Raw genomic sequence first — 71,494 nt, forward strand, 5'->3', positions numbered from 1 at the left:
TTAAAAGACGCTTACTCCTTGAAAGGAAAGTTATGACCAAGCTAGACAGCATATTAAAAAGCAGAGACATTACTTTGTCAACAAAGGTCCATCTAGTTGAGGCTATGGCTTTTCCAGTTGTCATGTGTGGATGTGAGAGTTGGACTGTACAGAAAGCTGAGCGCTGAAGAATTGATGGTTTTGAACTGTGGTGTTGGAGGAGACTCTTGAGAGTCCCTTGGGCTGTAAGGAGATCCAGCCAGTCCATCCTAAAGGAGATCAGTCCTGTGTGTTCATTGGAAGGACTGATGTTGTAGCTGAAACCCCAATCCTTTGGCGTTTCAATCCTCTTCTGATGCGAAGAGCTGACTCATTAGAAAAGACCCTGATGCTGGGAAAGATTGAGGGCAGAGGGAGAAGGGGACAACAGAGGATGAGATGGTTGGATGGCATCACTGACTCAACAGAGATGAGTTTGAGTGGACTCCGGGAGATGGTGGTGGACAGGGAGGCCTGGCATGCTGTCGTTCATGTGGTCACAAAGAGTCGGACACGACTGAGTGACTGAACTCAACTGAAATGAACTGAACTGAAAATGGATCAGTTTTAACAAATCCTGTGTAGCGTTCCCTTCCATCCCTCCCATTCTATGTGTCCCAGTTAGTTACCCATGCTGCCAAGATTAGGCTCTGGATAGATTAGAAGTTCACATGGTTTGGTCCCATGTCATCTTTGAATGTCAGTAACTGAAACCCTCTCCAGGCAAGTTCCATTTGTCACCTGTAGTCAGCTGCAACTTAAGTCTACTGCTAATCCCACCAGGCCAGTGTGATGCAACGTGGTTTTTTTTTTTTTTTTTATTTCAGCATTGAGCGTGTTAAATATTTGCGGTTTTCTGGTCCTGCTCTTTTTTTCTGTGAGTATGCGACATCTTGTTGTTGTTGTTGTTGTTTTAATTTAGGCATAAATGAAATCTCAGAAGATGTTTATATGACTGTCGGGCCTGGCGATTCAAGGCATTCTGAGAAGTCAGATAGTAGCGGAAGTAACTCTATCGGTGATGAGGAGCAGAGGTCCAAGAATGAGCCAGAAGATGCTGAAGACAAAGAGGTGGCACAGATGGTCAAAGAGCCATCTGCTATCAAAAAAAAAAAAAACAATGCCCAAAGTGCCAAATCCCGTGGAGATGGAAGAGGAGCTGAAAGCAGGTCACCAGTCTGTGAAAAAGTGGACTCAAGATCAGTCAAGGAGAAGATGAGCCCCAGCTTGAGAAGGACTTTTCAGACAAAGCAAAAAACCCTTTCCTCCTCCCACAAAGGATAAGCTGAAGGGAAAAGGTGAGACTGACTCCCCAAGAGTGCATTTGGGCCTGGATTCTGATTCAGAGAGCGGACTTGTCATAGATTTAGAAGAAGACCTTTCTCCGCTGGAGGGTCGAAACACTAGGAAGGAACCCAAAGAACCATCTCCCAAGCAGGAGGGTAAGTGACTGTACCAGTTTCTGGTTTCTTGATTTGGTTTTAGGATGTCACCTTGCCATTTGTAGTATCACACGTCATGTCGCCCTCAGACGTCATGAAGTGTGGCACAACCAAGCTCGGATTAGCTCCAAGTCCCCTAGCTAGTTACTGAGCAGGACAAGGACTTGAGCTGGCCCTGCCTACCATTTACCTCCTTGATACCCAATGTGGTTGATTTTGAGCACAGGAGAAGAAGTCTCTTAGAAAGTAATAGCTGCTTCTAGCAGTCAGGTCATTGTGAACCTAAGCAGTTTTGTTTCCAATATGTTCACTTACATGCCTCACATGGTTATCAATGTTAAAACATTGTACAGGGCTGATATTGATAAAAGCGTTCAGTTCAAAGACCTTTATGAGTTTCTTCTCCCTTACCTCTCCTCACACTGCCCAGGCATTTCAAAATACATTTTCTCACTCGAGTATAAGACTTCCCGAGTGGGTGGCACCAGACTGCTGAGTTCTTCTTTAGGCCTGTAGAAGTTCAAGGGGCATTGTAGGATGCACACCTGAGCCCGTATTCTGCCATATTTGCATTTACCTGACATGGGCCCGAGGCTTCTCAACCTTGGCGCTATTAGCTTTTTATGCTGGATAATTCTTTGTCCTGTGTACTGAGGCATGTTTAGCAGTATCCCTGGTCTTTACCAACTGGATGTCAGTAGCATCTACCCAGCGGTGGCCTTCAAAAGTGTCTTGACAAAGCTAAATCTCCCCTAGTTGTGAACTGCTGCCTGAGTCTTAGCAGTTCCCCCGTTGCTGTTGTTAGGGACTGAACCAGCAGAGGCTTCTCTCAAACCTGCCACACGCCAGGCATGTTGGCAGACACCACAGTGGAACATAGGAATGATTTGAAAGATATTCGGTCCATTGGCGAAGCAGTCAGCAAATTTCTCAGCTGGCTTGGCAGGTGTGTGTTGATATGCCCAAGAAAGATAAGAATTAATTAAGGCCCAGGAGAAACATGGCCTAAGGACAAATTGGATATTGTAGCCATAAAACCTCTTGTACTCTGTGAGTTACATACACGGATAGCCAGGCTTAATCATGTAGCTCAGTGGTAAAGAATCTGCCTGCCAATGCAGGGGTCGCAAATTTGATGCTCGTATCGGGAAGATCTCCTGGAGAAGGAAATGGAAACCTACTCCAGTAGTCTTGCCTGGAGACTTCGTGGACAGAGGAATCTGGTGGGCTGTATAATCCATGGGGTCACAAAAGAGCTGGACACGGCTTAGTGACAAAACAGACAACACACAGCTTCTGACAGGACCCATCTACAAGTTGTGTGTCCCCTGGGGTTTTCTTAGTCTTGCTGCTTAAAGCAGGAGGGGGGATGAGTTTTGAGCTTTTTTCCTCCGTGTTTGTATCATTGGGAACTGTTCCAGAACCTCAGTTCCTGCAGTTCATTGAGAGAGGATGGAATATCTCTCCGTGATACAGGGCAGGAAGAGAGAGAGCAGTTGGGTTAGTCAGGAAGGGTGGATCACCACCCCATTCCTTAAAATTCTGAATGGCATCTGAAACATCCAATTCTGTGTGGATTGGGGTTTGAGGGACCACTTCTGATGCTGTAGAAAGCAACAGGAGTAGCATTTATTCCATGAAGTTTGTGGAATTCTTGGGTCCCAGATGGCAGTGTTCCTATGAATGATACATTTATACTATTCTTCTCTTTCTGAAGTAGATTGTTCATTTGGTTGTGGGTTTTTTCACTGCTTCTGGAAAGGATTTCAGATATACTGACAAAATGGATATCAAAGACAGTGAGAAAGATGAAAATGTCAATGTATGGCAAAAACTACTACAATATTGTAAAGTAATTAGCCCCCAACTAAAATAAATAACTTTATTTGAAAAAAAAAAGAAAGATGAAAATAGAATAGTGAGAGATCTGGAGAAACTTTGCATACAGAAATAACTATTTCGGCCTTCAGAATTAGCAAAGTCAGTCTTCCATTTTGGCCCCGAGCTTGCTGGCAGTCAGAGGGAAAAGGGAAAAACATATGAGTGCTTTCAAAGAGCTCATGTTTCCCCCGTAAATAGAAAACACTCCAGTTGATCAAATGAAGCTGAGCTTTTCCTCTGACTGGTGTCTGAAGGAAGTTTCTCTAGGATCCTCTGAGTGTGGTGGCACGTTTTGCAAAGGATGATTCTGAAACAGTAAGTCAGTCAGAGGAACTTCACAGAGGTTGAAATCCAGAGCCACCTGAGGATGATTTCGGTCTTGAAGAATCGACTTCATGTCAGACTCTGCAGTTGAGCATCTTTTCAAAGGTGTGCTTTCACTTACGAGTTTATTAAGTGACGGGTGTTTTGGAGAGTGCTTGGTGACCTCCAAGTGATCTTTAGTTAGGAGTGCAGCTTATACACAGAATCTGAATCCTCAGATCGAAAGATGGCTTTTCTAGCTAGAGATCCCAGAGCAGAGGCTAAGGGAGCTCGCTTCAGGACCGTGACTCCACTTACCTGTGTCATATAAGTCATTTCCAGCCTTCTCTTCAAAAGTCCTGTTTTAATGTACAAGACAGCGACCTAAGTCTGATGTAAGTGGGCTAGTTGGGTGGGGTCGCTTTTGCAATGTTGACCTTTAAGAAATTCACTTTTTGAGGCTACAGGTGAGTATATACTCCCAAATTTTAGGACAAATGGAATTCTCCATGGCCTTTCCTCTCCCTCCCCACTGCCCCAGTAAACCATCCATATCCTTTAGAAATTAAAACGTTTTAGTTTCTAAGTGAAACCCCCCCAAGAGTGCGTCAAGCCCGGAAAGTTTTCGGATTGCATACTCCTGTTTTTTTTGTTGTTGTTTGTTTGTTTGTTTTTTAATTTGGAGAAGAGTTCCAATGGGACTCTTTCAGGGGAGTAACCACTCTACAAAGCCAGCTGCTTGCTTTTGCAAGATGAGAGAGAGAAAGGACTTTTTTGTGGTTGCCCTTTGCGCAAAGAGGTATCAGACTAGCTAATCAACAAGGACAGGGTATTTTTTAATCACATGGCAGAAAAGAGAGGCGCTGAAGTTCCTTTTGCAGGTTAGAAGCCTTGCCTGTGGGATCTCTGCCTTTTAGAAGGGCCAAGCTCAAAGCCGTTTCTGCCCATGGAAGTGGAAGGGGCAGTGGCTGTGACCGATATCTGAAAGGTTGTCCTGGGCAAGGATGGGGTTTCCTCACTCTAGGTAGAGATCTTCTCCCAGCCCCACCCTGTGTTCTGACCCAGGACTTTGGCTGAATTCTTCCCCAGAGGAGCAAGAGGGCCACTCAGTTTTGTAACCACGAAGACACTCCCACCCCCAGGCAGAAAGGTCAGCCTGTCAGCACTGTTCTCCTTTCACACTCCTTGGTTTTCCCAGAGCCACAGTTAACTGAAAATTTCCCCTAAAATAATCAAGAACTCATGTCTTTTCTGGGTAACAGAAATCTAAAATGACAGGCATGGAGTTATGCAGCGGAAGCATGCTGAGCCCCTAAAAAAGGTGTTGTCATTAAGGGCTTCCTTGGTGGCTCAGATAGTAAAGAGTCTGCGTGCAATCTTGGAGGCCCAGGTTTCTTTCCCTGGGTCGGGAAGATCCCCTGGGGAAGGAAATGGCAACCCACTGCAGTATTCTTGCCTGGGAAATCCCATGGACAGAGTGGCCTGGTGGGCTACAGTCCATGAGGTAGCAGAAGAGTTGGACATGACTGAGCGACCTCACTTTCAGTCCTTATTTAACAGAGTCTGATGACCAGGCACATTGTTTGAGATCAAGGATGCTGACTTGCATCCGTGTTTTTTGTGTGAACCCGAGGGAATCCTCTCTGGGGGTGCGTGTTCATCTCCCCAGTGCCTGGGGCCCCTGCAGTCGTAACGGACCCCGTCCCCTTACCTTTTCTTTCAGGAAATAGGGAATCGGGAATAATATTTGCTTCCCTCGAGGATTACAGGAACACAGTTAGCTGACCACCACCTTACCTCAAGAACACAAGATGGGACAGCAAGAAGTTTGCAACAGCTAATCACAACCCTTCCTCACCTTTCCTAAATGTAGTCTGTGCTGAAAGCTTTGAGGGAGTTCTGTTTTTTGTTGTTGTTTTTTTTTTTCCATTGGTTTAGGCTTTTATTCTTTTTTAATACAAGAATTTAAAATTATGAGCACTTGTAGACATGCATCTCATGAATTCTGATATACTGTGTTTTTATTATCACTCTGTTAAAATATTTTCTAAGCTTGCTTTTTTACCTCTTTTTTAAAATTTGTATTAATTGGAGGCTAATTACTTTACAATATTGTGGTGGCTTTTGCCATATATTCACATGAAACAGCCCTGGGTGTACATGCATTCCCCATCCTGACCCTCCATCCCACCTGCCTCCCCATCCCATCCCTCAGGGTCATTCATCCCAGTGCACCATCCTTGAGCACCCTGTCTCATGCATCGAACCTGGTCTGGCGATCTATTTCACATTATATACGTGTTTCAATGCTATTCTCTCAAATCATCCCACCTTCGCCTTTTTCCGCAGAGTCCAGCAGTCTGTTCTTTGCATCTGTGTCTCTTCTGCTGTCTCGCATATAGGGTCGTCGTTATCATCTTTCTAAAGTCCATATATATGCGTTAATGTGATGTATTTGTGTTTTATCTTTCTGGCTTGCTTTGCTCTGTGTAATAGGCTCCAGTTTCATCCACCTCATTAGAACTGATTCTAAGGCATTCTTTTTAATGGCTGAGTAATATTCCGTTGGGTGTATGGATCACAGCTTTCTTCTCTGTTCATCTGCCGATGGACATCTAGGTTGCTTCCATGTGCTAGCTATTGTAAACAGTGCTGCGGTGAACATTGGGGTACACGAGTCCCTTTCAGTTATGGTTTCCTCAGTGTGTATGTCCAGCAGTGGGATTGCCGGGTCGTATGGCAGTTCTATTTCCAGTTTTTTAAGAAATCTTCACGTTGTTCAAGGAGAGATAAGAAAGCCTTCCTCAGTGATCAGTGCAAAGAAATAGAGGAAAACAACAGAATGGAAAAGACTAGAGATCTCTTCAAGTAAATTATAGGTACCAAGGGAACATTTCATGCAGAGACGGGCTCGATCAAGGACAGAAATGGTGTGGACCTAACAGAAGCAGAAGATAGTAAGAAGAGGTGGCAAGAATACACAGAAGAACTGTACAAAACAGATCTTCACGACCCAGATAATCACGATGGTGTGATCACTCACCCAGAGCCAGACATCCTGGAATGTGAAGTCAAGTGGGCCTTAGAAAGCATCACTACGAACAAAGCTAGTGGAGGTGATGGAATTCCAGTGGAGCTGTTTCAAATCCTGAAAGATGATGCTGTGAAAGTGCTGCACTCGATATGCCAGCAAATCTGGAAAACTCAGCAGTGTCCACAGGACTGGAAAAGGTCAGTTTTCGTTCCAATGCCAAAGAAAGGCAATGCCAAAAAATGCTCAGACTACTGCACAGTTGCACTCATCTCACACGCTAGTAAAGTAATGCTCAAAATTCTCCAAGCCAGGCTTCAGAAATACGTGAACCGTGAACTTCCAGAAGTTCAAGCTGGATTTAGAAAAGGCAGAGGAACTAGAGCTCAAATTGCCAACATCTGCTGGGTCATCGAAAAAGCAAGAGAGTTCGAGAAAAACACCTATCTGCTTTATTGAGTATGCCAAAGCCTTTGACTCTGTGGATTACAATAAACTGTGGAAAATTCTGAAAGAGATGGGAATACCAGACCATCTGACCTGTCTCTTGAGAAATTTGTATGCAGGTCAGGAAGCAACAGTTAGAACTGGACATGGTACCACAGACTGTTTCCAAATAGGAAAAGGAGTATGTCAAGGCTATATATTGCCACCCTGCTTATTTAACTTACATGCAGCGTACATCATGAGAAGTGCTGGGCTGGAAGAAATGCAAGCTGAAATCAAGATTGCCGGGAGAAATATCAATCACCTCAGATATGCAGATGGCACCACCCTTATGGCAGAAAGTGAAGAAGAACTAAAGAGCCTCTTGATGAAAGTGAAAGAGGAGAGTGGAAAAGTTGGCTGAAATCTCAACGTTCATAAAACTAAGATCATGGCATCTGGTCCCATCACTTCATGGGAAATGGATGGGGCAACTGTGGAAACAGCATCAGACTGTATTTTTCTGGGCTCCAAAATCACTGCTGATGGTGCCTGCAGCCATGAAATTAAAAGACGCTTACTCCTTGGAAGGAAGGTTATGACCAACCTAGATAGCATATTTAAAAGCAGAGATAGAACAGTCTTATGGACTCTGAGGGAGAAGGTGAGGTTGGGACGTTCTGGGAGAATAGCATTGAGACATGTATATTATCATATGTGAAACAGAACACCATTCCAGGTTCAACGCATGAGGCAAATGCTCGAGGCTGGGGCAATGGGATGACCCAGAACGATGGGATGGGGAGGGAGGTGGGAGGGGGGTTCAGGATGGGGAACACGTGTAAACCCATGGCTGATTCATGTCAATGTATGGCAAACACCATTACAATATTGTAAAGTAATTAGCCCCCAAGTAAAATAAATAAATGTATTTAAAAAAAAAAAGCAGAGATACTACTTTGCCAACAAAGGTCCATCTAGACAAGGCTATGGTTTTTCCAGTGGTCATGTATGGATGTGAGAGTTGGACGGTGAAGAAAGCTGAGCACCGAAGAATTGATGCTTTTGAACTGTGGTGTTGGAGAAGACTCTCGAGAGTCCCTTGGACTGCAAGGAGATCCAACCAGTCCATCCTAAAGGAGATCAGTCCTGGGTGTTCATTGGAAGGACTGATGTTGAAGCTGAAACTTCAATACTTTGGCCACCTCATGCGAAGGGTTGATTCATTTGCAAAGACCCTGGTGCTGGGAAGGATTGGGGACAGGATGAGAAGGGGACAACAGAGGATGAAATGGTTGGATGGCATCACCGACTCGATGGACATGGGTTTGGGTAAACTCCGGGAGTTGGTGATGGACAGGGAAGCCTGGAGTGCTGCGATTCATGGGGTCGCAAAGAGACGGACACGACTGAGTGACTGAACTGAACTGAACTCCCGTTGTTCTCCATAGTGACTGTACAAGTTTGCATTCCCAACGACAGTGTAAGAGGGTTCGTTTTTCTCCGTACCCTCGCCAGCGTGTATTGTTTGTAGACTTTTGTATAGCAGCCATTCTGACCGGTGTGAGATCGTACCTGATTGTGGTTTTCATTTGCATTTCTCCAATAATGAGTGATGTTGAGCATCTTTCATGTGTTTGTTAGCCATCTGTATGTCTTCTTTGGAGAAATGTCTGCTTAGTTCTTTGGCCCATTTTTTGATCGGCTCGCTTATTTTTCTGGAATTGAGCTGCAGGCGTTGCTTGTGTATTTTTGAGATTAATTCTTTGTCAGTTGCTTTGCTTGCTATTAGTTTCTGCCATTCTGAAGGCAGGCTTTTCCCCTTGGTTCTAGTCCCCTTCGTTGTGCAAAAGCTTTTAAGTTTAATTAGGTCCCATTTGTTTACTCTGGGAGGGGGGTCATAGAGGATCGTGCTGTGATTTGTGTCAGAGAGTGTTTTGCCTATGTTTTTCTCTAGGAGTTTTATAGTTTGTGGTCTTACGTTTAGATCTTTAATCCATTTTGAGTTTTGTGTGTGTGTGTGTGTACCGTGTTAGAAAGTGTTCTAGTTTCATTCTTTTACAAGTGGTTGACCAGTTTTCCCAGCACCACTTCTGAAAGAGATTGTCTGGTCTTCATTGTATATTCTTGCCTCCTCTGTCAAAGATAAAGTGTCCATAGGTGCGTGGACTTATCTCTGTGCCAGTACCATACTGTCTTGATGACTGTTGCTTTGTAGAACAGCCTGGAGTCAGAGAGGTTGATTCCTCCAGGTCCATTCTTCTTTCTCAAGATTGCTTTGGCTATTCGAGGTTTGTTTTTTTGTTTTTTGTTTTTTGTATTTCCATACAAATTGTGAACTTATTTGTTCTAGTTCTCTGAAAAATACCACTGGTAGCTTGATAGGTATTGCGTTGAATCTATAGATTGCTTTGGGTGGTATACTCCTTTTCACCATATTGATTCTTCTGATCCATGAACACAGTATATTTCGCCATCTATTTGTGTCCTGTTTGATTTCTTTCATCAGTGCTTTATACTTTTCCATATGTCGGTCTTTTGTTTCTGTAGGTAGATTGAGGTTTTTAAAGGCATATGCCACCCATCTCCATGCACGGCTCTGCAACAAAACATATCTCGGCTTTAAATTCTAATGTTTCGGTATTGCTTGGGCCAAGGATGTTGGGTACAGGGGTGTTAGGTTACAGTAACACCTTATCTCTCAAGTCTATGGAGGTTAACAGACTCTCTTGAGAGAATGCCTCATTTCAAAACCACATGCAGTCATAAAAATATGAGCAGTTTTTTCTTCTGTGTAAGGCACGTTAGCAGACATTGAGAGCTCCCGCAGTTACCGGGTGAATTTAGGACAAAGTGTGACAAAGTTTGTCATCTGGTCTTCCTTGAGGACTCCTTATTATTTTGAAAACGTTGTCATGAACTGATTTGCTAGGATACATATATAGAGTATATCTTTTATCTTTTCCATCGTTCAGCAATTTGCTTCTTATGTGTGTGTCATATTATGGTTTAATACTTACTCAAAAATAGAATGTTTTCCTTCCCTTGTGTCTTTGAGGAGAGGATTTCTAGATTGGTTATAAATTCTGAATTTTGTCTTCATCTGTATTACCCCTGGACAATCCGTTTTTCTTAACCAGTTGTTTTCTGTGTTGTGGAGACCTACTTCGTAGGTTGAACTCTGGGAGACAGATACGGCAGTACCAAGTGGAAAGAACAAAAATCCATATCATGGAATAAACTGTATTCTCTCAAAGTGTGTAAGTTGAAGCTCTAACTCTCTGTATTTTATATGTAGTCGTACTGCATAAATTATAATTTCTTTCTGACCCTTTCTGGAAATAGGGCCTCTATATAGGTGGTTGGGTTAATACGACTGGTACTGTATAAGAAAAGGAGATCAGTCACAAACAACACAGAGACATTACTATGTGAAGACAAAGGCAAACAATGGCCAGTCTCAATCCAAAAGAGACGCCGGAAGAAGACAAATCTGCTGACCCTTTGATTACTGACTCGATCCCCAGGAGTTTGAGAAAACATTTATTGAAGCTGCCTGGTGTGGGGCACTTTGTTATGGCAACCCTAGCAAACCAGTACCTGCACTTTCTCTTGAAAAGAAGTCAGTTCCAGAAGAGGTGTCCTTTTCTTACATGTGTTTTCAGGGAATGGAAAATGGCTAAGAACTCTCTTTCCCATCAACTGAAAATCCTTAAAGATTCCTAATGCTCCCTAAGAGCTTTCAGTGCCTCTTTAGAGACTCAGCTGGGCTAGAACGTATTCTTATTTCATGGGTCAAGTTGGCCTATGAAATATCAGAATGAGCATAATCCACAGGAGGTGGTAGAAGAAGATACGCACATCAGGAAGGCAGTCTGTCCTCGTGAAAAAGATACAGTCCTCTCCTTTTATCCTTCCCATACATCTCTTTCTAAATCCTAGGTGGCAAATGGTAGTGCCCAAGGCATTGTTGCCTGTCGCTTTAGTGAAATCACATTGTTGTGATGTCATGGTCACCATGCCTCCTTAAACCTCCCCTCACCAAGACAGTAGGCTTCAGCAGCCATGAGGCAGCCTAGAGGATCACTACTGCTACTGCTGCTAAGTCGCTTCAGTCGTGTCCGACTCTGTGTGACCCCATAGACCGCAGCCCACCAAACTCCGCCATCCCTGGGATTCCCCAGGCAAGAATACTGGAGTGGGTTGCCATTTCCTTCTCCAGTGCATGAAGGGGAAAAGTGAAAGTGAAGTTGCTCAGTCGTGTCCGACTCTCAGCGACCCCGTGGACTGTAGCCTACCAGGCTCCTCCGTCCGTGGGATTTTCCAGGCAAGAGTACTGGCACAAGGCCACCCAAACTGTTGGAGCCGCCTGGGCCTGTCCCCCACACAGTTGGCCAGGTGGGCTTGCTGGTGTCATCTTCTCCATGGCAGAGTCTATTGTCTGTGGCCGCCACTCTTCTCTCCAGTCCTCTGGATTCCTGGGACCCCCAAAGAGGTCACCATTCTAGCTTCCAAACTACATATCTGGAAAAAAAAAAAAAGCAAAAACAAAACAGGAATACAATCTAGTCCAGACTGAAGGGCCCCAACCCATGGAGAGGTGCATGGTCCTCAACCCCAACAAGGGCCTCTATGAGCAGCAAAACCACAGCTCCACACAAGCTCACCATTAACACCTGCAGCCATGCCAGGGGCATGTCCCCAGTATTGACAAAGAGTATAGACTTCAAGTCCTCTACCAGCTCGAGAAACTCTGCTAGCAAGACCTCTCCACCGTCCACCTTAGCCACGCCCGAAAGACTCTCTACTGCAGCACATCAGGCCCAAGGCATACTCAACTGAGAATAATTGGAGGTCACACTACAGGTAGAGTAGGCCTTGGAGAAGACGGACACTCAAAGTGAAGCCATATAGAAGCCTTTAGTGCCAGTTTTGGAGAGAAAATGCTGATCTCCCAGATGATCAGGTCAATAGGATTCAAATCACTACTAACACTCAGCCTAGCTAAAATGAAGTGCAGGTTCCCTCTATGGAACTTAATAAATTTCACTGCAGGCCTGTCTGCAACCTCTAATTTCCATTCCTCAAAGGTTTTCGGTCAGTCAGCAGGCAGCCCAAAATGTGGACGGTAAATGGGGACTCGTGGAAGACAGTGAGGACTGCAAGAACAGAGAATCTTTCCCAGGCCGAGGACAGAGAATGCTACATGTTGGTGATATGATGGAGGGAGTTGGAAAGGAGAACGAAGGGGAGATCTATGAGCTACAAGCTGGCTTTTTGAGGTGGTGGGAGCTGCTTCAGACATGCCTGCAGGCCTTGGGGACGTATTTCCAAATTTAATAAAGAAATGTGGTCGCTGGCCTCAGTGAGCTTTTACAATCTTAATGCCTCAGCATACTGCTGCTGCTAAGTCGCTTCAGTCGTGTCTGACTCTGTGCGACCCCACAGACGGCAGCCGACCAGGCTCCCCAGTCCCTGAGTCTCCAGGCAAGAGCACCGGAGTGGGTTGCCATTACCTTCTCCGATGAATGAAAGTGAAAAGTGAAAGGGAAGTCGCTCAGTCGTGCCCAACTCTTGGCGACCCCCACCATGCTCCGTCCATGGGATTTTCCAGGCAAGAGTACTGGAGTGGGTTGCCGTTGCCTACGCACTAGACTAGACTACATGCAGTGTCACCACTTAGAAATTCAGCAGATATTTGGGGGGTTGTGTGGAACTTGCTGGAGACTTGCTATATCAGACTTGTTCCAACACTTAGAATACTTAATAGAGCTGGAGCCAGGACTCAGCTATAGTGGACTGTTCTCGTAAGCATTATTCAGTTCAGTTCGGTTGAGTCACTCAGTCGTGTCCGACTCCTTGTGACCCCGTGGACACCAAGCTTCCTTATTCATCACCAGCTCCCCCCGGCTTGCTCAGACTCATGTGCGTTGAGTCAGTGATGCCATCCAACCATGTTATCCTCTCTCATCCCCTTCTCCTCCTGCCTTCAGGCTTTCCCAGGGTTAGCGTCTTTTCCAGTGAGCCAGTTCTTCGCATCAGGTAGCCAACAGTTGGAGCTTCAGCATCAGTCTTCCAATGAACATTCAGGACTGATTTTCTTTAGGACTGCCTGGCTGATCTTGCATTCCTGGGGACTCTCAAGAGTCTTCTCCAACACCACAGTTCAGAAACATCAATTCTTTGGCACTCAGCTTTCTTTATGGTCCGGTTCTCACGTCCGTCCATGACTATGTGAAAAGCCATAGCTTTGACTGGATGGGCCTTTGTCAGTAGTTTAATGTCTCTGTTTTTTAATATGCTGTCTAGCTGTGTTATAGGTTTTCTTCCAAGGAGCAAGGGTGTTTGAATCCCATGGCTGCATTCAGCATCTGGAGTGATGTTGGAGTTGAGGAAAGTAAAACGTGTCCGTGTTTCCACTGTTTACCTTTCTATTCACCCTGAAGTGATGAGACCGGTTGCCATGATCTTAGTGTTTTGAATGTTGAGTTCTAAGCCAGATTTTTCACTGCCCACTGTCACTCTCGTCAGGCCAGACTCTTCAGTTCCACCTCGCTTTCTGCCAAAGGGTAGTGTCATCTGCATATCTGAGGTTAGCGATATTTCTCCCGGCCATCTTGATTCCAGGTTGTGCTTCATCGAATCCGGCCTTTTGTATGATGTACTGTGCATATAACTTAAAAAATCAAAGTGGCACTATACAGACTTGACGTACTCCTTTCCCCCTATTCGGAACCAGTCCATTGTTCCACGCCCTATTCTAACTGTTGCTTCCTGAGCTGCATACAGATCTCTCAGGCGGCAGGTAAGGTGTTCTGGTATTAGCGTTTCCTTAAGAATTTTCCACAGCTTGGTGTGATTCACACAGGCCAAGGCTCTAGCGTACTCAGTGAAGCAGAAGTACGTGTTTTTCTGGAATTCTCGTGCTTTTTTGTGATCCATCGGATGTTGGCAATTTGCTCTCTGGTTCCTCTGCCTTTTCGAAGTCCCGCTTGAGCATCTGGAGGTTCTCGTTTCACTTACTGTTGAAGACTTGGAGACTTTGAGCCTTCCTTTGCCTGATGTGTGAGATGAGTGCAACTGTTGGTAGTCTGAACATTCTTTGACGTGGTGTTTCTTTGGGATAGGAATGAAAACTGGCCTTTTCCAGTACTGTGGCCACTGCTGAGTTTTCCAAATTTGCTGGCATATGGAGTACAGCACTCTCACAGCCTCATCATTTAGGATTTGAAATAGTTCAGCCGAAATTCCATCACCTGCACTAGCTTTGTTCATACTGGTGCTTCCTAAGGCCCAGTTGACTTGTCAGTCCAGGAAGTCTGGCTCCAGGTGAGTGAGCACACCATCGTGGTTATCTCGGTCATTGTCAGTAGTTCTTCTATGTATTCTTGCCACCTCTTCTTAGTATCTTCTGCTTCCGTTAGGTCCATACCATTTTTGTCCATGATTGTGCCCCTCTTTGCATGAAATATTCCCTTGGTATGTCTAATTTTCTTGAAGAGACCTCTAGTCTTCCTCAGTGTATTGTTTTCCTGTATTTCTTTGCACTGAATGCTTAAGAAGGCTATCTGCTGTCTCCTTGCCATGCTTTGGAACTCTGCATTCGGGTGGATACATCTTTCCTTTTCTCCAGTGCTTCTCACTTCCCTTCTTTGTTCAGCTATTTGAAAGGCCTTCTCAGACAACCTTTTGCCTCTTTGCAGTTCTTCTTGTGGATGGTTGTCATCACTGCCTCCTGGACAGCGTTACGAACTTAGTGACCTGGGGAGTTCATCTTCCAGCGTCCTATCTTTTGCCTTTTCATACTATTCATGAGGAGCCGGGAAAGGTCAGTTTTCATTCCAGTCCCAGAGAAAGGCAAGGCCAAAGAATGCTCAGACTACTGCACAATTGCACTCATCTCACACGCTAGAAGAGTAATGCTCAAAATTCTCCAAGTCAGGCTTCAGCAATAAGTGAACCGTGAACTTGCAGATGTTGAAGCTGGTTTTAGAAAAGTCAGAGGAGCCAGAGATCAAATTGCCAACATGCGTTGGATCATCGATAAAACAAGAGAGTTCGAGAAAAACACCTGTCTGCTTTGTTGAGTATGCCAAAGCCTTGGACTATGTGGATCACAAAGAACTGTGGAAAATTCTGAAAGAGATGGGTGTACCAGACCAGCCGACCTGCCTCTTGAGAAACCTGTATGCAGGTCAGGAAGCAGCTGTTAGAACTTGTCATGGAAAAACAGTCAAAGGCTTTGGCATAGTCAAGAAAGCAGAAATAGATGTTTTTCTTGACCTGTCTTGCTGTTTGGATGATACAACGGATGTTGGCAATTTGATCTCTGGTTCCTCTGCCTTTTCTAAAACCAGCTTCAACATCTGGAAGTTCATGGTTCACGTATTGCTGAAGCCTGGCTTGGAGAATTTTGAGCATTACTTTACTAGCGTGTGAGATGAGTGCAATTGTGCAGTAGTTTGAACTTTCTTTGGCATTGCCTTTCTTTGGGATTGGCGTGAAAACTGACTTTTTCCAGTCCTGTGGCCACTGCAGAGTTTTTCCGAATTTGCTGGCATATTGAGTGCAGCACTTTCACAGCATCATCTCCCAAGATTTGAAATAGCTCCACTGGAATTCCATCACCTCCACTACCTTTGTTCGTAGTGATGCTTCCTAAGGCCCACTTATTCCACCTTCCAGGATGTCTGGCTCTAGGTGAGTGATCACACCATTGTGATTATCTGGGTCGTGAAGATCTTTTTTGTACAGTTCTTCTGTGTATTCTTGCCACCTCTTCTTACTATCTTCTGCTTCTGTTAGGTCCCTACCATTTCTGTCCTTTATGGAGCCCATCTTTGCATGAAATGTTCCCTTGGTATCTCTAATTTTCTTGAAGAGGTCTCTAGCCTTTCCCATTCTGTTGTTTTCCTCCATGTCTTTGCATTGATCACTGAGGAAAGCTTTCTTATCTCTCCTTGCTATTCTTTGGAGCTCTGCATTCACATGGGTATATCTTTCCTTTTCTCCTTTGCTTTTGACTTCCCTTCTTTTCGCAGCTGTTTTTAAGGCCTCCTCAGACAGCCATTTTGTTGTTTTGCATTTCTTTCCATGGGGATGGTCTTCATCGCTGTCTCCTGTACAATGTCACGAACCTCCGTCCATAGTTCATCAGGCAGTCTGTCTGTCAGATCTAGTCCCTTAAATCTATTTCTCACTTCCACTGTATAGTTATAAGGGATTTGATTTAGGTCATACCTGAATGATTTCTCGTTTTCTCCATTGTCTTCAATTTCAGTCTGAATTTGGCAATAAGGAGTTCATGATCTGAGCCACAGTCAGCTCCCAGTCTGTGGATTAGATGAGCAATTGGATCAGATTAGCAGTTGCCAAACTCTAAGCTTTAACCTTTTCTGCCTCAGAGGATAGTGTATGCAATAGATAACGATTTCAGCTGTTGGAGCTGAATTATGGAATGAATGTGGGCCTGCAAGGTCTGTCTTCCATTTTTTTTTTTCCTTTTCCTGCAAGCTTCGTAATCAAGACATCTCCCTGGAACCTCTCAACTCTTTCATATATAGATATTTTCAATACCAACCACTTGGCTATTTTGCTCCTTAGAAGCCTTCTTATTCGTACGTATCTAATTCTGTGCACATCACTTTGTAATAGGGCATGCAGTTTAGAGGTTGACCTTACTGCCCGGATTGGGCTTCTCTGGTAGCTCAGTTGGTACAGAATCCGCCTGCAATGCAGGAGACCCCGGTTCAATTCCTGGATGAGGAAGATCCGCTGGAGAAGGGATAGGTTACCCACACCAGTATTCCGGCCTAAAGGATTCCATGGGCGGCTGAGTCCGTGGAGTCGCAAAGACTCAGACACACCTGAGCAGCTTTCACTTTGACTTTAGAACCTGGATTACTAGTAGCAGCCATTAAAGGAACCATTCGATAGGATAATTGGACCCCGGACCTTGGACTTTGAGTATGGCGGCTAGTCAGTGGAATACATGCATGGTATTCTCATTGTACTTGATGTGCACGGCTCAGACAGTAAGATACCTGCCTGCAACGTGGGAGACCCAGGTTCAGTGCCTTTGTCAAGATCCGCTGACAAAGGAACTGTCTACCCATTCCGGTATTCTTGGCTGGAAAATTTCACGGACGGAGGAGCCTGGTGGGGTCCAGTCCATGGGGTCGCCAAGATCGGACACCATTGAGCAACTGACACTTTCCAACTCCTATAATATATGGGTGTGGGTTGCTTCATGGCAAATTTTAGTGGCCCAAGGGTCAGAGGTAACCTCGGATACAGGCATACAATAAGTAGGAAGACCAGTGGTAAAAACGAGAGGCAGTGTGGTCTGCTGGGAAGACCGCACCAGACTATACCTATTATAGTGCACCACTCAGGTCCCTTTCACTAGGCACCCCTCAACTCCATAAATCCTGGCCACTAATCTTTGTGAAAGGTTCCCTGTTCTGGAAAATTGCCTTTGGTCACATGAAAGCCTCCTCATCCAAGAGGTGAAAATCCCACATCTATGGGTGAAATTTTGACTGAGTGACATGGAAGCAAATGCCTTAATACAAAGTGAGATAAAGCCTGGTGCAACTTGGTCTCTGCTTGACCTTAGATTTTGTTTTCCCTCTGCTATATCTTGCTTCCCTCATTCCATTTCTCCTGGAAAACCCTCACCATTGAGTCCTGTGAGTAGCAAACATGGGCTCTGCTTTTAGGGAATCTGATGGAAAACATTCCCACCACAGAATAGCAACTACCACTCGCCAAGAAAAGGAAAGGGAAAAATATTCATACTCTAGCCTCAGTTTCTCTTAAGGTAAAATGCCACTCTCTGCTGCTATTTGCTATCCTTTGTGCAGACCTCTGAGATTACATTGTTTGCTGTTTCGTTTTTTTTTTTTTTTTCTTTTTTTTTTCCTTTTTGATGTTCCTTGGCCACATAAGTCATGGAAAGGTATGCTTTTCTTAGAAGCTGATGATGTTTTTTTTTAGCTGATCTTTGGATGGACACCCAAAGTTGGTGGTTTTAACTTGTAAACAATATACTTCATGTTTTCAAGGGCTAGGATCTTAATAATCTGTCTTCAAGTCCAGAGTTTATTAAGATTTGTAAGTTTAAACATGTTTCTTATTGATTCCATTATTTAGGTTGAATGTTTCAAATACAGACCTCTACCCCAGAAGAGAATCAAATAAAATCACAAGTGAAATAGACTTGGGAGATGATCGTCTATTCCAGTTAGAGAAGACAATCTATCAAAGTGCATTGAGCAGGTCAATCTAAAATAGTAATCTAATAACAATCTGTAAAGTCAGAAAACTCTGCACGAGGAACTTAAAATAAGATTTCGTAGGCATGAGGTGGCCAAAGTATTGGAGTTTCAGCTTCAACATCAGTCCTACACCACCACCACCAAGAGTCCCCCTTCTCGACAGTATTTGGTATTGTCCAACGTCTTAATTTTTGACAGTTGAATGAGTATAAAGTCATACTTTGTCATTTTGAAATGCATTTTCTTATTATAAGATTGGCCATCTCTGCATATTTATGAGCTGTTTGTGTTTTGTGGATGAGTCACTGAGGCTTAACCTATCCACACTCACAGAGCTTGTAAGAGAGAAACAGAACGTAAACCCAGCTGTCTCTTTTTCCTGGGATTGGGGTATACTGCTCAGCTTTTATTTGCATTTTTCTCTCTTTATTAAGGAACTTAAAAGGATCTTTCTCCTCCCACACAGATCTCTAGAAATTCGCAGCAGGAGCTGTCATAGAAATATTCCCACTTCTCTCAGACTTCAAGACAAAAGAAAGGTATACTTATTTATTCTCTTTCTTTTTTATGTTTTAAATTATGAAACTATGATAACACATTTACAGGAGGCTTGGAGAGTTCAGAACAAAGTTACATATAGTTCCACTATGTGGTGGTTGGTGGTTTAGTCGCTAAGTCAAGTCCAGTTCTTGTGACTGCATGGACTGTAGCCTGCCAGGCTCCTCTATCCATGGGATTCTCCAGGCAAGAATACTGGAGTGGGTTGCCATTTCCTTCTCCAGGGGTCTTCCCGACCCAGGAATCAAACCCAAGTCCCCTGCATTGCAGGGAGATTCTTTACCAACTGAGCTATGAGGGAGCTATGGGGGAAGTTCTACTATAAATTAGAATTATTTTTAAGTAGATAAATTACAATTTTTAGTTGGACTTCCAATATCAAACTCAAAAAATTAATGGAATGAATAAAGGTAGAAGTCTATAGTAGATCTGAAAAGCAGTATGAACCAATTGGACATAACTTCAGATTTATATAGTTTTCACACAACAAGAGAATCCAAATTGTGTTCAAGTTCCCATAGACTATAAACTAGGAGACCCTGGAACATATCCAGGAACATAAAGTGCAAAAGTTTCATGGCCTGAAGGTATTGAAATCATATACACTCTGTTCTCCTATCACTGTGGAATTATGATAGAAGTTAATAGCAAAAGATATTGGAAAATAACCCACATATTTTCAAGTGCAGTGTGACGTTTCCCAAGAGAGATCTTTGACTTAGCCATTGAAAGCCTCTATAAAGTTAGAAGACTGAAAGAAACAAGAGGGTGATTGCAGAGAAGAAAACATTTTAATGAGAAAGACTTAAAGGAAAGAAACCCTTGTAGGTCCCTGAAACCTTTGGATTAGAGTCTTTCTGCTTGTCTGAAGGTGTGCTTCATGGTTAGTCCCCTCTTATCAGATACCTTTCCCCCTCTTTGGGATAATTCCGGATTTCAATCATTTAGGAGTATATCTGGTATTTCAGGAATTGGTGACTTTCGAGGATGTGGCTGTGGACTTCAGTCCAGAGGAATTACCCTAACCTCAGTGCTTCTCAGAGGAAGCTCTACCGGAAGGTGATGCTGGAAAATTACAGGAACCTGGTCTCCCTCGGTAAGCCATGATGACCAAAATTGTTTCCAGACATTGGCATATGTCCCTAGTGGCAGAATCTTTGGAAACAGGCTTTATTTTTCTTGTGTGTAAATTTGCACTTGCCTGTTATCTCAGAGCCTTTAGAAACCAGGCTGGGAGTTCCTGAGGGTACAGGACAGAACCCCCAAGTTATAAGTCTCCTTCTTCAACAGGGTACCAGTTCCCTAAACCTGACATTATCTCACAGCTGGAAGAGGAGGGGTCACATGCTAGGGAGGAAGACGGGAGTGCAGTGACATGTCAAGGTGAGCCGTGAGACCGGGATCTTGGGGAGACAACCCTGGTCAGTGAGCAGGGGCTGGGAGCTGGTCCTCAGAGCCCACTCAGCTTAGGCAGAGGGCCGGTAGGTGCTTTCACCTTAGGGGCTCATGTGGTCACGCCACATCATGCTCACTCAGTACTTCTTTTATCTCCTCTCTGAAGCTCATCTCTTCCTCTCCTGCTCAGCTCCAGGGAGGCCAGTTTCCGTATCCTCTAATGTTCAAGCCCCTGTATTCATTTGTGCCTTTCCCCTGACAGCTAGAAATCAGAGGTCTTTCCTCTGTCACTGAGACAAGCAAAAACCTTGGTGTGATACCACTGCTCTTTCCAGCCCTCAGGGAGTTGACGTTACAAAGCACACATCAGGTTCTTACCACTCCCAAAAGAAAATCCAGACTTCTAGCAAAACATTTAAATCTGTCCCAGTCTGGTCCAAAAGTCACATCCAGCTTCATCTCTCATAGATACTCCTAGTAGAACCCTATATTGCTGCTCCCCAGGACTGTGTACTTCCATAGTCAGTGTCTGCTCAGAATAAGATTGCCGCCCATTTCACTGCTTGCTGAGCCCTAATGCCTTCCCCTGCTTGATCTTTTTCTGTTCCCAGATGAAATTCCCCAAACTCTCCTTTTGTACATTTATAGCCTGATTATAGAGTCTCTATACAGAGAGACTGTTCAGTCCAATGAACACCCAGGACTGATGTCCTTTAGGATGGAGTGGTTGGATCTTCTTGCAGGCCAAGGGACTCTCAAGAGTCTTTTCCAACAGCACAGTTCAGAAGCATCAATTCTTCAGCACTCAGGTTTCTTCCCCCTGCAACTCTCGCATCCATATGTGACTACTGGAAAAACCATAGCCTTGACTAGATGGACCTTTGCTGGCAAAATAATGTCTCTGCTTTTAAATATGCTGTCTCGGTTGGTCGTAAATTTCCTTGCAAGGAGTAAGTGCCTTTTAATTTCATGGTTGCAGGCACCATATGCAGTGATTTTGGAACCCCCCAAAATAAAGTCTGACACTGTTTCCACTGTTTCCCCATCTATTTCCCATGAAGTGATGGGACCGGATGCCATGATCTTTGTTTTCTGAATGTTGAGCTTTAAGCCAACTTTTCCACTCTCCTCTTTCACTTTCATCAAGAAGCTCTTTAGTTCTTTTTCACATTCTGCCATAAGGGTGGTGTCATCTGCATATGTGAGGTTATTGATATTTCTCCCAGAAATCTGGATTCCAGCTTGTACTTCATCCAGCCCGGCATTTCTCAGGATGTACTCTTATTAGATCTTAGGGATACTAATTTAAAAGAGACAACATAATAAATTGTGCAAAGCATAAAATATACACATACAATAAGAGTTGTACACAGTACAATGGAATATTAGCCATTAAAAAGAATGAAATAATGCCATTTGCAGCAACATGGATGGACCTAGAGATTGTCATAACGAGTGAAGTAAATCAGACAGAGAAGGAGAAATATCATATGGCATCCCTCATATGTGGAATCTAAAATGAAATATAAATGAAGTTTCACCACAGAAAGACTCTCAGACTTAGAGAACAAACTTATGGTTTGTTCTTATGGATAAACTTATGGATAACCAACAAAGTCCTACTGTATAGCACAGGAAACGTTGCTCAATGTTCCCTGGCAGCCTGGATGGGAGGGGAATTTGGGGGAGAATGGATAAATATATACATATGGCTGAGTCCCTTCACTGTTTTCCTGAAACTATCACAACATTGTTAACTGGCTATACCTCAATACAAACAAAAAGTTGTTTGTTTTTTTTTTAAGTTGTATAAAGGTATGATGACTGAGTAAAATATTTGCATGGGAGCAAGAACCACGGGGGTAATACCATGTTCAGGGGGATGATTTTCCTTTTTATCTTAATAATATTTTCTTTCAGCAAATGAAAATCAAGATTCAAATGTGCATAAATTGCTTTTATATGATTACATATTGTGACATCTTAATATGTATGAATATATAATCCCTTTATCTACTCTCGCTGCTCGGATTTTAACATAAGGAGATAGAAAACCACTTAAGACAATGTAACCTCCTACTTATGATCTCTTAAGAGGTGCTGCTAATAAATTGAACATGAAGTTTTTAACTTTTTATTTTCTATAGCCAGTTAACAATGCCGTGATAGTTTCAGGCAGACAGCAAAGGGACTCAGCCACAGATACACACGTGTCCGTTCTCCCCCAAACTCCCCTCACATCCAGGCTGCCACTGAACACTGAGCAGAGTTCCCTGTGCTCCACAACAGGTCCTTGTTGGTTCTCTGTTTTAAATACAGCCATGTGTACATGTCTGTCCCACGCTCCCTAACCATCCCTTCCCTGCATCCTTCCCCTCAACAACCATATGTTGAACATACAGCTTTTACACACTTGACTTCGTGTGGTGCCCCTGGCAGGCACCCTGGACAAGACACCCACACATAAGAAAATATTCGTGAGTAACCTTCAGCCTAGAAAATAAGAACAAGGGAGAAAAACAAGATCCAGAAAAAGATATGAATTTCCAAGAAGTTGACGTGCACTTAAGGTATGTGTGTGACTTAGAGGTGGGAGTCTCCTGACCTCTGGATGTTTCATGTGGATTCTGAGAAAAATGTCTGCTTCTTTAATTAGATGGAAATGTACACAACAGAGAGCTTTGCATCAAGTCTGACATTTAGTGCATGACTCCCTGGGACCCTCCAAGCTGGGTTGTTGACCTATTTTTCCTCTGGACCCCAAGCTGTGTTAACTCCTCACTGACTTCTAATCCGGAATCAGCGATCCCTGTTGGGAACGTCCTTGTTGCTTCCCCCTTATCTCCATTCCTCCCTCAACCACTGTTATTTCTTACTTTTTGGGTTGCTGTTGTTGTTCGTCACCGAGTCACGTCCACTTCTTTGCTATCCCACGGATGCAGCACGCCAGGCTTCCCTCTCCTTCGCCATCTCCCAAAGTTTGCTCACACCCACGTCCATTGAGTCGGTGATGCCATCCAAACATCTCATCCTCTGCCACCTCCTTCTTCTCTTGCCTTCAGTCTTTCCCAGCCTCAGGTCTTTCCCAAGGAGTCCGCTCTTCACATCAGGTGGCCATAGTATTGGAGCTTCAGCTGGAATGTCAGTCCTTCCAATCAATATTCAGAGTTGATTTCCTTTAGGATTGACTGCTTTGATCTCCTTGCAGTCTAAGGGACTGTCAAGAGTCGTCTAATAAAATTGAAGCCAACAGATATAAACTGCCTGTATGGATCTCAGACACCACTTTAATCATTTGACATGTGATTGGGTTCAGGATACCTCACCCCAAAATATGGCACCTGGCATATTGAAGGTGAAGCAGTTTGAGAAAACAGCGGAAGGAAGAGGTTCACTCTCTTCCCCTTCCCCCTTCTTCCATGAAACAAGCCATAATCCCATCATGGGAGAGGTACCCTGCCTATAGCAGGAGGAAAGGAGCATTCTTATCTCCAAAGGGTGAGGAACACTTCCAAGAGGAAGCCTAACACACAGGCCTTGCTAAGTTTCTGCCAGCTTATTACACTCACCTCTTATTCCTTAACCGATCATATTCTTCCACAACTGTCCCCACCTCATCAAACCTAGTTTGAAATACTCAGGTCTGTTTCTTTAGGTCTTCATTTCCTTAGGAAGGCTCCTGCGTCACTTAAAACATATTAAAATAAGTTGTAAGCTTGTCTCCAGTTAATGTGTCTTTGTTGATTCATTTTCAGACGCACCCAGCGACCCTCAGCACGTGGAAGAAAACATTATCCACCTCTACATATTTTAATCCTTACATTTAGTAACTTGCTGTCCTTTTAGTCTAGAAGGACAGACTGAGGCTCAGAGAGCTTGAATGACCTCCAAATTGCAGGTTTTCAGATACAATACATAGAAGGGCACTTCTGGGGAATCCCCCACACCAGGGGTTTGTGAGCTGCACGTGTATACCTAAAATGCCATCACCAAATCTCAGGTCATAGGTTTTCTCTTAAGTTCTCTTCCTGGAGTTTTCTAGTTTTGGTGTTGCATTTGGGTGTCTGATCCACTTTGAGTTAGTTTTTGTCACAGGTATAAGACCAGTGTCAAGAATATTAACCATTATGCCATCATCAGCATAATCAACATCACAATGACTAAAATACTTATTGCACCTTTCACTATACTTTCCCTACGTATCTCGAGGCCCTGATAAATGTTCTTTAGTTAAATACAAATGGCTCCTCAACACAGGAAAACATATTCTACCTTGCTCCTGAAAAATTTCTCGACCCTAGTTTTGGAAAACCTGAAAAAGCATCCTATAACACTGAGAATGCAGGTTTGCTCACACAGGCTGGTGGGGGTCTGATAGGCAAGCGTCTATGGAAGGCAGCTTAGAAATCTCTGTCAAAATGACACACACATGTGCACTGTGGCTCAACAATTCCACTGCAGGGGATTTATCTTCCCAGAAGGTTTACACAGCAGCAGAACTGCTGAAGCTCATAGTTTTGCACAGAATACTGGTAGCAAAGGGCTGAAAACAACTCAGCCACCCAGTAGTCAGGGATGGGGTAAATAAATCAAGTCACAACAACAGTACAACAGAATTCAAACAGCTGTTCAGAAACAGTAGGCAAATTCTCTTTGTACTGATATGAAAAGGTCTCTGAGATAGGAAAAAATGAAGGCATAGAACAATGGGTACAGTCTGCCACCTTTTGTATAAAAAAGGTAGGAAACGAGACTATGAGTATTTTTGCAAACTAAAAATGTTTCTACTCTGTTTGTACAGACATATAGTTACATATAATATGAATCTGCGTGGCATCATGATATACTTGTTATAGTTGGTCAGTCGTGTCTGACTCTTTGAGACCCCATGGACTCGACAGTCCATGAAATTCTCCAGGTATGAATACTGGAGTGGATAGGTGTTCCCGTCTCCAGGGGAGCTTCCCTACCCAGGGATCGAACCCAGGTCTGCCTGCGTTGAGGGTGGATTTTTCACCAGCTGAGTCACAAGGGAATCCCAAGAACATTGCAGTGGGTAGCCTATCCCTCCTGCAGCGGATCTTCCTGACCCAGGAATCGAACCAGACTCTCCGGCATCGCAGGCGGATTCTTTACCAACTGAGCTTCCGGGGAAGCCTTATATTGCTATCAAGGAAGTACTTATATTAGTTAAGTACACATTTTAAGCTACAGTATGTACCACACTGTGTCACATTATAGGTTGTGTTACATCGTCACAGTTCTTATTTAGAAAATATATTTTATATTTTAAACTATTTATATCTATTACAGGTAAATATCTACCGAATTTATAGTATAGATATGTACAATACGTATCAATGATAACGACATATGTGTGTATAACGCACATATGTATATACGCATGTATCTCTATTTTCATATACACAAAGACACTGTGGAAGGACACTGAAAACATGTTCACGCTTTCATAATTATTCACAGTTGCATAATTATTCAGTTTAATAATCATACGTATTCAAATAATTGCACCGGTCACCTGAGTGTTCCGTGGTTTTATAGCATGAGAATTTGGTCGGTGGCACACACAAAGTGAGAAGGCTTTTCACTGCATACTGTTTATTTTGAAACCGGTTTAAACCACGTGCTAACCACTGCCAAAACTCGTAAAGCATCTAAAGGAAGTAGTCCTCCGGCCCCTCCCAGCCCTCTCTAGGCCAGGTGGTCCTCGCGGGCCCGCCCAGCGGAGCCGGCCAGAAGCGGCCTGCGTTTTCTGCGCGGCGCTTTCTGCACCGGCCGTCCCACAGGGCGCATGCGCAGACCGCTGGTAGCGCCTGCCTGGCGGGTTTGCGCTGCAAGACCGAGGTGCAGAGGTTCGGTCAGGCGAGGGTGTCCGTCTGCGAGGTGAGCGCGCGGCGGCCAGGGCCCGGACGCGAGGGAGAGGCCCTGGGGGTGAGGGCCCGGCTCGCGGGCAGGGAGGTGCGGGCGTCCCCTCAGGGCCGCCGGGGCAGACGCTCCTCTTCGCGGGGAAGTCGACGGAAAGGGAGGCGCGAAGTAGCGGCCCTGAGGGGAAGGGGTGCGGGAGGCCGCGCGGGCCAAGTCAGCTCTGAGGAGGACGCGGCGGCCTCCCTGTTGCTCACGCCCCGGCTTCCTGCCAATGCTTCCCCGGCCGGAAGGCCTTCCACCCGCCCTCCTCCTCCCGCGTCGCACCTTCCTCCCCGCCCCAGGACCCCACAGACCCTCCCTTTTTATGGCCTCTCTGCTCTCACCCCCAAGAACGCGTTCCTTGGTCCCTGAGGACCCTCCCCGTCCTCTCGGACCGCTGCCCTCCCCTTCGAGGACCCCACGGGCCTTCCCTTTCAGACACACCTTTGGCCTCCTCAAGGACTCCCGCCCTAGAAAACCCTCCTTCCCCCTCGAGGACCCCTCCCTTCCCTTCCCGTCCCCCCTCTCCCCGTTTGGAGGATAAGTCTCTATACAGACTTATGAACATCCAGGTGGATAACGCTTTGCTCAGAATCAGCGTTTAATAAATGTTGAATTGAATGAGTAAAATGAGAGATTGGGAGCCAAGAAAAGAGTTGGAGTACTCTTGCTTTATTCTGAGTGAGAAGGTGTTGACCGGGGTACTCCAGTGTTTCCCCAATAGTCCTACAGAATTATGATAATAGGGGTTCTTTACAAAAAAAAACACAAAAAAACAAAAAGTGTTGCCTAACAAGATCAGTTCAAGAAATGCTACCTCTTACATTTCCCCTCTTTGAGATCTGAGATGCTGGTTAAGGGATCTGAAGAGTCCTACAAGAGTGAAAGCTGACTTGCATCGTACGGTATCTCCTGGATTGACCTGATAATAGAATCCATTTATGGCCACAGTTATACTAGTTCCTACAAACAGCAATGATGTACCAAGCATGGTGTGAAAGTTGCAGCCAAACCCCAGTCCCCCGTCTTTCTCTGGTTTCCTTCTCATTCTCTTGTCAGTGCCTCTGGCATCTTTGTCAATGTTCAGTCCTCCTAGATGGTCTTTTCTGCCTCACCTTCACCTATCCTTGGTTGCTGTCTTCTGCATCCTTCTCCCACTCTCTCCTTACATCCCCAGACAACTCTCAAACCTCTGTACTAATTAATGTGTTTGTGATGTTCGGTCTCTTTCTTCTATTTCTACTATAATGATGTTTTTCTCTGAGTAAAAAATAGTAGAGGACCTTTTACATTTCTTTTAGGTTGTGAGGACCAATCTGAAACCAAAGATCTAACTCCAGAGCAAAGCCTGCCTGTAGAGACATCATCCTCGGGGGCAGGAATAAAGGATTTGGAGGCAGGTGACTCCTTGTGTGCCCACACGAGAGAGTCTTGTGCTGATGATCCACTGGAGTCACACCAGGTCAAGCCGGCACAAGTTTTGAGTCCCATAAAAATGAGTGACCCCAAGACCCTCGCTCAGGAAGGAAGCCACGAGGGTGATCAACTAGAGAAAAGCTCAGAACGTAAGAAAGCATCGGAGAGTCTGCTAGGAAAGGGTCCCCGGGAGCACAGTACTCTTGGAGTCTGCACCAGGTCCTGCCTGGCCCACAACTCGTTTTTCCTCCAAGAGAACAAACACTACAGATGTGAATTTTGTGGGAGAGACTTCAGTACCCGAGGAGGCCGGGAGAAGCACCAGCAAATCCACACGGGGAAGATGCCCTTTGTATGTAAACGGTGTGGAGAGGCCTTCTACCTCATGCCGCGCCTCAGCAGGCATCAGAAGACTCACTGGGATGGGAAGTCCTTGACCCAGCGTGCAGATGTCTACGGCCGCATGAGCGTTCAGAGGCAGGACTGCCGTGAGCGTCTCGAATGCGGCAAAGCTTTCATCCAGGCTGTGCATCGTCTCCAGCATCTCAAAGCCCACGAAGCAGCAAGAGCCCTGCCATGTGAGTTACCCCGAGACAAGATGTATTTGATTGGATATAAGCGGCAGCACGACTACGTTGGAAAAAGAGCCCGTCAGTGTTGCGACTGTGGCAGAAGGTTGCGTCAAAGGTCGCACCTCATCCAGCACTACAGGATTCACGCTCAGGAGAGGCCTTACCAGTGCCAGCTGTGTGGGAAGTGTTTCAGCTGACCCTCCTGCCTCACTCAACATTACCAACTCCATTCTCAAGAGAAGCCCCTGGAGTGCCATTACTGTTGAAACACGTCCAGTCAGAATATTCTCAACCTCTTAGGCTTTCTCCTGGAGAGAGACCCTTGGAGTGCTCTGAATGAAAGAAGGTCTTGCACCAGCCCTCCCACCTTGTTAACAACTCGAAAACATGTCATGCTGTAGTCAGAAAACAGCAAGCGGTTGCAAGGGGATAGAACAGTCTTTTTGCAGACGGACAGTCAGCACGTGTGCCAGTCACTGAGGCAAAAAACCTCACAGAGTATTTTTGGGAAAGAAGCCGATAGATTTTGTCCTTCTCTGGTGGTGTCCATAGAATAGAGAACCTCGATTTTGACATCCCGACAAAAAATGTGTGACTGGCAGGTGTGCTCCAGACAGGAACTCTGTTGCCTGAATTTTTACAGAAGTTTTGACATACAATATCTTTACCACATGGGATGCATCAGCAAAGGGCATCGTAAAAAAGTGTGTGAGGTGTACCTATGGTGATAATCCACAAAGCTTAAGTAATTGGCAATGTGCTTACATAGACGTTCATAATTTTGAAAACATTGCCATGTGTTTTATTTGATCTGTTAAGGAATGCTGCACTGCACCTGTGTTGAGGATATTTATTTCATATGTACAGATAGAGCAAACTTGAAACTCCAGGTTGTCATTTGATTTGACCTGGGTTGTAAGTGATGAGGCAAAAACTGAACCCCAGCTTGGTTTGGTTCGCTTGTTTGGTTTTTGAGAGTCCCTGAGATACTTATTTTAAATCTTGATGCTCAACCCAGGTTTGTTTTGTTCCTGCCACATTCTCTCTGAAGAAAAGTAACATCTGTACTGACCGAAGCCACCTTTCTTTTTAGTAATTTCAGTGTTATTTCATGTTAAATCAGATGGGACACTGGTGGAATTAGGGGGTCAAAGAGATTGTTAAAGTGAAGTTCTCATAGCCATTTCTCTTACAATTTAGGATTAGATGAATTTTGGGGACACTGATCAGGGAAGAATATTTTTGCTAAACACTTTCTTATAATTGGTCTTGTAGTTCGTAAATCTGCTGCTGATCAAGTAGAATTTTTAGTAGTTTTATATTTGAGGGCTTGGGGTTTTGTATTTTTGAAAAAAGAAGGAGTATTTGAAAACGGTTTCTGTTGTTGGACTCTGGCATCATCAGCACAGCCAGCTTCACCTAAAGTCCTATTTCTGTGCTGAGCAGACCTCACTCAAAAGTATGAGCCACGAATTGCACTAAAAATCTCTTTCATGCCATAGTGTTCTAATGTAAAGGTTTTGCATCACTGACTGGAATGATGGTCAGATGCAAACACACCTGGGAACCAGGTGACCTAGTGTCTCAGAATCTGACTCCTGGCCTGGCAGGGTGGGTTGTGTCTGTCGTTATTCACTGCCGTGCTTTTTCTCATCCTGCCGTTTCTGACCTATGATGTGTGGCTCCAAAGTCATGAACTTAAAAACCAACATGAGTCATTAGGGCCTGCACCAGCCAAATGAGCACTTGATCCACATGAGCGCTCACTACACAGCCCCTCATCCTTGTTTCCCAAGTTCCTGGTGGAACAGCCCTCACTGACTGGCCCTGTTTCCTCCCATGGACCACCCTCCCCACCCACTGTATATTTGTTTCTGATCCTGCCACCACTACCTGAAGGGAAGATAATGTCAGTATGGCTTATTGTTGATGTTGTTAATTAACCTTCATTTGTTTCTCTTGGTGATTAATAAATATCTCTCAGGAGAAAGTTTCAGGAGAGCTTCCAATTTCTCCTCCAACTTTTACCTACTGAGTTCTAGAATCTAGCAAGTGAATTTTACCTACAGCCGTTTTTACTCTGTCATACTGGTGATTTTTTCATTTTTCTCATCCCTTCTATGTTTAGTAATTAGAATTCTGTGAGGAAAAGTTGTTCCTCTAGATTTTTATTCAGTAATTTATTTATATAGCATGGATTTGTGGCATGGGCTGTAATTCAACATGACCATTACTTAGTTTACAATTGTTCCAGCTCTGGCCACTGGGAGTCCTTTCGAGTTGGCTCCTGTGCCTTTTCGAAAAGACCCCATCCTTTTTCTGAATGGTTGTAACTGTAACCTCCATGCAACTCCAGGAAAACCCTGTCATTTCTTTATGATAACTTCTACCTCACCACTACCTTGTGAAATCTGCTGCTTTCCCCGGGATCATAGCTTTACTCACACCCTTCATCAGTCTGCCATCCCATTTCTTCCTTCACCATTTTTGCTAAATCTCCATACTACCTCAATTATTATTTGCTTATTAGCACACTTTCTTTCAATTGTGTCATCTCTGTTCTTTAAACTTCAGTATATTTACCTAAGAAGGAAAATTTTGAATCAAGTCAAACAAAGTGTCTTACCCAGACCGTAATCAGATTTTCCTAGTCATTGCCAAGATGTCCTTTTATAACTGGCTTGTTTGAACCTGGATCCAAATGTGCTCTATTGATTGCATTTGGTTGTCTGATTTCAAGTTTCTCTTAATCTAAAGCAATCTCTTCTCACTTTTTCTTAATGCCTTGTGTGACCCCAAGAATAATGGAGAAATATATTTCCCCCCTCCCTCCACCCAATTCCTAGTATAGCAAACAGCTTTTATATTCCTTATATTAAGATTTAACTGTTTAAATTTAGAAGCACACATTTTTAAATTTTATTTTTAATTCTGATAAACACATGACATAAAATTAACCATCTCAGACGTTTTTAAGTGGTCAGTAGTGTTAAGTAGTGGAGAAGGCAATGGCACCCCACTCCAGTACCCTTGCCTGGAAAATCCCATGGATGGAGGAGCCTGGTAGGCCACAGTCCATGGGGTCGCTAAGAGTCGGACACGACTGAGCGACTTCCCTTTCACTTTTCCCTCTCATGCACTGGAGAAGGAAATGGCAACCCACTCCAGTATTCTTGCCTGGAGAATCCCAGGGACGTCGGAGCCCGGTGGCTGCCGTCTATGGGGTCGCACAGAGTTGGACATGACTGAAGCGACTTAGCAGCAGCAGCAGCAGCAGCAGTGTTAAGTAGAGCCACATTATTGTGCAGTGGATACTCAGGACTTTTCATCTTGAAAAACTCAAATTCTGTATCCATGGAACAAGAACTCCCCATTTCCCCCTCCCTCCAGCAATGGCAGCCATCATTCTAGCTCTCATTTTTTTTTTTTAAGCTTTGTGTGATTAAGCCAGTAGTCCTGGAAGAAACTAGGTCAGTTGTCCTGTGGAATGTCCCCCCTTGTAACTGTGTCTGTTTGCTTCCTGTGGTATCCTTAACTTGTCCCTCTCTCCCTGTGTTTTCTGTAAATGGAAGTTAGTGCTAAACTCTGGAGAATTTGGTTTGATTCGTCTTCGGCTACTTTGGCAGAATACCTCGTAGGTGGTTTTGTGTACTTTATATCATATCCCGGTCAAGTTTTTTGCCCCTGCCAAAGGTCTAGGCTCTTGAAGTCATTCTCCAAGCCACTGCACCATTCACAGGCAGGAAGGTTTCAGAGTTTTCACCATCCGTGGACTCTTCATGATCCAGCTGCATGTTCCTTCTTCACCACCTCTTCTAGACTTTTCTTTACGTGCCTCCCCCCATTACTGCATCCTGGTCTTTAGATATTTGGATTAAGAGGTGATGGAGACTCCTCGAGGGGGTCTGCTGTGGAACATTTGTCGAGGGCCCTGGGCCAAGGCTTCTTAAGAGACCTTAACTCTAGAAAGCCAGGGAGCATCAGACTTGACTCTGTTCCGATTCTGCTTTCATACCACAGATGGCAGCGGTGACAACGTGGGTAGTTAACTCTGTCGGTCATCCCTGGACTAGTTGGAATTTATAAAATATGCACAAGCCACTGCCTCCATACCTTTCAAGCTGAGCTCTAGTTGCCTGTGGTGGCAGGTACCTCAGCTTGTTATCTTTCACCTTGCTGCTTTTCTTGCTGCTATTCTAGCGGGCCCCCAAGGATAATGCTATTCTTCGTGGCTTTTCCTAACCAATTCCTGATACATCAGACAGTGTGAGCACTGCTCTTATACTCAGGCTATGTTTTTTAATGTAGAAACACTCATGTTGTAAGCTTTCTTTGATTATGCAAGTAATACCTATCCGTTGAAGATGATTAGAAAATACTATCATCTTTGAGGTTTTGGTGTTTTGTTTTGTTTTGCTTTTTTAATATTTGTATTTCCCTGTCATAGATATACTTGCTGCTAAAAGAGGTATACACTTTTCAGACATTTTTTCCTGTGTATAGGTTTATTTCGATTTTTAAATAAAATACATACTATTTTAAAGGTGGCGGTTTTTCTTCTAATGTATCATAAACATCTTCCCACATTCCTAAATGTATCCCCCAGTGTCATCTTTCAGGACTGCCTGATACTTGGTTGCATAGATGTGGCCTACTGCCTGATACTTGGTTGCATAGATGTGGCCTATTTTATTTCACTAGACTTCTAGGTTTGGAAAATGGGGTTACTGTTCTTTATCTCTTTTTTTATTCCATTGCAAACCTTTTATTTTTTTTATTTAGGTATAATTAACATACTGTATTATATGAGGATGGGGGGATAGACCGGAAAAGTGAGGGGGTTAAGAAGTACAAACTTCCAGCTATAAAATAAGTCACAGGAATGTAATGTACAAATAGGGAATATAGTCAGTACTGTTGTGACAGCTTTGTGGTGGCGGATGGTAACTGTGCTGATTGTGGTGATTGTTGCTGAATGTGTAAGAATGCTCACTCCCTGTGTTGTACACCTGAAACTTATCTGGTACATGTGCGCTGCTTCCCCATTACCTCCTGAGTCTTGGAATTTCCATCAGCAACTTGCTCTGATGTCTTTGCATGTGGTTGTGTTCCCCAAGGAGAAGTTCCCAGCAATAGACCTTCTGGGCCAAAAGGTATATGCATCTTGAAGGCTTTGGAAGCACCCCTGGCCTTCTCTCCTCAAGGTCAAAAAGATGTGTACACTTGTTTTTTTTTTTTCTCTTGGGAGCAAGTGAACTACTCAACTCTCTGTGAAGAACTACTACAGTTCCTCTGTGAAGAATTTGCACTCTTAACCCCGCTTAGGGAATTAAGAGGCCTAATGTCAGGCCTGGAAAGATCCACAGATGAAGTAGTTTGTCCACACCCTCATTTTACCAGTTGTTAGGTTTACTTTCCTCATTAAACAGTAGTAAGCATATTAAAAAAAAAAATTTCAGAAACACAGCAGGCTAATAAACTCCCCCGCCCCAGGGTGCTCTCATCAGAGCACACACCCAGGACCATGCTTGTGTTCACTGGCTGAGGAGCCCCTTGGTAGGGTAGGGAGAGTGTGGGCTTTGGAGCCGGGCTGACCTGAAGCCAGAGCCGGCTCCCTCCTCAGAAGCCGCTTAACCTCACTTTCTCAGGAAATGCGGTAACAGTGCCTCCCCTTGGAACTCTTGAAAGGCCTGGAGCTCGTCCGTACAACAGAGCCTAACAGTGCCTGGTACATAGTAGGCACTCAGGGGGTGTTCTTAAAGTTCTCTTAGTGACAGTTGCTAAACCGCAGAATTACAGACCACAGCCATATGTCAGATACAACCACACCTTAGCACATTGGAGTATTCACTGTACTTTAAGTAATTTTTCTGAGTAAACATTTTTCGTATAATTACAGATTTGGAGTTCTCTTTTTCTCACTAATTTGTAATGCCAATTTAAAAATGGCAGTGATATAAAGGTTGGATGAACAGATCATAAAGCATTGTATTTGTAGTTGTTTTCTGAAGATAGATTTCCAAAAAGTGGTATTACCAGATGAGACAGGAAAAGCATTTCTGTGTTTCTCAAAAGATGGTGCAGAATTTGTTTCCTGAGGGGCAGCAAGCACTCACAGCCACCAGCTACAGGCAGGGCAGGAGGCGGGTGGGCAGGGATGTGTATAGCTAATCAGTCACGCTGGCCCTGAACCTGAAGAATGGCCCACAACCTTTCTCAGCATAGCACTCCTTATAAGACAGACTGAGCAGTTCATATTTGCAAAGAAATGGCTTTCCCATGCCTGGAATAAAGAAGCCTTTGAACAACATTACCAGCATTGGACATTTATTACTTAAACCAAGAAAACGTTTGCCTGTTTGATAAGCCAAAAAAGTGATTCTTGCTACCTCATGAATTCCCTCCTGCCCGTGTATGCTTTTAAACTTCTCTGTGTATAATCTAGGCCTTTTGCCCATTTTACTATTGTGTCTGTGCTTTTTTTCTTTTTTACTGATTTGCACAAACTGGTTTTCCTTTTTTTTAAAGGATTTTTAAAAGGATTCCTATTGTTCATTTGAGAGCACTAACTTGACTCATTAAAAACAATTTCAGTTTTATGAAAAGGTAGATCTCTCTACCTCATTGGAAAAGACCCTAATGCTGGGTAGGATTGAGGGCGGGAGGAGAAGGGGATGACAGAGGATGAGATAGTTGGATGGCATCACCGACTCGATGGACATGGGTTTGGGTAGACTCTGGGAGTTGGTGATGGTCAGAGAGGCCTGGCGTGCTGCAGTTCATGGGGTCGCAAAGACTCGGACACGACTGAGCGACTGAACTGAACTGAGATCTCTCTCTCTCTCTGCCTTGCTGTCCCCTGCCCCCGACTCCAATACAGCATAAACAGCGTTAACATTTTGGTCATTTTGGTTTGTTTTCTTTTTTTTTGGCTGCACATACTGCATGCAGGATCTTAGTTTCCCAAACAGGGATTGAACCTGAGTCCCCTGTGTTGGGAAGCACAGAGTCTTAACCACTGTACCGCCACGGAAGTCCTCTTGTTTTCTTATAATTTAAAACTAATCACCAGACTAAGGAGGTGCTTGCCTGTAGGGAGTAGTGGGGAGGAAGTCTGGCTTCTGTGGTACCTCTGTTCGGTCTCACCTACTGACACATGTGGGCGTGTTACCTATTTTAAGATGGTTATAGTTTTCATTTAGCTGTGATCATCCCATGTGTGCATGGCATGTCTTTTTCCATGTAACTGTACACCTCACACACTGCTCTGTCCCCGGGAAGTCGTTTTCACCTTGCTGATAGCTGCAGAGTATGCCCAGAGATTTATCTGTGTGGCCCTCCCCTCTGTTTGAATGTTTCATTTAGTTCTGGTTTTTCACAATTGTAAAGGATACTGTGATGAACATTTTGGTCCTTAAAATATTTTTCTAAACTTAGGAGTCTTTTAAGATTTTGCCAAAAGGGAGTTCCTGTATCAGAAGGGGATTCATTGTATTAGAAGGGGTATACTTGTCTAAGGTTCCTGATACACATCTAAGTTTTCATTCGAAAACATATCGATTTGCACTGCCGCTATTAACTCATGATGGTGCTTTTCACCTTTGCTAGTTTAACAAGAGAAGGGACATCTAATTTTAATTTTATTTATTTCGTTTTTAAGGACACTGAATAGTTTCCTCTGAGCTTCTTCAGCAATTATATTTCTCCTCTTTGCATTCATTGTCTGTGTGGCTTTAATATCTTCCAATCTATTTGAGCAGTGTCTTTATATAATAAGGATATTATCTGTCTTCATTTTGGCCATAAACATTTTCCCCCAGTTTGTTTCGATAATTTTTTTCAGAAGGTTTCAATTTTTATATAGCTCAATTCTTCTGCTATCTTTTCTAAACCTACAAAATCTAACCACCTCTAAACATTAATGTTTTATTCTGCAGTTTTTATTATTTATAAAATATACTTTAACTGTTACTGAATTTACTTTGAATGTATTATGTGAAAATAAAAATGGTCTCCCATTAACTGCCCCAACATCAATTTTAATAAATGACACATCAAGTCATAATATGTTATTTTATAATACAGTTGTATATCTGTACCATCCAAATTGTTTTGTCACCCTTTACGCATCCTAGATCTATGTTTTTAACTTGTATATAGACTTAGATGAGCTTTCTGTCCTTGTACCTTTTAAAAGTGTATTTATAGGTGTGTGTACTTATATGAGAAAGATATGATGGTTACTCTTCTGGATAAAAAATTTGTTTACCAACTAAAAACAGCTTTTTGATGATTATTGAAGTGAACTTCACAAATCAGGAAGAATTGACATTGTTACATTTATTAGCATCCAGGAATATGATGTTCTTTTATATATTCAAGCATTCTTATCAACTGGTAAAGCTTTGTGTTCTCAACAAAGCTTTTGTTTTTCTCATCAGTTTTCCTTAGTTATTCCCACATACTGTTGCAGTTGTAGGCTTCATTGTGTAGGCTTTTTCTCGTTGGTTATAATTCCCCCAAACGCCAGCATCCTAGGAATGGGGTTACTATTCCTAGTGTTGCCCCGCGGCATGCACTCAAGCTAGCCAAACCCTGTGCTTCCAGAGGCAGGTGGGGGCCACAGATTCTCCGAAGGAAAATGCAGGAAAAGCATAGCATTAAGTATGTGAGCACAGGTATAGACACAACTTATAAATACTACCCCCATACCCTGCCCCCAGCCTCAGTTTTGAATCTCCTCTCACTCTGGTTCCAGTGCTGGGACCAGGCCATCTGATTCTCAGGTCTCCTCCAGGGGGGACCCTGAAAGAGGGAAGAAGTACAGGACCCACTGGCATGATACCTGGCCCACTTCAGCCTTTCAGACAGAAGACTGGTTTGGATCAGTTGACCATAGGCTTCGTCGTTTGTTTACTTGGGCTTTGGTTTTTCTTGTGGGGTGGGGCAGGATTGGCCATACCACATGACCTACGGGATCTTAGTTCTCCCTACCAATTGTAGAAGCCAGCCGGTGCTCCAGAGGGTGGCGCCTCACTGGGTAGCACTGTCTCCTGCTTTCTTTTAGTTTCATGCTATTATAGAATGCAAATCAAAAATTAGATTTCCTGTTTTAAGCCACATTAAAAAACAAACAAAAAAAAAAACGCCAACCCGGTTCACACCAAAATTCCAGGCCTTCCTACCTGGAACTTCCGCCTAGGTCCTTTGCCTAGAAAAAAGGACCGTCTCTCTCTTCAGTGGACCATCACTTAATATAAGGAGATCCAGATGTTGCAGGAGGAGAAGGAGGTGACTGCACAGGAGGGGGTTGAATGTCATCATCGACTGAACAGACATGAGATTGAGCAAACTCTGGGAGATAGTGAAGGACAGGGAAGCCTGGCGTGCTGCAGTCCATGGGGTCGCAAAGAGTCGGACACGACTTAACAACTGAGCGACAGATACAAGGGAAAACTCACAGAGTCACCTGAGGGCGCTGTGATGCCGAAGGGGCTCAACGGCCCCGAGCTTGGTACCGAGCACTGGTCCAAAGTAGACTCCAGGTGAACTCAGGTAGGCTTTTCGGATATCCTGCTGTGTATGCCAAGCAGCACCAATGAAAATAATAGTAGTCTATAATAAGAAGAGAGAAGAGTTGTGTTTACTTACGATAGAAAAAAGTGTTGATTTCTATAAGGCAAACATGGCCAACCTGAAAGTCAACTTCCCAGATTATTCTGACAAGCTGCTCCAAGTTTTCAGCACAGTTTTATGTATTGTCAGAACAAAGGCTGCCAGAAGGTTGAGTGCTGAGGAATTGATAACTTTTGAACTGTGTTGCTGGAGAAGACTCGTGAGAGTCCCTTGGATCGCAAGAAGATCAAACTAGTCAATCCTAAAGGAAATCAACCCTCAGTATTCATTGGAAGGACTGAAGCAGAATCTCCAATACTTTGGCCACCTGATGTGAACAACCGACTCTCTGGAAAAGACCCTGATGCTGGGAAAGATGGAAGGCGGGAGGAGAAGGGGGCGACAGAGGATGAGATGGTTGGATGGCATCACCAACTCGATGGACGTGAGTTTAGGCAAACTCGGGAAGATGGCGGACAGGGAATCCTAGTGTGCTGCGGTCCATGATGTCACAGTGAGTCAGACATAACTCAGCCACTGCAAAACAACAGAACAAAAACATTAAATGAGTCAGGGGGGTTATATTTCTTCAGTGTTAAAAGAGAGACCAGCACATACATATCGAGTCAGTGTGGACCTGGCACCTGGGAAGGGAGTCTTCCTATCAAAGAAGAACAAACACTGGTGACCCAGAAGGAGGGTCCTTAATCTTTATTTTTAACATGGACATTATTTCTGGTCAAGGTGCCCTTTTCCTGAATAATTGAAGCAGATGTACAATGCATATAAGGGAGACCAAAAAGATGCTATTTTAGTTAGTTCGAGTTTGCTCAGACTCATGTCCATTGAGTCAGTGATGCCATGCAACCATCTCATCCTCTGTTTTCCGCTTCTCCTCCTGCCCTCAATCTTCCCCAGCATCAGGGTCTTTTTCCAGTGAGTCAGTACTTCGCATCACGTGACCAAAGTATTGGAGCGTCAGCTTCAGCGTCAGTCCTTCTAATGAATATTCAGGATTGATTTCCTTTAGGAGGGACTGGTTTGGTCTCCTTGCTGTTCAGGGGACTCTCAGGAGTCGTCTTCAGAACCATGTATGAGACCTCGGCAAATTGTTTAACCTCTGTGCCTCATTTCTCTATCTGTGAAAAGGGGGAATGAAAAAATGGGTCCTGCCTCCTGGGGTGGTTGGGAGAATTAAGTGTCTCATATGGAAAAGCACTCACTCAGGCTGGTATCTGGCTCTCAGGAAGCAATGTTTATTTATTTTTTTAAAGATTTTCTAAATGTGGACCATTTTTATTGAGGTTTTTGTTTTTGTTTTTGTTTTTTTACAATATTGGTTCTGTTTTATGGGTTTTTTTTTGGTCACAAGGCATGTGGGATTTTATCTCCCTGACCAGGCCTTGAACCTGCACCCCCTACATGGGAAGGGGAATTCTTAGGAAAGGATATTTAAATCCTCGTTGTCACTCTGCTGATGCAGCATCAGGGATTCCAGACTGAGGGGTCAAAGCGGCCAGCTTGGTGCTTCTGTTGCATGGGAGCTGGATCCGTCTTTGCTGGGGGGTGGTCCTGTGCACTGCAGGAGGTTGACCAACATCCCCTGTCTCTACCCAAAAGTGTCCCCAGATGGTGCCACAGATCCCTTTTAGGGGAGCATGGCCATCCTTGTCTGAATAAGCACTGTTCTACGTGAGATCCCCATGAGTGGAGTCATGTCAGCCAGAGCTGTGAGACGGCAGGATGGAAATACTGCGGGCAGTGCTCATGGAGAGGCAGTTGCTAAAATCTCATCCTACCCCCGAAGCGATGCTTCCATGCCAGTCAGCGGCCGAGCTGATGTGTCGCGTTGGCCGATGGCTCAAACCCAGGGTGTCTGCTCCTCTCCACTGCTTCAGATTGTGATGCTTTTTAAGTTATGTATTTGCTTTTGGCTGCACGGGGTCTTCGTTACTGCACAAGGGCCTTCTCGAGCTGCAGCGAACGGGGGCTATCCTGGGGTTGCGATGTGTGGCGTTCTCATGGCGGCGGCTTCTCTGTTGCATAGCACAGGCTCCAGAGTCCACAGGCTTCAGTAGTTAGAGCACACGGGCTCAGCAGTCGCGGCTGGCGCACGGGCTCAGCTGCCCTGCAGCATGTGGAATCTTCCCAGACCAGGGATCGAACCTGGGCCCCCGGCAATGGCAGGCGGATTCTTCACGACTGGACCCCCAGGGAAGTCCCCAATCATGATGTTTGCAGCATTGTTATTTATATCCATGAAGAGACCGTCCCACACAGTTCTGAGAAACACAGACTCACCCATTTGGAGAAAGCAGTAGAGACACAGGGTTTTACATACCAGGCACAATTCTCACAGTTACACCTGTACTAACTTTACTTAATCCTCATGATTCTCAGAGAAGGCGATGGCACCCCACTCCAGTACTCTTGCCTGGAAAATCTCATGGACGGAGGAGCCTGGCGGGCTGCAGTCCACAGGCTCTCTAAGAGTCGGGCAGGACTGAGCGACTTCACTTTCACTTTTCAATTTCATGCATTGGAGAAGGGAACGGCAACCCACTCCAGTGTTCTTGCATGGAGAATCCCAGGGACGGGGGATCCTGGTAAGCTGAGGTCCATGAGTTGGACACGACTGAGCGCCTTAGCAGCAGCAGCAGGATGACAATTCTATGGTGGGTGAGGGGACATTGTTATTCCTACATGTTGCAGATAAAGAAACCAAAGCACAGAGAGGTTAAGCAACTTGCCTAACATCACACAGCTGGTTCGTGGCTGGGCTAGGATTGAGCCTTGGAGGTGGGTATTTGACATGCACAGTGCCATTTCCTTTTCTTCTTCCCTCTGGTTGGTTAGGATCTTCCCAACCCAGGGAATGGACCCGAGTCTCTTTTGTCTTCCCGCATTGGCGGGCAGGTTCTTTACCACCACCTGAGAAGCCCTTGGCAGGTTCTTTACCACCACCTGAGAAGCCCTTGATAGTTGAGTTAACTGCCAAGTCAAGAAGTTTAAATAACAACTTGGAATTTGGTTTCTCTTGAAAAGTATCAGAGAATCTGGCAGGGCTTGGTCCACCACCACCAGTTGGCAGGAGCTTGGAGCGGCCGCCTCATTGCAACAGATTCCGTTTCTCCAGGGCCCCCATCACTCCCTGTTCTATCAATTGGCTGGATTCACTAATTCACTAATAATTCGCTGGGTGTCTTTGCCCAGCCTCTGCAGATATTAGATTTTCAGACTTCCAGGGACGACAAATCACGCATGTGTGGTTTTGTCTGTCTGTTTCTTTTTGTTTGTTTTTTAGGAGCCTAGCCATACTAATCTTTAATTCAGTCCTGCCTATGTTACAGAGGATGGCTGATTTTGGTTTCCTTTTTGTGTGTGTGTGTGGGCATGCTGAGAGGCCTCTGACTTTTTGAGACCTCGAGGGCTGTAGCCACCAGGCTCCCCTGTCCAGGGGATTCTCCAGGCGAGAATACTGGAGTGGGTTGCCATTTCCTCCTCCAGGATTCTTCCTGACCCAGCGATCAAACTTATATCTCCTGCACTGGCAGGCAGATGCTTCACCACTGGGCCACATGGGTAGCCCCAGGACAGGGGAGGGATCCAGAAACTCAGCGTCACAGGCCTGACATTTTCCTTGTGGCTTTTGGAAATAAAGAAGTTTTCACATATTGAGATCTAGGGAAGCCATTCCGGCTCATACATGGGTTAACCTGATACTACATCAGCAGAATGATAACGAGGATTTAAATATCGTTTCTTAAGACTGCCCCTTCCAATGCAGGGGTGCAGGTTCAATCACTGTTCGGGGAGATAAAACCCCACATGCGTTGTTCCAAAAAAAAAAAAAAAAACAATAAAAGAGAACTTATATTGTAAAACAAATTCAATAAAAAATTTAAAAAATGGTCCACATTTTTAAAAATGTTTGAAAGATAAATATTGGTTCTTGAAAGCCAGATACCAACCGGAGTGAGTTCTTTGCACATGACACACTTAATTCTCCGAACCACCCCAGGAGGCAGGACCCATTTTATCATTCCCCCTTTCACAGATAGAAAAACTGAGGCACAGAGGTTAAACAGTTTGCCGAGGTCTCATACATGGTGCTGAAGACGACTCCTGAGAGACCCCTTAACACAAGGAGACAAAACCAGTCTATGCTAAAGGAAATCAACCCTGAATATTCATTGGAAGGACTGATGCTGAAGCTGATGCTCCAATACTTTGGACACCTGATGGGAAGAACTGACTCACTGGAAAAGACCCTGATGCTGGGAAAGATTGAGGGCGGGAGGAGAAGGGGACAGCAGAGGATGAGACGGTTGGATGGCATCACCGACTCAGTGGACATAAGTTTGAGCAAACTCGAACTCACTAAAATAGCATCTTTTTGGCCTCCCTTATATGCATTGCACCGACTCGATGGACATGGGTTTGGGTGGACTCTGGGAGCTGGTGATTGACAGGGAGGCCTGGCGTGCTGCAATTCATGGGGTCGCAAAGAGTCGGACACGACTGAGCGACTGAACTGAACTGAACTGATACTCATTGTACATCTGCTTCAATTATTTAGGAAAAGGGCACCTTTTAGGAAAAGGGACCATTTTCCTAAAAGGTGCCTGGGGACCACAAGGACAAAAGCGGGGAAGGAGCGGCTCACAACCCCCGAACACCCCCACTCCACACGGTTTCTCAGATCGAGCGGTTAAAACTGCCTGAAACAAGTTTGTTGTTATCAGGGTTGGAGGACTGGAAATTCTGGCCTCACACCCACTCTGTGAGCCTAACGTCCTGGCATCACTGTCTCCCTGGCGGGGGGTTCCCCCTGGGCCCCACCCTCATCCCTCCCCTCCCCTACCTTGTCCCTGCCCGGGCCCAGGTCTTCCAGGAGGCCAGAAGTGGGGTTGACAGGGGAAAACCATGTTATACTGCCAAGCTTCGGAGACACAAGGGCCTGGATGCCTGGGGGTGGGGATAGGAAGGGCCGGGGGCTGGGGTCCCACACTGCAGAATCACCAAATGCACAGTGACCCCCAGGCACGCAGTCACCCCTCTCCCAAACACCCACACACTCACTGCTGCTCACAATGGCCTACTCACAAAACCCCCAAGATGGTTGCAAATGACACTCTTTTGGATTGGGCACACACTTGCCGAAACACACCCCGCCTGGCCTGTGTGTTGAGGCTGGTCCTTACCCTTAAGGATGGACTCTCATCAGACCTTAAACAAATGGATTCCCAGCACAAAAGCTGAGAAATTCTGTGGGCATTTGGGTAGCTGGCACTTTGGGACTATTACGAATGGACCTGTTAGGAACATTCTTTATACATGTGCAGGTATATATGTAAGGTTTACATATATATATATATATATATATATATGTGTGTGTGTGTGTATATATGATTCATTGGAAACACTGATGCTGAAGCTGAAACTCCAATACTTTGGCCACATGATGTGAATAACTGACTCATTTGAAAAGACCCTGATGCTGGGAAAGATTGAAAGTGTGAGGAGAATGGGATGACAGAGGATGAGATGGTTGGATGGCATCATCAACTGGATGGACGTGACTTTGAGTCAACCCTGGGAGTTGGTGGTGGACTGGGAGGCCTGGCGTGCTACAGTCTGTGGGGTTGCGAAGAGCTGGACATGCCTGAGTGACTAGACTCAACTGAACGGATATATACATGAGTTAACCTATAGATTTGCAGGCAGATTCTTTGTTGTCTGAGACATGAGGGAAGCCTATATATACTGGCAAGCTGCAGTCCATAGGGTCACAAAGAGCAGACACTGCCGAAGCAACAGCACATATATATATATATATATATATATATATATATAATGAGTTCATTTCTGTTTTTGTTTTATAGAAGTATAGTGGATTTACGGTGTTGTATTAGTTTTTGGGGCAGAGCAAAGTGATTCAGATAAAAGTATGTAGGATTTTTCAGATTGGTTTTCATTACAGGATACTAGATAGAGCTCCCTGGGCTATGCAGCAGGACCTTATGTATTTTTGTATATAGCAGTTTGTATCTGCTAATCCCAAAGGCCTAATTTATCCCTTCCCCAATCCCTTTCCCTTTCAGTAAGTATAAGTGTGTTTCCTATGTCTGCGAGTCTGTTTCTGTTTCCTAAATCCATTTGTATGAATTTCCATCTATAAGTTATATCATAAGGTATTTGTCTTTCTCTGCCTGTCTTCACTCGGTATGATAATCTCTAGGTCTATCCATGTTGCTGCAAATGGCATAATTTCATTCTTTTTGATGGCTTAGTGATACCGAAGCGACAGCACGTGTATATACATGAGTTAATTTTTGGTTTTGTTTCATAGAAGTATAGTGGATTTACGACAATGTTGTATTAGTTTCTGGTGCACAGCAAAGTGATTCGGATAGAAATATGAATGTTCAGATTGGTTTTCATTACAGGATATCAGATAGAGCTCCCTGGACTATGCAGCAGGACCTTATGTAGTTTTGTATATAGCAGTTTGTATCTGCTAATCCCAAAGGCCTAATTTATCCCTTCCCCAACCCCTTTCCCTTTCAGTAAGTATAAGTGTGTTTTCTATGTCTGCAAGTCTGTTTCTGTTTCTTCTAAGTTCATTTTTATGAGATTCCATCTATATGTTATATTATAAGGTATTTGTGTTTCTCTGCCTGACTTCTCTCGGTATGATAATCTCGAGGTCTATCCATGTTGCTGCAAATGGCATAATTTCATTCTTTTTGATGGCTTAGTGATACTCCGTTGTGTATATGTACCACATCTTCTTCATCCGTTCGTCTGCTGATGGACCCTGAGGTTTCTTCCATGTCTTGGCTGTTGTAAACAGTGCTGCTCTGAACATAGGGATGCATGGGTCTTTTCCTAGTAGAGTTTTCTTCAGGTACATGCCTGGGAGTGGGATTGCTGGCTCATACGATAGCTTTATTTTTAGTTTGTAAGGAACCTCCACACTGTTCTCTAGAGTAACGGCACCAGTTTATATTCCCACCAACAGTGTGAGAGGTATCGTGAAACATCTTCGTACACCCCTTCTGTTAGCTTAATACGCATTTCTACTGGGAATATACCCAAGAATGGCGTTGTTGGGGTTGGACGTGCATATGTGCAGTTATGCCAACCACCAGTTTTCTCTTCTAAAGAGCAGCACCAATTCACACTTCCATAACAATGCACAAGAGTTCCAGGGGTTTCACCGCCTCACCAACTCTCCTGCTTTTCCTTTAATCAGTCGGAAGGATATGTGCTTGTACCCCTGGAATCTGGTTTTTGAAGGCAAAACTTTTGAAAGAAATTTCTCAAGATGAATAGATTATAAATATCCACAAAATTAAAACTTCAAAAGTAGAAGGTAGAGAGAGAGAGGCTTTTTGTTTGTTTGTTTTAATGAATACACCTTGTTACCACTTGGGATTCTTGTGAAATGCATGTATTATCTTAAAGAGAAAACTCGCTCTATAATCTTCTAAATTGTTGAAGTGCTGAAGCTCATGGGTGATCATTTGACTTCTCAGAAATGAGTGGGTGCTTTCCTAAGTAACAGAGGCCTGGAAACTGGTGATAATCTTAAAGTCAGCCAGCACCAAAGAACTGTCATAAATATCTCATAAGCGGTGAAGTCAACAATACCTGCATGCAAGGAAGAACTGGAAAAGATGCTGATTGAATCAACAACAGAAAAACCCTGGGGGAAGGGCGCTGCAGGGGGAGGAAACAGCCAGTGCAAAGGCCCTGAATCAGGGTGTCTGTTGCTTGCCACCAAAGGAGTCTGATACAGAGGCTTGTTGTTGTTGTTTAACTGCTAAGTCCTGTTGGCACAGTCTCTAGAGTCAGCCTCCTTGGATTTGAATCCTGGCTTGGCTCCTTATGATCTGTGTGACCTGAAGCAAGCGACAGGAACTCTGTGCCTCTGTTTTCTTATCTCAGAAAGAGACAGAATAACAGAATTGGCCACGTGGTCGTGAGCATTAAGGGGATCGACAGGTGTAAAGACACTGGGTTGGTGCCTACTTCATGGTCAATACCCAAGATAACTTCCTCATTCTAATTATCTGCATATCAAAAAAGAGGGGAGGAGATTCTGGTCCATGGAGGAGAAATACATCTTGGGGGTTTGAGAGTAGGCCACTGTGAGCAGCAGTGAGTGTGTGGGTGTGCCTTGGGGGTCACTGTGTATCTGAAGTAGGCACAGGGCAGGCCCCCAGGTCCCAGACATCAGTGCCACCCCCCCGACCCCCAGGCATCCAGACCCTTGGGTCTCCGCGGCTCGGCAGTATAACACGGTTCTTGGTTCTTCCCTGTCAACCCCACCTGCCTCCTGGAAGACCTGGGCCCGGCAGTATAACACGGTTCTTGGTTCTTCCCTGTCAACCCCACCTGCCTCCTGGAAGACCTGGGCCCAGGCTGGGTCGAGGTCGGGGAGGGGAAGGGGCGCTGGGGGCGGGGGGCCCAGGTGGATCCCCCGCCAGGGAGACAATATTCCAGGGACGCTGGGCTCACAGAGCAGGTATGAGAGCAACATTTCCAACCCTCCAACCCTGGTAATAAAACCACAGCCAGCACTAGCACTTGCTGTCTGTTTTGGGCACTGTTGTACCCACCCGATCTGAGTCCCTGTGGGCCCGGGCGGGGTCGTTGGTCTGGAGCCGCTCCTTCCGTGCTTTTGTCCAGGGTGTCCCCAAGAGGGTTTTCCGGGAACCCACCGCCCTCACCGCCCCCGCGGGACGCCAGGAAGCGGCCCGGGGCCGGCCCGCCCCGACTCTGTGCCTCTGGGCAGCCCAGAGCCGAGTCGCTGCCGGGGCTCCGAAGGGTCTGCGCCATCCGGGCGAGTGTGCAGTGCGGGGCGGCGAGCGAAGGGCGGCGGGCGGCGGGCCGCGGGCTGGCGCTGCGGGGTCGCCGCGGGGAGGGCGGAGGCGGCCCGCCAGGAGGTGCGGGTGCGTTCCGGCGGCGGGGCGCGGGCGCGCGCGCCGAGGAGCCCCCCGAGGAGCCCGCGGCTCCCCGAGGGCGGCCGCAGTCCTCAGACCCTTCTGAGGCGCGAGGCGGGCGATTCGTGGTCCGAGGGCTCCGAGGAGGCTGGAGGGCAGGGAGGACTGGGCCTTGTGGGTGAAGGCCTGGCTGGGCCTCCTCCCTGGGCAGGTGCAAGAGGAGCAGGCGCCCGGCCCGAAGACGCCAGGAGGTAGGAGCGCGGGTCTGCGGGCCGCGCGGCTCCCGTGGGGGACGAGGCGCTCTGGGGAGGCGGCAGGGCCGGGGCCTCCTTCCGGAAAGGCCGGAGGCAGCTCAGGAGGCTGACTCGGGGGAGCCTAGACGGGGGTCTGGGGGAGTGCGGAGGGGCGTGCAACCCCTCCGGAGCCTTTCGGGGGCACCAGAGCAAGCTGGCGAGAAGCGTGCTTGCCGGAGCGTTATGGAGCCTCGTGTGTCTCCGCGCCCGCGCCTGCGGCCGGCGGGTGCCTGGAGCGCGCCGGGGACGCGCATCTGAGGGGGGCGACCTCTGGGGGAGACCGGGCGTCGGCCCCCGGGTCCAGCCCTAGGCGATCCTGTGTCTGGAGGCCGATTCCGGCTTTGCAAACGTGTCTGCCAAGGCGTCTGTGTCTTTATGTCCCCGTGTCCAAAGTGTCTGTTTGAAAATAGGTGTTTCTGCAAGTCCGTACATGCGTGTGTCTGTGTGTGTATCTGCCCGGATTGTCTGCTCTTTCAAGCTCCAGGAACCTAAACCTGAACGTTTGTGTGTGTGGATCTGTGAGCGGGTCTTAGCGTTTCCAAAAGGCCCGCGAGCTGAAGGGGTGACTCTGATTTTCCAGGAATGTCTGTGACTGCGGTGTGGGTGTGGGTATGTGTGTGTCCGTGTGCACGGCTGGGTGTCTCCGAGGGTGTCTGAGAGAGACACGCCAGGGTTTCTCTCTGCTTATCTGTGTGATTTGATTTCCTAGTAGGTTTCACTGTTTACCAAGCCTGTAAGTCCAAAGCAGTGATTCTGATGTTTAAAAACACCATCTGGAGAGAGTGTAAAGGCTAGTGAACCTGCGGGCAGGGGTGGGGGTGGTCTGAGAGGGGAAGCCTCTGGGGGATGGGTCCCCAGGTGAGACTGGGGGTTGAGCCTGGGGTGTCAGACAGAGGTGGTCTGGGTGTCCCATAGAGTGTCCTTTCAGATTGAATTGTGCAAATATGTGTGTCCTGAGTGTGTGTGCCTGGAAGTGCCCAGTTTTTGAAGCTGTGTGTATCTGCACGTCTGTGTGTGTGTGTGTGTATGCACGCATGCGTGCCTGAGCGTTCCTCAACCTCACGATGTGTTACTGCCCATTTGCGTGTGTTTCAGGATCTACAAGTGCAAAGTGTGTCTTTATTTGCACACGTGGGACTCTGGGGCCAGGGGTGTGGCTGGGAGTTGTTGAGAGTGTCCCCCTGTGAGTCCCCGGCAGGGGGTCAGCTCGCGGGAGGGAGTCACTGTGTGTGTGTAATCCTTCAGAACCCCCACCCCTGGGTCTCTGAAGCTTGAGCCTCTGTGCCTTTCCCAGGAAGGCCTGGCCCCACAGTGGGGGAGGGGCGCTGGGCGAGGGGCCAGGCGCTGAGGTCCAGTAGGGACAGCTCATAGGAGGGACAGTGATGCTGGCAGGCTGGGGGTCTTCCTGGAGGAAGAGGCCCGGGACCCTCCCCACGAATAACGGAATTGCGGTGAACATTCTGACGCCCATGCGGGTGTCAGAGACCCTGTTAACCTCTTGACTTAATATCTGGGGGTTGGTTCGGGGACGGGGGCCTTGTGTGACTGGGCAACCCAGCCGCATTCATTCTCTTGCGTTTGTCCACAGGCTCCGCGGGCATCCCCAGAGCCAGCCCTGTCCGGGCGTCAAGCAAAGGCACTGGGGCCCCATCCCGCCTACGCCCAGGGTGGAAGACCCAGGTCGCAATGATAGTCTCAAGATCAGTTCCTTGGCCACGGTCCTGAAGGGTCTCCAACTTTCATGTTCAGGCAGGATGGTGCTGCGGGGTCTCCGCGGGGAGCATGGGGTAGGGGCACCCGGGGAGGATGTGCGGGGGCCTCCTGGGGAGTGGGGTGCAGGGGCGCGACTTGGAGGCCACTGAGACCCAATGGGGCGGGCGGTGGCGCCCCTTGAGGAACCAGGCCTCCCTGAGGGCCATCTCACCTTCTGAGCCTCCCGGCCCCTCCCAAGTCTGAGTGTTTCTGGGGTCACCAGGAGGAGCCACGACTGCAGTGGTCAGAGGAGGCTGGGGTATCTGCAAGAGGGGATGGCGGTGACCACCCGCAGGACAGCGGAGGGGGAGCTGGGTCCTGGTCCCCAGGTTTTAGGGAGCGCAAGGGACAGACCTGTGGACTTGTTAGTTTGGGGGAGGAGGTGGGACTTTGTGCAGGACACAGGAGAGGTCAGGTGGGAATCACAGGTCCAGGCACAGCCCTGACCAAAGAGAAGACTGAGAAATTGTCTCTGGGGGGAGCCTGTTGGGACAAATAGGGACAGAGAAACTTCTGGAGGCATATGGAGGTCCTCGGAGGATGGCTGTGATGATGTGCTGCTAACTACAGCCGTCGGAAATGGGCTTGGCGACCTCCAGGGACTTTGGGGGGTCGTGTCTGGTTTTGGGGGTCAGGGTGCCTCTCTGAGGGGCAGCCTCTGGGGGAGGGGCCAGGCCCAGGTGGGCCGGGGTCAGTGGGCGGGGACGGTGGGCACAGGGCAGCTTGTGTCAGAGGGGCGGCCTCCGGGGGAGGCCCCGGGGCTGGGGGGCCAGGCTCAGCCGGAGGGGACGGTGGGCACACAGCTCTTATGTCTTCCCCTCTGGGGCTGCAGGGCAGTGTGTCTGCCTGCGGCTCTCGGTTCTTTCCAATAAACTTCTGGGTGCACCTGGTGCCCCAGATGCTTGGAGCACGTCATGGAGAGCCAGAGTGCGTGAGAGGACCCGAGGGGGTCTCCCCGTTCCTGGGGGGTTGTCCCAGCTCTGAGGGTCCTGGAGGGCTGCCCCAGTTCTGAAGCCCACATGCCCTACTGACCAGCACCTTGTCCCTGTGCCTCAGCTGCTTGGTGACCCAGGGGCCTTTTCCCTCCCGCAGGGTTTCTCTCCCCCAGACAACCTGGCCCAGAACGAGGCCCTGGACTGATGAGGGAGAGATCAGAGGTCAGAGGTCAGGCTGGAGGGTCCCAGGGTTAGAGACAGTGATCCAGGGAAGGTGCGTAGGAGACGGTGGAGGGGAGGCCTCCTGACCCACCCCCGCCACCAACAGCGATAGAGTTGGATCCGACACGGGACTGCCTGAGTCTGGGTCAGACTGTGTTCTCAACACTTGACATGCATTTAATTCTATGTAATCCTCACGTTTCATCATTCTGCTCATTTTGTGGATGGGAAAGCTGACAGCACAAGAGGTTAAATACCCCCAAACTGGGGCATCCCAGGTAAAACACATGGTAAATACTTAAATTGAAATTTCAGTTGAAGAATGAATTACCTTTTAGTACAAGTACATGGAAAGTAGTCCATGGGACATGCCAATACTGAAACACAGTTTAGCAGAATAAACACAAAATGAATTTTTATGTCATGTAGGACACGACCCATGCAGTGTTTGGAGATAGTTATTCTAAAAAACGATCTGTGTGTCTGAAACTCAAATCTCAGTGTGCTGTGCTTTCTTGTGCTGTTGGTAAACCTTGAGCTCTCTCAGCTAGTGACTGGCAGGCTGGAATCCCCCCAGTTCTCACCCCCAGACACGCTGGCCCAAGTCCTGCCCAGGGCAATGCTGGCCGGAGGTGATGACCCCACACTGAGCCTGTGCAGAGAAGCCTCCCTGCAGGGCCGGCCCCTCCCCCGGGCTGTGCTGAGGGGTCTGGGGCTCAGCCCCTCCCATTGACCACAGTCCTGATGTGGACCTGGATGGCCCCGAGGACAGGGAGGGGAGGGCCTGTCTGAACCCCTCGGTCAGACTGCCTGGTAGCCCTGGGAAGGAGCTGAAAGACAGCCCTGGGAATGCCCCAGGAGTGCAATTACTGAGTGCCTGCTGTATGCCAGACTCCTGAGGCCCTTTTGATTCCCACTTAGCCAAGCTGCAGCTTCCTGTCCCCAGCACTTTATGTCACAGGTTTTCTAGTTTTAGAGGGGGTAAGTCCCAGGTACCACGAGCCCTGCCCCTGTCCTTGCCAGGCTCCATGACAACCGGTCTCCCCAGATCACATGCTGGGCTTTGGACAGAACCAGGAGGGAGGCATTGTCAACACGTCCCCTTGGTTCCTTGGATGTTGGGGACCTGGAGACATGCGGAGGGGATGGAGCTGTCTGAGTGCACCCGACCTCTGGGTTCACACCCGGGCCCCCTGGCTCTGCCACCCAGGCACTGACTGCTGTCTCTCCTGTTCACAGGGAGCAGCAGTGGAGTCACCATGCTGCCTCTGAACACCAGCAGGGGCCAGGAAAGGGAGGAGGTGCAGACCAGGCCTCCACAGAGACGAGGTGAGACACACGTGGGGCGGAAACTGTGGGCAGGCAGGAGTGGGGAAGGCCTCAGGGAAAGGCTGATGGGGAAGGGATGACCCTGAAGACTGGCCCCAACCCCAAGTATCTCCCACTGGCTCCTCTTAAGGAGGGGGGGGGCCTGGGGACACCCAGTCATGGTAGCTGACGTGATGATGGTACGCCAGATATTGCCGGAATCCACCGTGGCTTTCCCCACGTATTTTATCAAATCTGTCAGAGCCTATAACCATCACACAAAACAACAGGCATGCCTCTCCGTCGCTCAGCTTTGTAGTTCCTTCCCCAGACATAGCTACTTTCTAGCTCCTTGTCCAGTTTTCTAGAATGTTCTATGCTCACTCATGGAGACAAGGATGTGTATGTATCTGTTACTGTGTATTTATGTCTGATATACGGGTGCATACCACACATGCCACTTTCATTCATACTGGGTCTTGTTTCATTTAGTTCTGATCTGACACTGAGAATCTTCCAGTCACAGTCCCAAGTCTTTCCACACATCCAGTCACCCATGCTTCACAGTGAGGGAGGGACAGGAATTACCGCCTTTTCAGATGGGAAATCTGAAGAGTGACAAGTGTGAATCATCAGCTCACAGTGGGATCGGAACCCTGGCCATCTGGCCTGGGGGTCTTTGACCTTAAGCACTGTGCCCCCTGTCCATCTCGAGGGCTCTCCCCCTCAGGATGCCTGGTTTGTGTTCCAGCTGCCTGGGATTCCACAGTCTCTCTGTGCTATGTGTGTGTGCTCAGTTGCTTCGGTCATGTCCGACTCTTTGCTACCCTTCAGACTGTAACCCTGCCAAGGTCCTCTGTCCATGGAATCCTCCAGGCAAGAATACTGGGGTGGGTTCCCATTTCCTTCTCCCAGGGATCTTCCTGGATCCAGGGATTGAACCCAGGTCTCCTGTGTCTCCTGCACTGGCAGGCAGATTCTTTACCACTGAGCCATCAGGGAAGCTTAACCAGGTTCGTGCAGGTGGCCATTTGGGTTATTCCCAGTGTTTGATGATGACAATATATGCAAGTAGAAACAGGACTCTACTTGGGTCACATTACACAGGGGAGTGGATCCAGGACCATATGTTTAGAAAGGGAGATGGCAGTGTCCGAGGGGACGTTTGCACAGGTGGCCTGGATGCTCCTCCAGAGAGAGGCCAGGAGTGGAGGAGTGTGTAAGGAAATAGATGGATTTGTGCGCAGCTTTGAAATAGCAGGAACTTTGACTCCAAATCGACATGTCTGTCTTCTTCGAGGAAACCCGAGTGTTTTCTGGAGAGACGTGCCCCACTGGCACCTGTGTATCAGCTGTGCCTTCCTCCTGGGCACGGGCGCCCCAGGGCGTCACTATCTCCAGAGCTCCTGTTGTCTAACTCTAGCCTCTCCACTCACTGACAAGCCCTGTCTGTTCCCTGGGGACCTTCAGGATGCAACTTCATGCATCTCTGCAGGCACTGCTGTGCAAACTCCCACAAGGGTCCTAAGCTCTCTGTTTCCTTATTGCTAAAGTTGGAGGAATACAGTGCCCATCTCAGAGAGTTATTATGAACAGCCAAACAAGCTAATGCCTGCAAAACACTTAAAAGCACACCTGACACATAACAGGTACTCCACAGGTATTAGCCGTCTTCACTGGTTTCCTGATGAGCATCTTATTATTATCGAGTTTCTCAAGCCTCAGCGGGTGAGATAGCCTCATGCCTCTTTCTTCCTCGCTCAGCCCTGCCTTTTGAGAGCACTACCAGTCAGCAAAGGGGGCCCACCGGAAAGAACGCAAGAGTGTCAGCCAAACGGGCGCCGACGTGTGGCATGGTGGGTCTAGTTGTTTTCTCCTTTGCCCAGAGAACCCTGGGCCTGAGAGGTCAGGCTTATCGGCCAGCCTCTCCGCCCAGCAGAGACCCTTGGCTGCCTGGGTGCCCTGTGCCCCTCCGCCGTCCCAGATGGGACCCCTTCCTGTGGAGGGGATGGTTTTCCTTGAGGGTGCTGCCCTCTTTCCTGCCTCCTTCTCTTTGCTGATTCCAACCTCTGCTCCTGTGTCACCTCCTTCATGAAGCCGCCCTTGACACTGCCTCCCCGATGCCTTGCCTTGCTGAGTTTCTTCAGCACTATTACTGCTACTTGAGATTACACTGTGTATCTATTTGCTCCTAATCTGTCTCCCTTAGGAGAGTAGTTCAGGGGGAGGATGCCAGCAGGAACCCCCATGTTGTTCAGTGACACATCCCCTGTCTAGATCAGGTGTAACCGGTGTCAGGCTCTGTATACACACGGGCTGATTAAATGAAGGAATGAATTCGGGAACGGTCCCTCCTGTGGAGGCAAGCATGGCCTTGTCTACCTGGGTACCATTCTTCTTTTTCCTACTAACCACTTTGACTTTTCCGGGGAGACCACGTGTCTCCATGCTCTTTGGATGGATCTGATCCCATCCTCAGACCTGCTCCAGGTCCGCCCCGACCAATCAGAGCCGGCGGTGCCAAGGTTCCCTGTGATTGTACCTGGGCTGGGCACGTGACTCACCCTTGGCCAACGAGGCATCTGCTCTGTCTCTGGGCTTCTTAACAGGCCAGAAGGGAGCCTGGAGGGACCCTGGTGAGAACCAGGGGCAGCCGTGAGGAGGGGTGAGGGGAGGCCCTGTGTCACATGCCTGCGAGAATGTCTTTCCTATTAGTGCCTGTAGCACTCCTGGGAAGGACTCCTTAGAAATCACATTGGAAAAGAACGTGAGAGTCACAGACGGTGTAAAGATCACCCAAATTCACAAATCGCTAACATTTTCTCTGTTTATGTATTTTCTTTAACAAAATGTAATATATATGTATATTTATTGCAGTATATCTACACATAATATACCTAAGTGTGTATCGCCTGAGAAATGCAATATTCTGTTATTTAAGGGTGGGGCTGTGGTCACCTTCCTGCATTCAGCCCTGACACACACTTCATCTTATCCCTGTATCGGTTTTGATATTAGTAATATGCTCCATACTGTCCATTTGGCATCTTTTCCCTCCAACACTAGGTCTAGTTGTGTATGCAGGGGTTGTACTTAGTAACGTATCTGTAGTTTTCTTTACGCTAGACAGTCTCCTAAGCCTTGTTTGCCTTTTATGAAGGCATTTTGAAGTCCAGAGTCACCCCCATCCCATATTGTGGTTTATTGGTTGCATTTTTGGCCATCTCCCTATGAATGAAATTCAGGATAAGCTCTGATCTCTGGAGCACCACCTAAGTGATGCCGTGTCCTTCTCAGAACATCACATTTTGATGCACATGAGGTCTGTGCGCCATCACTGGTGATGTGAATTTTGAGCCATTGGGCCAAGATGCTTGTCCCCGTTCTTTGCTGAATAATATCTGACTTTCCCCTTTCTAATAGGGACTCATTGGAGAGACACTTGTAGATGCACTAAATAACCTAGAAGCAGAGAGAATTCTGACTGTGCCTTCCAGGCCCTTGCTCACCTGTGTCCTCCACAGAACCAGTCATGAACTGAGGTGATGCAGGACCCTAATGGCCCCAGGCCAAGTCAGCTGACCATGGGAATGCAATGGGAAGGCGATCCCTCCCTTTCCCCAAACCTGGAGAAAACAAGGAAGGGATGAGGTGGTGATTCTCCTCCAGAGGCGGTTTGCCCCTCAGGGGACGCCTTCAATGTCTGGAAACATTTTTGTTTGTGACAATTGAAGAGGTTGTGCTAATGGCATCCAGTGGCCAGGAATGCTGCTTAGCATTTCTGCAATGCTCAGGACACCCCTGCCCTACCCATCGCAAGAAGGATCTGGACCCCAAATGTCCCAAGTGGGAAGGGCTGATAACCTGGGAACAGGAGAAGGACGGTTCTGCAGAGGTGAGGGCACCGTGTGGAGGGAACGCTGTCCTGCCCACCCCAAGCCTCCCAGCTGGCATCCCAGCCCTCTGAGGCTAAGGGCCCCAACTCCAGGGTCTCAGCGCTGGGTTCAAACCCAGCTTCAGCCACTACCAGCTTGTGGGACCTGGGACCAGTTCCTGAACTCCTCTGTGGCTCAGTTTCCTCATTTGTGAAACAGGGCAGTAGGAACCCCACATGGGATTACTAGGACAATGAAATGAGTTCACATCTGTGCCACGCTTACCTGGAAAAATGGGCTTCCCAGGTGGTGCCAGTGGTAAAGAACCCATCTGCCAGTACAGGAGACACAGGTTTGATCCCTGGGTTGGGAGGATCCCCTGGAGGAGGGCATGGCAACCCGCTCCCGTATCCTTGTCTGGAGAATCAAGAAGGTTATGTACTCACTTCTAATCCTGAGTGCCGCATGCTCCCAACCTATACGTCTGATCAAATGTCAGAGTGGGAACGCTTACCAGGGCCTCCCTAGCCCTATTTCCTCATCTGCAGGATGGAGAAATAAGATCAGAGGCCACCTCGTGAGGATTAAATGGGACCTGACATGTCATTCAGGCTGAAGCGTCCTAAATGCTCAAAAACCGCGGGATGGAAATAGTAGTCCTCCCAGAAATTACTACACCTTCAATACTGCCAGCACTGTGGGTGAAGCTTTCTGTTGGGAAGAAGTGTTTAATTTCTTAGGAAAGCAGGTGGTTTTAAGAAAATCAGCAAAGCAAACATTGTCACAGCTGACGGCTTTCCAGCTCTCACAAAGCGGCAAACTTTGTTACATTTAATGATCCATTTTTGGATTACTTTGTTCAGTCCTTATGCACCTCTGTGAGGGATCGGTTACTTATAGTCCATTATACAGAAATGCAAACTGAGGCCAGGGAGGGTCAGGTTATCTGCCTCAGGATCCCCAGCTGTACTGGGCGAAGAAGGAATTCAACCCCAGGTGGGTCGCCCCTGAAGTCTATGCTCAGCTCCTCAAACTAAGGGGGGGAGCCCTCTCCCCCTGGGCACTAAAGTTCTTCTCTCTCCTCTCTGTGGTCTTTCTTTCCTTCCAGCTGGGTTTTTGCTTCACCTTCTACATGGATTCGAGCGACTCCGAGTTTGACTCGCAACCTTCTCCTGGAAGTTCGAGAGCTGGCTCGAAGTACACCTCCCCTTCGAAGCCTCGTGCAAAGTATCAGGAGATCCAGGCCTGGGAGTGTCCCCTGTGCGGTCTCAACGTCCTCTACATCTCCTGAAACCTGAGGTCCCCCCGGCCTCCCGCTCTAGGCCGCCCGCATGCCCCCCTATCATGCATGCTGGGCTACTGTCATGTGAAACCCCCAATATGGCGGCTTCAATGAACCCAACTTGCTGTCTCTCCCAAGGCTGTGGTCTGTGTGTGAAACTCCCAGGGCTGGGGCGGTGCAGCTCTGTGGAGTTGGGCAGCCAGGGTCCTTTGACCTTGGTGCTCTGTGCCACGTGTCTGGAGGGGGCTCACCCCCTACACTCAGTCCAGCTTCTGGTTCCAGGGAAAGTAGGGGGATGAGAAGAGGGGAAGACATGCTTCAGTCCTTCAAAGGGCGACTCCTACAAGAAGCCCAGATCAGTGTTCCTCACCTCTCGTTGGCCAGAGCGGGTCACATGGCGACATGCAGTTGTAACGGATGCTGGGAAGTGTAGTCCCTAGCTCGGCAATCCTGTGTCACCTAATAGCTGCCATCACTAGAGGAAAGTTGTGTCTGTACTTACCTAAGTGTCTGTACTTACCTTGTGTCTGTGCAACTCCGCGACCCCGTGGACTGTAGCCCACCAGGCTCCTCTGTCCATGGGTTTTTCCAGGCAACAATAGTAGAGTGGGCTGCCATCCCCTTCTCCAGGGGATCTTCCCGACCCAGGGATTGGACGTGCATCTCTTGTGTCTCCTGCATTGCAGGCAGATTCTTTACCCACTGAGCCATCAGGGAAGCCCTTTTATAGCAAAGGAGAATGGCTACGGTTTCCACCACTGACGAGATCTGTTATGTTTCATGTTTATGTTGATCTGTTATGATTTATCCCCAGCCACCAGGCTGTGCTGAATCCAGGAGTGAATAAAGTTATTCTTTAGTTCTGTATCTCTCTCCCACTGACTAGGATCTCCTCCCGTTTTACACAGATATTTAGAATATTTAGAGCACCGTCCATGTGGGAGGCACTGAGCTGATGTCTTTACACATTTTGATTCCCTTAGTTGCATTCTATTATTCTCCCTCTTTCTGAGATAAGAGAACAGAGAGTCCACGTCACTTGCTTCAGGTCACACAGATCTGAAGGAGTCAAGCCAACTTTCAAACCCTCTGGAGCAGGCTGCCTCCAGAGTCTATGCCCTTAACCTTCATGGTATCCACCTCACAGAGGTGCATGGGGGGAGATTCCCAGACGGTCACACAATTGTGAGTCAAAAAGCCTCTTTCGACACCTAGACCTTCCAACACTCCCTTCATTTACCTCTTCAGATGCTGCAGAAATACTTGGAATATTGTGTGTAGCACGTATGTGTAGCCACAATAGTGCCAGTTAACAACCACCACCACAAAATCCATAGAAGGTGTTCACTGAGGTGAAAACGCACAACATGTGCGCTGTGAGTTCCCATTTTATCTGGGGGATTTATAGCCCAGTTGACAGCCTCTCAGAGAGTGGTGAGGAACTGCTGCAAACAGGTCGGTAGGAGATCTGTTTATAAGGAATTTTTGCAAAAGGGGTCCACGCGATCACATGCACCCGTCATTGCAAGGTTCATGTTGGTTATGTTGCATGGACATCTGCATTAAAGACTGTAGTGCTTTTCTAAGTAAAAAGTGCAGTTTTGGCAGAAATGTGAACAGATATGCTTTTTGTAAAAAACATAGTGTATGAAAACTTTAATCCTGTGAAGTGTAATATGAAAATAATAATATATTCTTGATATATGTGCAAAATTTGAAACAACCACCTTTAAAAACAGTTTTCATCAGCCTGGGTACTTTCCTACAAATTGGGTGTCATTTTAGTTCCTATTTCATAGGACTCGGGTGAGGGTTACTTGAGCTCGTCCATGTCCAGTGCTCAGCACCACACCTGACAGAAGGAAAGTACCCAGGAAACCAACCATGACACAGACATTTCAGTGACCACAGAATTGCATTGGAGAGGGATCCAGGTTTAGTTTTCTTGCCTCCAGCACAATAGCTTCCTGCGGATCCTTCAGTGTAAAGGAATCCAGGACATTTCAGCGGCCCCACGTGGCCACTGGCTACCGCACTGGACGCCGCAGATACAGAGCATTTCCGTGGTCACTAAAGGATCTGTGTCAGGACTGGCTTAGACCGCTTGTGCTGTGCTGAGCGCTCAGCCGTGTCCAACTCTTTGCGACCCCATGGACTGTAGCCCGCCAGGCTCCTCTGTCTATGGAATTTTCCAGGCAAGAATACTGGAGTGGGTTGCCATTTCCTTCCCCAGGGATCTTCCTGATCCAGGGATGGAACCCGTGACTCCTGCGTCTCCTGCACTGCAGGCAGATTCTTCACCAACGAGCCACCAGGGAAACCCTGTAGGTCTCTTAGATTATCAGAATGATCCCACACTGTAGCCCCAGAAAGTGAGGCTGTGGGCTTGCTGCTGGGAGAGCCTGAAGGAGCACAGTCTCATGGAGCATCTCATCGGTGGATCTTGGGGACTCTTCGGTCCATGCAGGGCCCTCTGGGCACTCTGAGTCTCACGGTGGCCAGTGCCCTGCCCACAGGACACCTCCTCTGCCTGGGCCAGATTAACCAGTCGGCGACTGCTGATGATAGATAAATGGTAATATGTCCTGAGATCTTCCGCCTGTCCCACATGGTGCTGAGCACTTTACGGAGATGCTCTCATGGACCTGTCACCAGAGCCCTGTGAAATACGAGCTAATATGATCCCCAATTTATTGGAGAGAAACACACGGCTCAGAGGAGCTTTTTTAAAACACTACCATTTTAAATTTTCTGCCAAATTCCGCACTATGTGCCTGTTTGTGTATTACATTCTTTCAATTCATAGGATTCAAATGTTCATAAAATAGTTCTTTCTTTAAAGCATTTTATCTGTTCACTTTTCTTCACAAACTGTCCTTTTGCCAGAGAGCAGCTTGGTTTTATGTACTGCAGGGGCTGGTACAGAAAATTCTCCAGGTCAGAGGTGGGCAGACTATGACCATCCAGCCCAGAGCCTGTTTGTGTAAATGAGGGCATGTTGACACAGCCACACTCATCCGTAGGCACCTTCTGGGATGCTTTTGGGCAAAAGAGGGGCAGCTGCGACACAGGCCTGATGGCCCAGGATTCCAAAATACCTGCCACACACCCTGGCCAAAAAAGGTGACTGGCCCCAAAATGATTGGAGGCCAAACTGAAATCAATATGGCTGAGGGTGTGAGAATGGTTAGAAAAAGGAGGGAAACTCTTGAACTACCGTGACCCTGAGGCACACTGTAAAAGATATTTTGTGTTTGAGTCCAATACACATGCTATTAACACATACGTGTGTTTCTACCTGTGTGGAATTTCTTCACACTCTAAGCACAAGTTTAGGACTACTACTCCCTCTTACTGAGTTATTACAAATCCTAAAGGATGATGCTCTGATAGTGCTGCACTCAATATGCCAGCAAATTTGGGAAGCTCAGCAGTGGCCTCAGGACTGGAAAAGGTCAGTTTCCATTCCAATCCCAAAGAAAGGCAAAGTCAAAGAGTGTTCAAACTACCACACAATCGCACTCAACTCACACACTAGCAAAGTAATGCTCAAAATTCTCCAAGCTAGGCTTCAGCACTACATGAACTGAGAACTTCCGCATGTTCAAGCTGGATTCCGAAAAGGCAGAGGAAGCAGAGATCAAATTGCTGACATCTGTTGGATCATAGAAAAAGCAAGAGAACTCCAGAAAATATGTACTTCTGCTTCATTGACTATGCTAAAGCCTTTGACTGTGGGGATCACAACAAACTGTGGGAAAGTCTTCAGGAGATGGGAATACCAGACTATCTGACCTGCCTCCTGAGAAATCTGTATACAGGTCAAGAAACAGTAGTTAGAGCCAGACATGGGAAAAGGAACTGGTTCAAAACTGGGAAAGCAATACGTCAAGGATGTATATAGCCACACTGCTTCATTAACTTATATGGAGAGTACATCATGCGAAATACCGGGCTGGATGAAGCACAAGCTGAAATCAAGATTGCCGGGAGAGATATCAGTAACCTCAGATAAGCGGATAACAACACCCTTATGGCAGAAAGCAAAGAGGAACTACAGAGCCTCTTGATGAAAGTGGAAGAGGAGAGGGACAACGTTGGCTTCAAATTCAACATTCCAAAAACAAAGATCATGGCATCCGGTCCCATCACTTCATGGGAAATAGATGGGGAAACAGTGACAGACCTTGCTTTCTGGTCCCGAGGTTTTGGGGGCGGGAGGGGCAGACCCGGGGACTTTGCAATTTGATGGAGGAGGAGGAGGTACCGGGGCTGCTGTCAACCTGGGAAGCCAGCTGGGTGTCAGGGGTGAGGGAGCAAATGAGCCAAGTAGACCTCGGGAAGTGATGCCGTGGGGGTGTTGTGGGGAGTCTGGGGGGCACTTTGACGGGTAGGGAACAAGGCAGGCCCTCTGGACGTGTTTGCAGGTGCGCTGAGATGCATCAGAGGCTTGCAGATGAGAAGGGCACATGGGAAACAGCCTTTGCGCCTCCGGTGGTTCTGTGCACCTGCATGACTGCAGGTGGGGGCTGGGAGCGCCCGATTTTGAGGGGCAGCCCCTGGGGGAGGTGCCGGAGCGAGGCTGAGGGTGGGCCTGGGTGTCCACCAGAGGGAAGTTGTGTTGGGGAGGGTGAGGGGTCCCTTCAGTCTGTGGGTCTGCCTTTGTGCCTGTCTGGAGGGTGTGTGTGTGTGTGTGTGTGTGTGTGTGTGTGTGTGTGTCTGTCTGGAGTGTGTGTGTGTGTGTGTGTGCCTGTCTGGAGTGTGTGTGTGTGTGTGTGTGCCTGTCTGGAGTGTGTGTGTGTGTGTGTGTGTGTGTGTGTGTGTGTGTGTGTGTGTGTGTGTGTTTAGGACTGCCTGTGAGGAGTGTGCTCAGTTCTGAGAAGCAGGCCTGCCCACCTGAGTGGTAGGGGTTTCTGAATTTCCCTGGACTTGTCTGCAGGTGTGTTTGTGTCATGAAGCCCTGGTTTCCACAGTCTGCATGTGAAAATGTGTATCACTAACAATTTTCGGTGTGTGTAACTAGTCGACTGTTCCCACTTCTGCACCTGGCTTTTGCACACTTAATGTGTGAGAGTCTGCGGTGGGTCAAAGGATTCTTTAAAAGCCTTAAAGGAAGAGGTTTGACTCTACATTACCAGAGTGTTCTGAGTTTGTGTGTGTATGTAATTATACTTAATTTTCATGTTTAATCATTTAGAGTCCTCGTTTTCATGAGGGGAAAGCTGACAACACTGGAGGTTAAATAACCCCTGAATCAGGAGCTGCAGGTAGAATACAGGGCACCTGTTTAAATATGAATGTCATATAAATAATGAATTATCTTCTGGTAGAGTTCAGTTCAGTTGCTCAGTCGTGTCCGATCTTTGCGACCCCATGAATCGCAGCACGCCAGGCCTCCCTGTCCATCACCAACTCCAAGAGTCTACCCAAACCCATGTCCATCAAGTCGGTGATGCCATCCAGCCATCTCATCCTCCGTCATCCCTTTCTCCTCCTGCCCCCAGTCCTTCCCAGCATCAGGGTCTTTTCCAGTGAGTCAAATCTTCACATGAGGTGGCCAAATATTGGCGTTTCAGCTTCAACACCAGTCCTTGCAATGAACACCCAGGACTGATCTCCTTTAGGATGGACTGGTTGGATCTTCTTGCAGGCCAAGGGACTCTCAAGAGTCTTCTCCAACACCACAGTTCAGAAGCATCAATTCTTCGACACTCAGGTTTCTTCACCATCCAACTCTCATATCCATACATGACTTCTGGGAAAAACATAGCCTTGACTAGTTGGACCTTTGTTGGCAAAGTAATGTCTCTGCTTTTAAATAGGCTATCTCGGTTGGTCATAACTTTCCTTCCAAGGAGTAAGCATCTTTTAATTTCATGGCTGAAGGCACCATCTGCAGTGATTTTGGAACCCAGAAAAATAGTCTTGGCACTGTTTATACCGTTTCCCCATCTATTTCCCATGAAGTGATGGGACCAGATGCCATGATCTTAGTTTTTGGAATGTTAACTTTTAGGCCAGCATTTTCACTCTCCTCTTTCACTTTCATCAAGAGGCTCTTTTGTTCTTCTTCGCTTTCTGCCATAAGGGTGGTGTCATCTGCATATCTGAGCTTATTGATATTTCTCCCGGCAATCTTGATTCCAGCTTGTGTTTCTTCTAGCCCAGCATTTCTCATGATAGACTCTGCATATAAGTTAAATAAGCAGGGTGACAATAAACAGCCTTGACGTACTCCTTTGCCTATATGGAACCAGTCTGTTGTTCCGTGTCCAATTCTAGCTGTGGCTTCCTGACCTGCATACAGATTTCTCAAGAGACAGGTCAGATGGTCTGGTATTTCCATCTCTTTAAGAATTTCCCAGTTTATTGTGATCTACACAGTCAAAGGCTTTGGCATAATCAATAAAGCAGAGGTAGAAGGTTTTTTGGAACTCTCTTGCTTGTTCAGTGATCCAGCGGATATTGGCAATTTGATCTCTGGTTCCTCTGCCTTTTCTAAAACCAGCTTGAACATCTGGAAGTTCATGGTTCACGTATTGCTGAAGCCTGGCTTGGAGAATTTTGAGCATTATTTTACTAATCTGTGAGATGAGTGCATTTGTGTGATAGTTTGAGCATTCTTTGGCATTGCCTTTCTTGGGAATGGAATGAAAAGTGTCCTTTTCCAGTCCTGTGGCCACTGCTGAGTTTTCCAGATTTGCTGGCATATTGAGTGTAGCACTTTCACATCATCTTTCAGGATTTGAAATAGCTCAACTGGAATTCCATCATCTCATCATCTCCACTAGCTTTGTTCGTGGTGATGCTTTCTAAGGCCCACTTGACTCCACATTCCAGGATGTCTGGCTCTAGGTGAGTGATCACACCATGGTGATTATCTGGGCCGTGAAGATCTTATCTTCTGTACATTCTTGCCACTGCTCCAACTATATCGTGGGACCTGCATATATACTTAGACATCATCCAGCCAAATAAATTTAAAAATATTAGTTTTTAGTAGACACGACCCATGTAGTGTTTGAATATGACGTGTAGTAAAAAAAAAAAAAAAAAAAAAAAAGATCTGTGTGTCTGAAACTGAAATCTCAGTGTGCTGTGTCTTTCTTGTTCCTGTTGTTAAATTTTGAGCTCTCTCAGCTAGTAACTGGCAGGCTGGAATCCCCCGCAGTACTCACCCTCATACAGGCTGGCACACGTCCTGCCCAAGTTTATGCTTGGGCAGAGGTGAGGACCCCACACTGCGCCTGTGCCGAGCACCCTCCCTGCATGCTGGCCCCTCCCCAGGGCTGTACTGGGGGCCTGGGATCTGGTCTCTCCCCTTCACCACAGTCCTGAGGACAGGACAGATGCCCCCTGCACCTGGACGGCCCCGAGGACAGGGAGGGACAGGCCTGTCTGAAACCCTTGGTCAGGCTGCCTGGTAGCCCTTTGACGGAGCTGAAAGACAGCCCTGGGAATGCTCCTTGAGTGCACTTACTGTGTGCCTACTGTATGCCAGACTCCTGAGGTCCTTTTGATACCCAGTTAGCCGAGCTGCAGCTTCCCGGTCCCAGCACTCGGTGTCACAGGTTTTCTAGTTTTAGAGGGGGGTAAACCCAGGTACCTTGAGCCCTGCCCTTGTCCTTGCCAGGCACCATGACAATCGCTCACCCCAGATCACAAGCTCAGCACTGGAAGGAACCAGCAGACAGGCATTGTCAACATGTCCCCTTGGATATTGGGGACCTGGAGACGTGGGGAGGGGATGGAGCTGTCTGAGTCCACCTGACCTCTGAGTCCAGACCCAGGCCCCCTGGCTCCACCGCCCAGGCACTGACTGCTCTCTCTCCTGTCTGCAGGCAGGGCCTGCCACGTCATGATGCTGCCTCTGAGCACCATTGAGGACAAGGAGACCAAGGAGGCGCAGATCAAGCCTCCAGAGAAAGGAGGTGAGACACACGTGGGGTGGAAAGTATAGGCCGGTGGGAGTGGGGAGGGTCTAGGGCAAGGGTGATGAGGAGGGGTTGACCCTGGAGACTGGACCAGTCCCAAGTGTCTCCTCATGTCTCCTCCTGGGGTGGGGGGCCCTGAGGACACCCAGGATGGAAGTCACTGACATCACCTCATGTCAGTGTGTCTGTCACTCCTCTGCTCAGAGTCTGCAGCCTGCAGCAGCTGTCCTCACCTCTCTGTGCCTCAGTTTCCTCATCTCTAAAGCGGGACAATGATAGTATCCATCTCAGAGAGTCATCATGAACGATCAGTTAAGCTAATACATGTAAAATAGGAGAGTGCCTGGACGTGGCAAGTACTCAGCACATGTTAGTGTCTGTCACTGGCTTCATGATAAACATACTGAGTGTCTCAAGTATGGCAGCTTCAATAAACCCAACTGCAGTCTCTCTCAAGACTGTGGGCTGTGTGTGAAACTCCCAGGGCTGGGGCAGTGCAGCTTGGTGCAGTTGGGCAGCCAGGGTCCTTTGACCTCGGTGCTCTGTGCCACGTGGCTGGAGAGGGCTCACCCTCCCCCATACAACCAGTCCATATTTGGGGCAACGTGGGGGATGAGGAGAGGGGAAGACACGCTTCAGTCCTTCAAAGGGCGACTCCTACAAGAAGCCCGGATCACTGTTCCTCACTTGGCCAGAGCAGGTCACGTGGCGACAGCTAGTTGCAAGGGATGCTGGGAACTGTAGTCCTTAGCCATCCAGTAGCTTCTGTTACTATAGCAAAGGAGAATGAATAATGTGTCCACCTCTGACTGGGGGTGTTACGTTAATTTGTCCCCAGCACGTGTTGTGATGAACACATGAGTGAATAAATGTATTCTTCAATTCTGTATTTCTCCTCCATGGGCCAGAATCTCCTCTCCTCTGTTTTTTTATGCAGATAATTAGAATGAGGACGTTTTCTTGGGTATTGACCATGCGGTAGGCACCAACCCAGTGTCTTTACACATGTCGATCCCCTTAATGCTCACGACCACGTGGCCAATTCTGTTATTCTGTCTCTTTCTGAGATAAGAGAACAGAGGCACAGAGTTCCTGTTGCTTGCTTCAGGTCACACAGATCATAAGGAGCCAAGCCAGGATTCAAATCCAAGGAGGCTGACTCTAGAGACTGTGCCAACAGGACTTAGCAGTTAAACAACAACAACAAGCCTCTGTATCAGACTCCTTTGGTGGCAAGCAACAGAAACCCTGATTCAGGGCCTTTGCACTGGCTGTTTCCTCCCCCTGCAGCGCCCTTCCCCCAGGGTTTTTCTGTTGTTGATTCAATCAGCATCTTTTCCAGTTCTTCCTTGCATGCAGGTATTGTTGACTTCACCGCTTATGAGATATTTATGACAGTTCTTTGGTGCTGGCTGACTCTAAGATTATCACCAGTTTCCAGGCCTCTGTTACTTAGGAAAGCACCCACTCATTTCTGAGAAGTCAAATGATCACCCATGAGCTTCAGCACTTCAACAGTTTAGAAGATTATAGAGCGAGTTTTCTCTTTAAGATAATACATGCATTTCACAAGAATCCCAAGTCATAACAAGGTGTATTCATTAAAACAAACAAACAAAAAGCCTCTCTCTCTTTCTCTACCTTCTACTTTTGAAGTTTCAATTTTGTGGATATTTATAATCTATTCATCTTGAGAAATTTCTTTCAAAATTTTGCCTTGAAAGACCAGATTCCAGGGGTACAAGCACATATCCTTCCGACTAATTAAAGGAAAAGCAGGAGAGTCGGTGAGGTGGTGAAACCCCTGGAACTCTTGTGCATTGTTATGGAAGTGTGAATTGGTGCTGCTCTTTAGGAAAGTAAACTGGTGGCTGGCATAACTGCACATATGCATGTCCAACCCCAACAACCCAGTACTTGGGTATATTCTCAGTAGAAATGCGTATTAAGCTAACAGAGGGTGTGTACGAAGATGTTTCACGACACCTCTCACACTGTTGGTGGGAATATAAACTGGTGCCGTCACTCTAGAGAACAGTGTGGAGGTTCCTTACAAACTAAAAATAAAGCTATCGTATGAGCCAGCAATCCCACTCCCAGGCACGTACCTGAAGAAAACTCTACTTGGAAAAGATCCATGCATCCCTATGTTCAGAGCAGCACTGTTTACAACAGCCAAGACATGGAAGAAACCTCAGGGTCCATCAGCAGACGAACGGATGAAGAAGATGTGGTACATATACACAACGGAGTATCACTAAGCCATCAAAAAGAATGAAATGATGCCATTTGCAGCAACATGGATAGACCTAGAGATTATCATACCGAGTGAAGTCAGGCAGAGAAAGACAATTACCTTATGATATAGCTTATAGATGGAAATTCATACAAATGGACTTAGGAAACAGAAACAGACTCGCAGACATAGGAAACACACTTATACTTACTGAAAGGGAAAGGGTTTGGGAAAGGGATAAATTAGGCCTTTGGGATTAGCAGATACAAACTGCTACATACAAAAATACATAAGGTCCTGCTGCATAGTCCAGGGAGCTCTATCTGATATCCTGTAATGAAAACCAATCTGAAAAATCATACATATTTCTATCCGAATCACTTTGCTGTGCACCAGAAACTAATACAACATTGTCGTTAATCCACTATACTTCTATAAAACAAACCAAAAATTAACTCATGTATATACACGTGCTGTCGCTTCGGTAGTGTCTGTTCTTTGCGACCCTATGGACTGCAGCCTACCAGTATATATAGGCTTCCCTCATGTCTCAGACAGCAAAGAATCTGCCTGCAAAACTATAGATTAACTCATATATATAGACTCAGTTCAGTTCAGGCCAGTTGCTCAGTCATGTCCAACTCTTCACGACCCCACGGACTGTAGCACACCAGGCCTCCCTGTCCACCACCAACTCCCAGAGTTGACTCAAAGTCACATCAATCCAGTTGGTGATGCCATCGAACTATGTCATCCTCTGTCGTCCCGTTCTCCTCCCACCTTCACTCTTTCCCAGCATCAGGGTCTTTTCAAATGAGTCAGTTCTTCACATCAGGTGGCCAAAGTATAGGAGTTCCAGCTTCAGCATCGATGTTTCCAATGAATCATATGTATGTTTGTGTCTGGGTATATATATATATGTGTGTGTGTGTGTAAACTTTACATATATACCTGCATATGTATAAAGAATGTTCCTGACAGGTCCATTCATAACAGGCCCAAAGTGCCAGCTACCCAAATACCTACAGCATTTCTCAGGTTTTGTGCTGGGACTCCATTTGATTAAGTTCTGACGAGAGTCTATCCTGAAGGGTAAGGACCATCTTCAATAAACAGGCCAGGTGGGGTGTGTTACTACAAGTGTGTGCCCATTCCAAAAGACTGTCGCTTGCTACCATCTTGGGGGTTTCGCGAGTGGGCCATTGTGAGCACAAGTGAGTGTGTGGGTGTTTGGGAGAGGGGTCCACGCAAGCCTGGGTGTCACTGTGCATTTGGTGAGTCTGCAGGGCGGGACCTCAGCCCCTGGGCCTCCCCGCCCTAACCCCGGGCGTCCAGGCCCTTGGGTCTCTGCAGCTCGGCAGTAGAACACAGTTCTTCGCTGGCAAGGCCACGTCCCATTTCCTGGAAGCCCTGGGCCCCGGAGGGTCCAGGTGTGGGAGTGGAGGGGAGGGACAGGTGTTGGGTACCAGGGGGAACCCCCCACCAGGGACTCAGGGATGCCAGGACGCTAGGCTCACAGAGGGGGTGTGAGGCCAGAATTTCCAGTCCTCCGACCCTGATGGCAACAAACTTATTGCAGGCAGTTTTAAGCGCTCGATCTGAGCACCCGTGTGGACTCGGGGCGCGCGGGGGGGTCTTGAGCCGCTCCTTCCGCGCTTTTGCCCTGGTGGCTCCCAGGCCCGTTTGGAGGACCCCCGCCCCACGCGGGACGCCCCGGTCCAGCACTGCGCCAAGCCCCACCCCACCCCGACTCCGTGCCCCTGGGCACCCGTGCCAAGTCACAGCCGGGTTGGGGGCAGCGGGGGGCAGTCCCGCGCCGCGGCTCTGAAGGGTAAGGGACGGTGCTCAGGGCTGGGGGGCCGAGGGGACCGGGGATGCAGGGGGAGGCGCTTGCAGGCGCAGAGCGAAGGCGAGGGGGCGCCCTGGGAGCGCGTCCGCGGGTGCGGGGTGGTCTCGAGGGGGCGCGGCCCGGCAGCCTGGGAGGGGCCGGCCGGCTGGGCGGGCGCGCGGGAAGGCCCGCGTCTCTCGGCCGATCTGGCGCGCCGGCCGCCTGGGCTCCGGCGGAGGCCTGCTGCCACCTAGCGGCGGGAGGCGGGGGCCGGGCTCGCGGCGGCCGGCGCGGAGGGGCCCTCGCGGCTGTTTTCCCGGCCAGCGGGCAGCGCGGGCTTCAGGGCCGGGGCCACAGCAGGGACTCGGAGACCCCGCGCAGCGGGTGGTGGACGAGGTCTTCCACCCCTCATCCCCTAAGAACAATACAACTGCCGTGTAGTCGCTCAGTCGTGTGCCACTCTGTGCGACCCGCGTGGACTGCAGCCCCCCAGGCTCCTCTGCCCAGGGGCTCCTCCAGGCAGGCACACTGGAGCGGGTGGCCATGCCCTCCTCCGGGGGATCTTCCCCACCCGGGAACCAAGCCCGCGTCTCCTGCATTAGCCAGCAGGGTCTTGAGCCCCGTGCCACAGGCGAAGCCTGAGTGACACGGACTCAGGAAGAAGTTTTCACTTTTGCAACTAGGTATGAAAGAAGCAGAGGCGGCTCTGACATCCCCCAGGGCGTCGCAGCGGGGGTGGGCGCAGCGCCACACTGTTTCTGTTCCCAAGCCGCGAGGGGGCAGCAAAGGGATTGGCGGCGAAGGAACTGCGGCTGGATTCTAACTCCCGCTGGAGATGTTCCAGGTGCAGTCACCCAAAGCGGGACCCTGAATCCTTGAGCTGAACCCCCTGAGGAGCAGAAAACAGGGTGGCAGGGGAAGCAGAGCGGGTGCAGAACCTACGTCAGGCGTCAGCTGCCACGTGTGTATTTTTAAACAGGGACTAGGGACTCCTGGTTTCAGCAATGCCATCCGCTTCACGGTGGTGTTCAGTGCAGGGTTTCAAGTCACCTAGAGGCACAGCCTCCTGAGATGAATGCGAAGTCACGACTGGGGAAATCCTCGAGGGCCTTCGGAAATGATGTCGCTCTGCTTTCGGGAGGAATGAGGCCCTAGGGGGAGATGAGCGCCTGGGCTCACATGCTCGCAGGTCTCCCTCCTGCAGGACCTGCTGGTCTCCTCTCCCCAGGGAGTCCGGGGAGGGACTCCTTTCACCAGCCTCCTGGCAGTCGGGGTTTCGTGTGCCCAAGGGAGGGAAAAAGGAACTCATGTTTGCCACTTCTGGGCCAGGTATCAAAATGGCCTTTCTGAGAATGGATTCACGTTATCTGTCTGACTGAGGCCCTTCGCTGTACACCTGAAGCTGATCCGCAGCACAGACCTGAGCAACAGTCCCCAGCCTCCCCAGCCAGCCAATCTCTCCCCAGGGAGAGATTCTTGAATGTCTCAGCCCCCAGGGAAGCCCGTAAGTCAGGTACGTAGACTGCAAATCCTGGCCCCTCTTTGAGGCACTCACCTCTGGGTGCTTCCCTGTGTCTCACACTAGACAAAACACATGCTAATAAATCTTTGTTGATTTGGCTCTCATTCACCTGTCTTGGCTCAGTTTCTTTCACAGAAGTTGGGGTCTATATACCTAACTTATTTGGGGGAGGGCAGAACACTCCCCTCTCTCTAGACACCAGACAAGTTTTCTGCGGATTCCCAGGCTGCCAACACTTCTGATCAGTTGGCTACAAGCTTGGGATTCCTCCATTCCCTCAAGTTCTGCTATTCACTAGAGGAGCTCACGGAATTCAGAGAAGTGCCGTGCTCACAATGTAATAGTATATATATGAATATATAGATTAATAGCAATTTTTATTCATTTGGCTGCGCCCGGTCGAAGTGGCAGAAGGCAAACTCTCAGTGGCAGCACGTGGGAGCTAGTTCCCTGAGCAGGGATGGAACCCGGGCCCCCTGCACTGGGAGCGGGGAGGCCCCATCTCGGGCCCACCAGAGAAGTCGCTGCGATGCTCCAATGCAGAGATGCACTGCACTTTGTGGTCCTCGGGGCGCCTCCTCTTCCTGCACCTCCAGGAGTGTCTCCAGGGAGGCTCATTCAAGCATTGAGGGTCCCGAGTCTCTCTTAGTGTTTCATTATGGGGGTCCCGGGTCTTTGTTAGCGTTTCATTATGGAGGCTTGGTTGATTGAATCGTTTGCGACATGACTGAATTCCATCTCCTGTGCCGCCTTCTCCTTACCGGAGGTCAGGGTGCTGTTTATCGGCCGCTCAACAGGCTCGGGAGGAGTCGCACAGGACTGGGCGACTTCACTTTCACTTTTCACTTTCATACACTGGAGAAGGAAATGGCAACTCACTCCATTGTTCTTGCCTGGAGAATCCCAGGGACGGCGGAGCCTGGTGGGCTGCCGTCTATGGGCTCGCACAGAGTCAGACACGACTGAAGCGACTTAGCAGCAGCAGCAACATTCTCAATCCCTAGGCTCTCGGCCCTTCAGATGTGGTGTGTGTTTGTGTATGTGCTCAGGCTCATACATGTTCAAAGATATGTACTAGACGATCACACTGTACAGAAGCATATGCTGCACAGCGCTCTGCCCACTGGGTCTCAGCTGGGAGTGGTTGTCTGTCCCCGGAGGGTGCCTGGCAGCATTTGATCACAGTTTCAGGACAGGGGATCCGTGGGTAAGAGGCGGAAGACGCTGTTTCCAGCAGCCTGGGATGCCCAGGCCGGCCCCCTAGTCACCCAGGCCCCCGTGAACATCGCTCTGCGCTTAAGGAGGCCTCCAGTAGACTGAGTGGGATGCGTTCTACAATTCACTTGAACATTCAGCTTTTCTATGGATTTGGGTATTTATTAGATCTTCAGTTCAGCTCGGTTGCTCGGTCATGTCCGAGTCTTTGCCACCCCCAGGCACGTCAGGCCTCCCTGTCCACCACCAGCGGCCAGAGTTTACTCAGACTCATGTGCCT

At 47.5% G+C, this 71,494-nt stretch overlaps 1 protein-coding gene and 1 long non-coding RNA gene across 2 annotated transcripts; both read left to right on the forward strand.

The window, feature by feature from the left end:
- The first annotated feature begins 26,088 nt into the window (after window positions 1–26,088).
- Window positions 26,089–32,789, forward strand: LOC145537580 (uncharacterized). The gene is made up of 2 exons (XR_014076397.1): window positions 26,089–26,237; window positions 27,560–32,789. It is a non-coding gene; the product is annotated as an uncharacterized LOC145537580 (long non-coding RNA).
- A 4,940-nt stretch (window positions 32,790–37,729) lies between these two features.
- LOC145537678 (uncharacterized) lies at window positions 37,730–57,346 on the forward strand. Its single transcript, XM_081568530.1, has 5 exons — window positions 37,730–37,760; window positions 46,619–47,063; window positions 48,694–48,854; window positions 51,254–51,343; window positions 56,306–57,346. The coding sequence occupies exons 1-5, from the start codon at window positions 37,730–37,732 to the stop codon at window positions 56,353–56,355; spliced, it is 777 nt and encodes a 258-aa protein (XP_081424656.1). The 3' UTR covers window positions 56,356–57,346.
- The last annotated feature ends 14,148 nt before the right edge of the window (window positions 57,347–71,494 follow it).

Source organism: Giraffa tippelskirchi, chromosome Y (genome assembly GCF_054371585.1).
Source record: "Giraffa tippelskirchi isolate mGirTip1 chromosome Y, T2T-mGirTip1v1.2.pri, whole genome shotgun sequence".
Taxonomy (NCBI): Eukaryota; Metazoa; Chordata; class Mammalia; order Artiodactyla; family Giraffidae; genus Giraffa; species Giraffa tippelskirchi.

Coding starts and splice junctions, on each gene's coding strand:
- LOC145537678 (XM_081568530.1), top strand. CDS start 37,730: ATGCCGAAGGGGCTCAACGGCCCCGAGCTTG. Junction 37,761..46,618: donor GCTCAACGGCCCCGAGCTTG/GTACCGAGCACT, acceptor GCGGGACGCCAG/GAAGCGGCCCGGGGCCGGCC. Junction 51,344..56,305: donor CAGGCCTCCACAGAGACGAG/GTGAGACACACG, acceptor CTTTCCTTCCAG/CTGGGTTTTTGCTTCACCTT.